The sequence below is a fragment of the Agelaius tricolor genome, unplaced genomic scaffold, assembly GCF_023055355.1.
Source record: "Agelaius tricolor isolate 1412-34295 unplaced genomic scaffold, bAgeTri1.0.p SCAF_14, whole genome shotgun sequence".
NCBI lineage: Eukaryota > Metazoa > Chordata > Aves > Passeriformes > Icteridae > Agelaius > Agelaius tricolor.
Genome location: NW_027269274.1, coordinates 3,808,113 through 3,879,071, shown reverse-complemented (window position 1 = coordinate 3,879,071; position 70,959 = coordinate 3,808,113). Strand labels below are relative to the sequence as shown.

At 45.3% G+C, this 70,959-nt stretch overlaps 3 protein-coding genes and 1 long non-coding RNA gene across 13 annotated transcripts in view; 2 read left to right on the top strand and 2 right to left on the bottom strand.

The window, feature by feature from the left end:
- Positions 1-630, top strand: part of LOC139595762 (uncharacterized) — an 8,102-nt gene extending 7,472 nt beyond the window's left edge. The window contains exon 3 of the long non-coding RNA XR_011681125.1: positions 414-630. This is a non-coding gene — a long non-coding RNA (uncharacterized lncRNA). The remainder of the gene's footprint in view (positions 1-413) is intronic.
- Positions 631-20,630: 20,000 nt separating this feature from the next.
- EIF4E3 (eukaryotic translation initiation factor 4E family member 3) lies at positions 20,631-46,690 on the bottom strand. Of its 9 annotated transcripts, XM_071439342.1 has the most exons (7): positions 46,652-46,690; positions 27,993-28,065; positions 26,007-27,911; positions 25,000-25,060; positions 23,694-23,760; positions 22,585-22,740; positions 20,631-21,987 (listed from the first exon to the last, which is right to left on the bottom strand). In XM_071439342.1, exons 3-7 carry the CDS (start codon positions 26,147-26,149, stop codon positions 21,869-21,871), a joined length of 546 nt encoding a protein of 181 aa, XP_071295443.1. In that variant the 5' UTR covers positions 26,150-27,911; positions 27,993-28,065; positions 46,652-46,690; the 3' UTR covers positions 20,631-21,868. The 9 variants fall into 9 exon arrangements, 1 of the variants encoding a protein (XP_071295443.1); XR_011681118.1 differs by lacking the exons at positions 20,631-21,987; positions 46,652-46,690 and adding an exon at positions 23,137-23,183 and having other exon boundaries at positions 22,605-22,740; positions 25,000-26,101; positions 27,993-28,046; XR_011681120.1 differs by lacking the exons at positions 20,631-21,987; positions 27,993-28,065; positions 46,652-46,690 and adding an exon at positions 23,137-23,183 and having other exon boundaries at positions 22,605-22,740; positions 25,869-27,978.
- Positions 45,857-48,668, top strand: GPR27 (G protein-coupled receptor 27). Its single transcript, XM_071439341.1, has one exon. The coding sequence runs from the start codon at positions 46,466-46,468 to the stop codon at positions 47,606-47,608; it is 1,143 nt and encodes a 380-aa protein (XP_071295442.1). The 5' UTR covers positions 45,857-46,465; the 3' UTR covers positions 47,609-48,668.
- A 10,789-nt stretch (positions 48,669-59,457) lies between these two features.
- On the bottom strand, positions 59,458-67,456 carry PROK2 (prokineticin 2). 2 transcript variants are annotated; one of them, XM_071439339.1, is made up of 3 exons: positions 67,236-67,456; positions 63,388-63,513; positions 59,458-60,408 (listed from the first exon to the last, which is right to left on the bottom strand). In XM_071439339.1, the coding sequence occupies exons 1-3, from the start codon at positions 67,344-67,346 to the stop codon at positions 60,283-60,285; spliced, it is 363 nt and encodes a 120-aa protein (XP_071295440.1). In that variant the 5' UTR covers positions 67,347-67,456; the 3' UTR covers positions 59,458-60,282. The 2 variants fall into 2 exon arrangements, with proteins under 2 accessions (XP_071295440.1, XP_071295441.1); XM_071439340.1 differs by having other exon boundaries at positions 67,248-67,442.
- Positions 67,457-70,959: the final 3,503 nt, after the last annotated feature.

Here is a 70,959-nt window from a genome sequence, read left to right as displayed (position 1 = left end):
CTGTTTCTGGCTCTGTGGCAGTGAAGAGGTTAAACCCCAGTACACTGCCATCTCTAGACAGAACTAGTTGTTATTGCATTGATAAAACCCCGGGTTGTGTTTTCCTTGTCCATTTTGACCCGTATCTGACGTTAGCATTGCAAATGATGTCTGTTGCCATTCAACTACTCAGAGTGAGCGGACAGAAACAAGACAGAGAGCTTAGCAAAGACGATACTAATGGAAGGGGTGGGGAACAGTCTGATTTACATGTAATTAATTATTATTTATGTAAAAACCATATCGTTGTGGTGGTTCTTGACATCATTTAAAGCCTCTTTTCAAAAGAGGAGTCTCCCCTGTTAGTGCAGTAATCTTTTCTGTGCTGCCAATATGAACTGTGAAAACTGATGGCCCATCACCACCACTTGCAGGGTTCTCATCAACTGCCCAAAGGAGAGAAGGACAAGAATCCTGCCTCCTTCATAACAGGTGACTTTGCATTACCAGGGCCATGGAATGCTAGCGAATCGTTCTGTGGGAAATCATCTGACCCGAGGCCAACACCATGCAGAAAAAGACAGAGTTATGCATTGCTATTGTGAAGAAGTTTCAGATTAAATAAATGTATTTTCTTCTGAACTTGTAAAATGATTAACTTATTTATTTGATTTCAGTATCTAATCACAAAATAATTACCTAACCCAGCCCCAAGGTATCTTGGCAATGTTGTTTGAGACAGACTCCAGCACAGACAAAAGCTCCCGCGGGAAGACATCAATCATCTTCCCGTACAAATGAAACTGGTCCACAAAAATGAACGGCACGGCTCCACCCCAGCTCTTTCAAAATTCAGCTGTCTCAGCCAGAGCTCCAGTCCAGCTCCCAGACACATCCCTGCCCACTGGTTTGCACAGGAGCCAGGTCAAACCTCAAGTGCATGGATTACATATGGCAGCATGACCCAATTTATTCAGGCTCTGCTGGACAAAATCTATACAGTGAGAAGTTTATTGACAGTGCCTCACTGGTTCTCTCTAATTTGTCAAAGAGGCTGCTGGGCAGGAAACTCTGTTAACCTCAATCATGGTTGGGACAGCTTAAAAGGAGCTGGACTCAAAACCAGGCAGGTCCCCAGCCACCTTCTTAATAAAGAAAAAAACCCCACAGCGCTAATTGGAGCAATTGGATGGGGTGGGAACTTTGGCCGGAGCCTGGGGGCGGAGGCTGGAGGGGATGGGATGGACAGTGCTCATTGGAGGGAGGGAAGGAGGGAGGGATGTCACCTGCACTCGTGGTCCCCACTCACACACTGCGCTCTCTGCGCAGCCCACGTGTCCCTGCACATCTCCCCACCCTCCCTCCTCTGGCCCACACCCACCTCCAGACACTGCACTGCCTCTGCCCATGCTGCCCGCTCACAGGGACACAGAGCGACACTGGTGGCTGCTGAGACCTCAGCCCTGTGCTGCCCAGCTTCATCAGGACACACAGGGCAATCCAGGTTTGCCTGCCACAGGCCAGGTGTACCAAACCAGAAGCACTGCAGGCAGAAACCTGCCTGAAGGTTCCCACCTACCCTTCTGCTTTTAGACAGCAGCACAACACATCCTGTTCTCCCATTGTCACCTCCTTGTCAACTGCTGTGAGCACCAAAGCATAGCTAATCCCACCTGAGAAAGGTGGGATTAAACATATATTTATTTTTTCACTTGGGATAAAAATATATTTAACATATATTTTTATCCCAAGTGAATAATTTCCAAACAGCACAAAGCAGTATTTCCTTCAACCCTCGCACATCCCAGCTGTGGTAGGATTTTCATCCTGGGTGAAATGGCTTGTCCAGCCTTGCCCAGTTTGTGAATGGGCTCAGGTACCAGGCAGGCAGCTGATATCCCAGTTGGAAGAAAAAAGAATTGCCCTGACAGGGAACCCTCTTCCCCCATTGCATTGTTTGTTTCGTCGAAAGCAGGAAAAGCTACTGTCATCAGCTTGAGACCAAGCAAGCTCAGCTCATGCAGAGCATGCTTGGCATGAGGAAGTGTTTTTGTTTCTTGAAGCAGGCTCTGAGAAGGTCAGATTGTCTTGCCTGCAACTCCATTTCAGGCTTTAAATGGTTTTTATTTGTTTTTGCAATATTTTTTTGCCTATGTCATCATTAAAATATTTAATTTTTCTGCTTGCTTTTTATTTGTTTAGCTGTTTGTTGGGTTTTTTTAAGCCACCTTTACCTTAGGGACAAGTAGGTCAGTATCTGTGTATTCCAACCTTCAAACTTGTAAAACTGAATGAGGTCAGAGCAGGGACTGTTTTTCCTACTGAAATTAGCACAATCATAGGGCAGAAATGTTTTCAGAGCTACTGAAAACTCTTTATCTGGTCAGTCTAGATACCAGATGTTTTCCTACAAATTCTTAGCTCTTTTTGGTTCACAACTGCTCTCTGCTGTCCTTGCACACCAAACATCTGCAAAGTCAAGACAGTGTTTTGAATCTCAGAAAAAATTCAGGCTTTCAGGAGAGTTATTTTTTTCTGCTGTGGGTTTTTTTTCCAGAGAGAAGATATTGTTTTAATGGGAAGCCTCACACCCAAGAACCTTGTGGCTGTTTGTTCCTACCCAGGATAATTGTCTGGCCAACACATTACAGCTTCCACCCCGATACTGTCAGAGTCAGAGGCACATTTCCTTCAACCCTCTGACTTGGTTAATCACATCAGGTAATTTGTTTATGAAGTTCAATTCTGCAAAGCCCAACCTGGAAGCAGGTATTCATCCTCCCAGATACAAGCACTTCTGCTGTAATTTCTTTTAAAGTCAGAGCTGATCTTTATCTACAAAAGGCCGGAGCAATAAGTATTTGGTGTGTTTAGAAAACACCTCTCTTTCACCACACCTGCAGCCTGGCTGCCAGCTTTCAGCCATGCGGACTCTCTACAGCTCTGGGAGACTCTGGTGCAGTAAACAAAGTACTTTTATCTGGATTCCCATGTCCCAGGTACCTCTCCCAAATTCTTTATGTACTTATGCCCTATAGGTCTTCATGCAGGCCCTGTTTCCAGAGCATTTCCAAGGGTTTGGTGGGGGTGGGAGGTGATGGTAGTTGGGTTTTCTTCCACTTCTCCTCCACATTGTCCTATTAATGATTTTACAAGAGATACAAAAGAGCCTTCACTGTTGAACAAGAACAGAAAACATTTTGTTCTTGTTCAACAGTTATTCCTAAGATTCCCCCCCCCACCCTTGAAGTAAAAGACAAATGAAATTCCATCTTTTCAGTCTTCTGTTGAAAAAATTGTTACAGGACTCAAATCTGCAGCTGTCTCCCACAAGCTGCTTCTACCTGATGCAAGGTCCCATAAGCCTCTCCCTTGGCATCCCTGGTGTTCATGTGGGTCATAGCAATGCCAGTGCCACTGAACAAACAAACTTCAAAGTAAAAAGGAATGTCAGAGCCAGGGAGACATGCCTGGGGGTGAGAGAACTGGGATAATAAACTCACAGCATCACCCTGGTGCCAACATCCCAGTACTTTTTGTGCCTCTCATTTATGCAGTTTCTTGGAATGGTTTCCTAAGCCACCATTTCATTTTGGAGATGAAAGGAACAGGCAAGGGTTAAATTGGAGCCACCATCCCCCACCCCAGTCTATTCACTGCAGAAGGAAATCTGTCCCTCTCCCACCCCTCAGCATCCTGTCTCTGCTGCCTTGGAAAACACACAAGTCCCTCACAGCTTCCTGAGGGGCAGAGATCTCAGCCTGCTCCCAGCCCTCCTCCGCCCTGGTGCACCCTGCAGCATCCTGGTTTTCCCAGGGCAGAGCACCCTTCCTGGAGGGCTCCAGCCACAGCAGCTTCTTCCCTCCCACCTGGCCTGGCCAGAGGAGCTGCTCTAGCAGCAACATCTCTGTCTCCTGGGTTTTATCCAGCAGCTGCTCAAACTTGGCATTGGGTACAGCAGGTATCCTGCAGCTATCACAGCTTTTCTGTCACCAGGGACTGAATAATTCCCAAGTGGCTGCTTCTCCCCTTTGTCCCCCTTTACCAGGTATACCCCACTGGCTCATTTTCTTTTTTTTTCTGTACATTTGATGGGGACAGCCAAAAGGAACTTCAAACTGCTCCCTCAAGGTCATCCCATCCTCATCCAGTGTGCTCCCCACTGGTTGCCAAAGAGTTTCCTTATCCCTGTGACTCCAAAGAGCCAAGCTCGGAGTAATCTGAAGGTTGGGAACCCACAGGCAAGTTCCAGTGTTAAACCAAGTCACACAAGCCTCACAAAGCCCCCCAGAGGTCACAGAGGGGTCGCTGCTTTCCCTGCAGGGCCCTTGGCTGCAGCTGAGCACATTTGCTTTAACTGCATGGAAAGGTCGGCTCCAGAGCCTCAAGTCCTCACCAACAGCCTCAGAAAATTGGCCAGTTCAGTTTCCCCTTCAGATACAGGGGATGGGTGCCAGGAGGAGGAGGAGGAGAAGCCAGCCCTGGGCACCTGAGGAGGCTCAGCATCACCTGGAGCACCCAAAGGAATCACAGGCACTACAACCACACAGCCCAGCACAGCTGGGAGGTGCTCAGTACCCCCACAGCAGCATCACCTCAAGCTGTGTCCATGCCAGGAAGTGCAGTTTGAATTCCAGAATGGCCCTGCTGCCTTCAGTGCAGAGCTGGAGCAGCTTGGTGTGAGCTCTAGGGCTGGATGTTACAGAGCCATGCCCTGAAAATGCCCTGAAAATGCTTCCAAAGGGCAGGTACTGCACACTGTGCATCCTCATGGGGAATCTGTGCAACCTAACTAGGGCACTGTGAATTCACACCCTGGCTCTGTGGGCTGGAACTTGTCCGTGGAGACGAGCCCCACATGGCTCCTTCCAACATTCCTGGTCCTGGGGAAGCAGCATGGAGAACTACAGCATTGCCAAATCTAAACATTGAAAATCATGAGTCATAGTTTCCAAAAATTATCCCAGTGGTATTTAAAAAAAAAAAAAAACAAACAAAACAAAACAAACAAAAAACCAACAGAAACCAAACAAAAAAAAATTTAATTAATTCCATTTTTCATCTCTCAGATGACACCCAGAAGTTTCTCCACAGTTCTCAGGGCTAAAAACTCAAGGGAAAACAAACACATGACAGAAAGCAGGAGTAGAGATTTTCATGCATTCTTATGATTCCAGAAGCTGGAGTTTTAAAGAAAAAGAAATAAACAACAAAAGGCTTATGATATAAAGATTATAATTTGGCTAGCAACAGAAGTAAAACTTCATGGTTTATGTGACAAACCTCAACTGAACAACTCAGCTCAAAAACTTGGAAAAAGAAGGTGAAACATTCCAGTATCATTTTGGCTGCCAAAATAACAGAAACAATTGTGCAAAATTTCAACACAAGGAGAAAACAAAAATCATTGAGATTTTTTCCACTTTCATGAACTCAGAGACAAACAGATGTTGACAAAAAGATGTTGCAAATAGTTCTTGCTGTTGCTCAGCTGAGCTTGAGTTGCAATGCAAGTGCATCTCTTGTTCATTAAATCATCTCTCTCGCTCACACACAGCAGCCAGTGTCTCTGCACCCTTGGTGCTCCTTTACAACTTTTACCAGCACAACAGGGTTAACTTCAGCCTCTTGTACCATGTTAACAGCCAGAATGAATTATTCCCATTTCTTTTGCAAGAACATACCCATACTGCCCTAAAAGGGGCACAGACCCTGTTTCTGACACATGGAAAATCCCTCCTCCTTGGTAACATCTGCACTTTTTAATATAATTCTACAATTTGGACTACAAGTATCAAAGGGCCCAGCTGGCTCCTGTGTGCTACTTTCTGTCCTCCTTCAGCAGAGAAGCAGCCCTTAATTGTATTTACTCTGGATTAGACCTGTAGGACCCAACCTAAATCATACTAAGATCCAAGAGGTGCTCTCCTGGAAAAAGCCTTCCAAAATGGATCCCATGTCCAAATTGCAGATGACGCCATCATTGGTTTCATTTCAAGGCCATCCAGATGTTCAGTAAAGTGATTAGGAAGTGGTGTGTATCAAATATAAGATACTCCACATTGAATTAATGCATTTATTTGCTCTGAATGATTTTCCAGGTCAGGGCAGCACTTTGCCTGTCACAAGCAAAGTGCTTTGACAGAACACATGGACATTTCTGCTGCTTAAACCGAGCCAGCAAACAGAATGGCCAGCAAATCCCAAGTCTCAGAAGAGTCCAAAGAACTACTCTCTCTCTGATATATTTATTTCCTGGCCCACTAAATGCATGAGTTCAGATCCCATTTGTCAGCATCCTTCATAGGAACAGCCATTTGAAAGGAAGCAAATAAACATAACAACGTTATGGTGGGGTCATCGAGTTTTCAGCCTATTACTGGCTAGCAGGTGTGCAGAGTATCACTCAAATCAGCTGATATAGCCCTTTGCTTTGAAGAATGAAAGCCAAGAATTTGTCTTGTCTCTCTGTGGTGCGGCACCTCTGCCCAGACAGACTTGGTTGTTCCAGTGGTGTCCCCAAGCCAGGTGTCCATGCTTGAGGCACAGGGCTCTGGTACACAACCTGACCTTGGCTCTGTAACTGGGACAAGGTCAGCAAAACCTGCCCAGGACTAGCAGGAGCTGCTAAAGCCTTGTCTCAAACTACTGCAGAGTATAAGTGCCTCCTGCCTCTCCCACAGTGACCTACTGGGGGTTTTTCATTCCCTTCAAAGAGGAAGAACAAGGACCAAGAACAGCTGAGAACACAACATGGGTGGCTCCTCTGTTTTATTTCCACATTTAGCCATCCAAGAGAATCAGTAGCCCCCTTCTTCCTCCTTGTCAGAGAAGCATTCAGTGGTCACGTTGACTATTACCCCATCTGCCACAGTTTTCTAGGGAGAATTTCAGAAACAAAATTGTCAGGCAATCACAAAACCAATAAATCCAGAGGCATCACATCCTCTGCTAATGGAAAGCATCCATGGACATGAGCAGGATCTCCATTGTCAGGGTCCCTTCTGACTTCAGGCCTATGTCTCTTTTTCTCACTTGGGTTTCTCCTTACACCTTCTGCTTGTGAACAGGGGAGGACTCACAGGCACACGGGGGGAAGAAAATCCAGATAAGAGAATGCAGCTGGGTTGTAATTTGTAGTTTCACAGTCCTCTGTGGATAAGCCCCAACACAATACATCCATTTCCCTGCAAATTCTGAATTGTGTTAAACCCACAGTAGTTCTAATGTAACAATATCTTCATGCTGAGCAACTTGAAGACTACTGAGAAATACAGCACTTAAGCTGAACAAAAAGCAAATTCCCAGCAGCACCTTCCACCCCCATGTTTTTATTGAGTCTTAGTAGAAAAGAATTCAAAAATACAGAGGGCCTGCAGACCAGACTAGTCATTGTCTGCATTAATTTGGGGTTTACATTACTTTCAGCTGATACTCAGATGAAAAATTAACCCAGCATTCCTCCATGGTTTAGGATTTTGTGAACGAGTTTTATAGACACATCTCTGCTCCCTGGATCTGGTGATCCCAATGATTTCCTCTAACATGGGCACTCAGGAAAAGGAGGAACAGCTGTGTGTGTGTATGTTTGTTTGCAAGCCAGTGTCCTGGATGAGGAGGGAACTTGCAGAAGAGTATCAGCTCTGATCTGAGAGCTCTGGGTCATGGTAACATGACTTTTCACCAGCTTTAGTGACATAAAAATCTGGCCACCAAGATCCCCTATCTTTTGCCATGCTGAGACAAATACCAGAAACTGATTTAAGTAGCATCAAGATTTTTCATTAGTGCCTGAAGCAGTGGAACTCACATCTTTCTGCTTGTGAATGGTGTTGGGCTCCTCAGTGTTAGGTGTTTCTTTAAGGTTTTATCTCAAGTTTATCCCTTAAGGCAAAAATAAAAGTTTTTCAGATTATGAAAGTGCTGGGCTTCCAGCTGCACTTATCCCATTAGGAAAATTGAATTCTTAAAATATATAACTTCATAGTTGTTGTTTCATTAGGTTAGGTAGGATGCAAACCAGAAAATTGCATTTATAAAGATTCCTTAACATAACAGTTTACAGTTCCTAGTTTATTTCTGATGGAATAAACATTCCTCAATGTAACAGTTTACAGTTCCTAGTTTATTTCTGATGGAAGCTAAGTTTTAAGCAGCCACACATAAATTCCAAACACATAACACATGAGGCCTTTCCTTATACCAGAGGTTACAAACTTGAGCCACTTCTAAGAACCTCCAACGTCCAAGGACCAACCAACTCTTTCCATACAGGGGAATAAGCAAAAGCTCCATCTGGGAATGAGCAGGAAGAAATCCACGATTGTGGGAGGATAACAGGTCACCAGCACACCCCAGCTGAACAGAGCACATGTTGAGAGCTCCATCCAGACACCTTCAGCAGCAATCCCACCTGCTCCACCATCCTGGCAGGATCCTGCAACACCACTGCAGTACTGCCACCTCCCAGGGAAAGGCTGGTGGCCTTCTCCAGTAACATCTCCAGCTCTTGGGAAACACCACCAAAAAACTCACAGAGTCCCACTGTAATGACTGTGGCCTACCACAGCACACAGATCACTCCTGACTCCATCAAAACTGCCTCCCACTCAGTTTTTCATGACAGCCCCCTCCCAGCAGCCAGTAAACCCCCGAGCAGAGCCCAAGGAGAACACCTACCTCCCCACAGCAACACATGAGCTTCCCTCTCTCCTGTGGCTTCATTCCAACCAGCCTTGGTCCATGACTGGCAGAGAGCTGAACCGCATGGGAGCCCCTTCTCAAGGGCCATATTTCCCTTTTTCCTTTCCAAACCACCTCCTTGGAGGGGAGCTTACCTTCCCTGTGGGCTCCTATAGCCTGAGGGAGCTCTGGGAAAACAGCTTGTGCAGATGGAGCAGGTCAGGCCCATTCCCCTCACTGTCTGCTCACAGGTGTAGGCGTTTTCCTCTCCTGAGCAGGAGCTGGAGGTTGCACAAACACAGTGTGAAGCATCTCCCTGCTCTGCTTCCTTAGGTGGGATGGCTGGCAGGAAAAAAAGAGACCTCAGCTCCAGGATTTCTTGTCTGGATACATTCCACTTAAAGGAGCTGGACCTTCTAACTTAAAGGACTAAAAGGCGTTTATATGAGCCAGGGTGGCAAAATTAGAATTAAAGCAGATCAAACATTAGGTTTTCAAAAGTTACAGTAAGAATAACATTAGTTGTAAGTGATTGGCAGGAATTAACATGGGCATCCTCACTGCAACAAGGTCTACAAGCTGTAGCACAAAAATATGGGCATTTCTATCAGGCATTGCTTTATACTCTGCAAAAGCAAATCATTGGGTGGGAAATGAAAATCAAGGAGAAATATATATGTTTCTGATTATTCTATCCCTAAAGTTGTGTTCTGTCATTATGGCAGATTGCTTAATTGTGCTGCTGATTACTTTTCCTGAATTCTTCCAACAGCTGTAGTTTTCGCAGTGCCGAGAAAACACTAATTAGCAGGAGGAATGTTGCCTTAAATTTTTTACACTATATATACATGTTAAAAAAGAGAATTCCTCAGCGTTTACCTATTTGGTCCTGGCTCTGTTGTTTATTTAACCCTTCTCACTCCTTGTTGATCCATCCCTGCTGTACACATGGTTGGTCTGAAGTGGGGAGGTTGCAGGAAGACAAGTCCCATTTCCAGCTGAAGGCAGCTGTTATCCCAGGCAGCGGCAGCTCAACTCAGTCCCCCTCACCCCTCAAAATTCACCTTGTCCAACAATCCAAATGTGCAGTCACTGTGGGATGGGTTGGTCTTTGTGCTCATTTGCTACTAGGAATTACCTCTATACCTCTCAATATGTAAAATAAGTCGCGGGTGTAGGAGCATCCGCACGATGCTGTAATTTTACCACACATTTAGACTCCACATCCTTAATGATCCATCACAGGGATGATTTGATGTTAACTCTTGTTTCTCTGTGGCATGCATTTGCCCTGATTGTCCTGTCGTATATTCCTGCAATATATCCACTCAATAAAGAGAAATGCTCCTTATTTTGTGTGAATTAATGCTGTGGCACTACACTTTTACATTTTTTTTTTTGTCCTTCAGTATTAACTGCTGGTTCACATAACCTTCCTCCTCCTCCTTCCCATCATCCCCTCTTCAGCAGATGCAATGCAAAGAGTGCAGTTGCTCACTAAAAGAATGTGTGGAGCTCTCACACAAGTTATTTTAAGAGGGGTCGGAGGGGATCCCAGTCTTACACTTCCATAAACCCACCAGTATAGGAATGTTGGGATTAACAGAAAAAATTGAGGGGGAGGAAGCAACACATGGCTGCTGTTTGTAGGTTTTACCTCTCTCTGAAGTGACTGATGCATTGACCCCATCTAGCACAGCATTTTTTCTGTTTCTCTTGCACATTTAACCATGGTCTGAGCCTGCACCTCGACTGTGACCCAGGGCCAGCCAGCTCTGTGTAATCAGCAGTTTAAGCCTCCAGCACCAGGAGGTTTTTGCTGGGGTGCTTGAGGCTACAGCTATTCCGTCAGCTCAGTTTGGGTTTGACTCTCTGGGAGCTCGCACAGCCCACGCACCCCAGCACAGCCACCCTGCTTCCCAGGAAAGGAAACTTGGGTGGGATGAGAAACCTCTTTAGGCGCCCTCGCTGCCCCGCGGCGTGGCTGACTCATGAGCGATGCCCGCAGGGCTGCCACCTGTCACTGTGAAATTTCGGTGGCTTCAGTGACTTCCCCAGTCAGCCCTGCCCTCGACATGAGAGATGGGTGTTTCGGTTCAGCAGCAGCACCAAAAGTCAAGACAAAGCAAACCAAAAGCAGGTTGGGCTGAGCTGTTTAACAGACCGAAACCCAAGGTGAGGAACAGCTCGACTCAGCAACTGTGGTGGGTGAGAAGCGCCCAAAACTCTCTGAAACGGGGTTTGACCACCTGAAAGGAAGGAAATTAATGAGAAATCTGGGTAAAGTCAAGGGTAGCTCATTAAGTCCCATTTGTAAGGAAAAAGCCAACTTTGGGGCTTAGAGCATGTGCTCGAGGAACAGCAACTACACACTGCCACAGACTTGTCAGAGTTACCTTCATGCTTTATGTGCATTCACAAAGACATTCCTGGCTTCTCCCTGCATGTTTTCCCACCACTGTATTGCTTCTGAATCTCAAATGACTTGAACAAATAGTGCTGCCCGCTAGGACAAGGACTTCAGGATGCATCACAGTGACTGAAGCTGGCTGTGCTGCTGGGATGGGCTGCAGACAGAATCCCTGGCATCTCCTGGGCTTCCTCCACACTCTTCAAAGGGCTGGACTCCACGTGCATGGCCAACCCGTGGTGCTGGAGGCACTGGGCTTGCTTTGAGCCTGCAGTGAAAGAGCTTCTGCATGCTTAGCAGGCGAGGTCAGCGTCTCTGGACATCTGGCAGCTCCCAACAGGCTGCCAGACATTGGGAAATCTGAGACAAACACAAAAAAACCCTCCAAATCTGCCTGTAAACAATGTTCAGGTGGGTAACCAGCATGTACAGTAACTCTGGAGACTGCTTTGCTTTAGCTGTAACTGGAATGTAAACAGTTCTGGGTTTTGTGGAGTCAAAACTGGGACCTTCGTCCCTGAACCCACTCCAAAGCCAAGTTCACCAAGGTATTTAGGTACAAGAATTCATTGAACAACTCAATCCCATTAATTTCACTGGACCTCTGTTCACAGGGAGCAGCTCCTATCCAAAAGAGCTTGCAGATGAGGGGCAGCAAAGTCAGGTAGCACAGATTGTTAAAAACCAACAGCAGACACTGTTTGCAGACTACTAACCCAGTCTCTCCTCCAGGAGAAAATCAATTTTATCTGCCTGTTCCTGGTAAGTACAGAAAGAGGTTTCATGGTCATCATAAGCATTAGGATTGAATAATGTTTGTCTACATTAATCTAAAGTGCATAGCAAGGAATAAGGTAATTTTTCAATCCTTCTGATTATATGTAAAAATTTTATGCAAGCTTCTTGTGGATTTGATTGCAGCAACTTTGAATGTTTCCCAGTTTGTTCTTCTCCTAGGACAATTTTTCTGGATCAGTTGCTGGTGAGCGCTGGTAGAATACATGGCATAAAATATTTGTTGCTTTAACATTTCAACCAACCTAGAGAGGAGCTCACACTCTCCTGGCTCATGTGCAGTGCCTTTGCTGTCCCAGAGGCCCTCTGTTAATATCTGCTGCAGCCAAGCAGCAAGGAGTGGGATGGTCCCACAGCAGGGTGTTGTCTCATAGTGACACATGTGCAAACCAAAATCCATGCTTTCCTGCTCCAGCACTCTCCTGGTGACACCTTTCAGTTTGTTTAAAGCAAGGACAAGTTGGCTAAGAATGTCCTCACCCACTCTCTAAATGGCAGAGCACATAAATCACTGTTACCTACAGTCTGTATTTCTTTATCAAAGGAGATGCTGCAAAGTACTTGAAAATAATGTTGGCTGCTGTGAACTGTGGTGCCCAATCAATGAGAGACATGACAGTCAATTACCCCTCCACTTACTGATTGTCCCCAGCAATCAGCCTGGATCAATACCTTCAATCTCAATTGATAGCAGATATCAAATCTGAAATAGGACATTTCAGTGCTTTGGAAATACTGTCAGAGGGTGTGCAGTGGTCACCCCATTTATTTAATCATTCATTTCACTTCCACCTGCTCCAATTGGCATGGGGATGGGCTCTCCAAATGGCTCATGCCCATCCTTTCATCAGGAGTGCCTGGCCAGTGTCAACAAGGGGGACAGCTGGACCACAGCTCACTGCCCCAGGGCATCTTCAGTGCAGAGAGAGCCTGTGGCAGAGAGTAGGGAAACAAAGCTCAGGCCAATGCAGTAGGGCAAAGCAGGAAAATAAGGAGGGATACTTGGATACTGAAGCAAGGAAGGTGTTCCTCAAGATGCTGTTCTGCAGCAGCAACACCTAAGCAGGGCACCTGGAGATGGGCTGCAGTGCAGCCACCACAGCCTTGCTGTTGTCCCAGTGGCATCTCCATCCATTGCTGCCCCTCGTGTCACACCATTCAAACAGTGACAAGCAGTCACCATTCAAGCAGTGACATTCTCTGAATGCACACTGGCAGAGCACTCAGCTTCACAGGAGGGATGGAGGAGAGGAGCAGGAGGCTGTGCCTGTCTTTGTTACAGGAGACTTAGCAAAGCTTCCAAATATTTGAAGAAGAGCTGTGCCAGGAGCTCTTTCAGAGTTTCCTTCAAGTTGCCAGTTCGAACAGGCTTTTGTAATTGAGAAGGATCATTTGCATTTATAAAGATTTAAATACAAACCCATACACACCGGTAAGGGTGAGGCAACAGGGACAGGGCTGACTGGGATGGAAATGGTCTGGGGCAGGGAAGAGCTTCCCTGCACTCCTGCCCTCCCATTCAAAAGCCTACTGGGCTTTGATTTTGGTGTCCCTCAGGCATCCCTGCAACCATGGACTGCATGACACCTCCCTGCCACTGGCACCTAAGGGAGCCTGGCCCTCTCACCATGTCCTTTTGGTGGCCCTTCAATACCTGCCCTTTGCACGGCAGTATAAGCTCCTCCATGGAATAACCACAGCAGCCAAAAACCCCCTTGCCAACTTCTGGATCAGTGCTTCCAGACAGCTCAACTGTGAAGTCAGAGGTCTCTTGCCTGCACCAATTTCTTCCCACAGGTGACTCCCAACCCCATGATTTATCACCATGGTGCTACCAGCTCCTGCAAGCTTCACTGCAGGGAACTGGCTCCTTAAAACACCATGTCCTAGGGTCAGATAGCCAAGATGCTTGGCTTTCCCTTAAAATACATAGGAAAAATAGGAGGGGTACCTGCTGCATCCTTTGAGTCATGGAGAAAAATCTGGGAAACTTGAATGCAAGAGCTCAGGATATAACCAGCAAAAAGCATGCTCTCTTAAACACGGTTTACTATTGGGGTTGGCTGTTAATGTCGTTTCAATGTCCACATGTGGCAGAGGCAGGAAAGCAGCTGAAAGATAATGGAGATAAAGCATTATCCCTAGGATCACAGTATGGCCAGAAGCCAAGGCATTCCCCTTTTTTTAATACACAATCCTTGTCATAAGATTGAATATCCATTTGGGGGCAGAATTCCCCTACTTTACTCTGCACACTCCCCTCTGAAAGCTTTGTAATGCTTTACTTATTGGCATCTTATTTTGATGAATAGGCTGCAATTGGTGCAAAAATCTCCTGAATGGCTTTAGGAGACTCAGCATGTGATCGTTGGCCCATTTGTACTAAGTACCATCACTCAAAGTCTGTATTACTCACAGGATGCTTAAGCCAGAGTATTTTCCTAACAGGCGCAGTCCTCTGAGGGGACAGCTAATCATGCTGGGGACTTCTTTGAAGTAGCATAAAGGCTAATTATTTCCCAAAGTCCCATTTAAAAAACACCCTTAAAAATTAAGTCTTTTGCCTTTGGAGAAAAAAATCCCAAGCCCAAGTACGGCAGTGGGCAGTGCCAGCAGGAGTGGCTGCCTGCTGGGCTCAGAGTGGCACGGGAAGGAGACATGTCCTGTCTCTGCTCCTTGTCTGGAGTGAAATGCAGATATTGAGGATAAAAATAGGGAAGAAAAAAGGGACCTCGGAGAAATGTGGGTCAAGTACGAGAGGCTGCTCTTTTTTATTTTTTTATTAATGTAATGGGCAGGGATAACATAGATCACGGTGCCTGGGAAAAGCAGACCTCAATCAGCAGTGGCAGCAGTGAAACCTCTGAGCTCAGGTGGATTTCTGCATCCTGTTACAGCCCTGAAGGAGCTTCTCTGCTGACAAGCTGGCCCCAATAGCAGACTACTCCTTACCAAAGCTCTTTTCCTCTCAGAATCACAGGAAAATGAAGGTGCCCGGGGTGGTTTAACACATGACCAAGGAAAAAATCCCACTGCTGGTCCCAGTTACCAATCCCTCCTCGTGCTGTGGGGCAGGAAACAGGAAACATCACCCCCAGCCCACTCTCCTGGATGGGCTTTGCCCTTTTCTTCAGAATTGCTTCTGACCTGGGCAGCACCATAGGGAAGCCATGGAGATGCAGCCCAGTCTTTCTGAGTGCAGAATGCATCTGATGAGCTGTGTTCACTTTCCAAGAGCCAGACCTGGACAAGGGCCTGTCTGAGCACCAAAAGAGCTCATTCCTAGGTGAGGAGAAGAGAGGGAAAGGCAAATATTCCATTTAGCTCACGAGAGGGGAGAAACCACTCACAGCATATAGAGGCTCCCTCCACTGTGTAGTATTTCTAATTACAATTGATTAGAAATTGTAGCATGCTCCATCCCATGCTTTCAGCCTGGCTTTGAGCAAAAGGGTTGGCAAACATTTTTTCAAGAGTGTTTCATTTATGGTGTCAGAGATGTCACCTGACACCACCAGTGCTGCCTGGCCCTTCATAAGGAGCATGCTGCTTTACCCCACTATGGACACAAAAGTGCTTTTCCTACATCCTACCAGGAGTTCAGAGCCCCGAGAAGAGATCCCATCCCTAAGGAGAAACACCAGGGCAGCACAGCCAGCCCCACTCCAGCTGCAAACCTGCCCAGCCATGACAGCTTCTCCCTGTTCCTACAACTTGTTTTAAACTTCTTGTATGCCCAAAGAAAGGGAGAAACACAGAAGTCCAGAAAAAAAGTCATACCATTACTATTTTTAGCATGCCATTGTGTTCAAAAACTCCCCAGAAATCAAAGACTTTCTGAATTTGCCAGCAACAGTTAAAGAAAATCTATTTCCTTACTGCTATTCATAATTTAACCACCCTCCCCTCTTATTTGCACTGTTTATACATGAATTCCTACAGCATTATGTGCTTTGTATAAGCAGGAAAAGTCCAGTCCAGACACAGCTCTATGACAGCTCCTCCTGACTAATAGCAGAATTATCCTTACATAAGTCCTTTCTCTTCCTTGGCATTTTTTCTCCCTCCAGGAAGGTACTTCCCCGCGGGATGGAGCTGCTCAGTTCCATGCCTGATGTCGCAGTGCCATCTCATGGCAGCTCCAGTGCCAGCCTTTCAAAGGAGATCCACTTGCTTGCAGCTCTTTCCAGGTGCCTTCTTGTTGAGCTATTGAGGCCTTAAATTTATAAACTCACGAAAAGAAAAAAAAAAAAACAAACAAACAACAAAACCACAAAAAACCTGAAAAGATTACATGAAAGTTTTTGGTAATGACTTAAAAACTTTAGAAACTGAAGAGCCTTCCAAGGAAGGAAAACAATCAGCAGAGATAACTTCTTTTCTTAGAAGCAGGAAGGATGGAGATGAGGGCAGTGAAGATGCTCACATCACTTTTGTAGTTAGCTTGACTCCAGAGGGAGAAGTTTTACCCTGATTGCCTCTGAAAGCATGGAGAGGGGCTGCCCTGTGCTCCCGTGGTCAGGCTGGGAGAAACTCCAGGAAAGTCACCAGCTGACCCCCACCACAGAGTCACAGCAAGAGTGTGACACAAAGCCAGAAGAGTGGGACAGGGTGTAAATGTGGGGAGTGACTAACAAGCTGGCTGGGAAACACTGAACACAAAAAACCCAAAAAAGTCTCCCCGAAATTATTGCAAAGTGAAAAAAGAGCCATCGAGCTTTCTATGCAGACCATGCTTGTGCCACAACACAGGATCATCTCCCAGTTAACCTGGCAGGCCACCCTGTCCTTTCACAGACAAATGTTATTTTGAAAGGTTGCTAAGAGCCAACAATGCTAATGCATTTGGGTCAGGATTTTCCTACTCCAAACCCCCTATTTTGTGACCAAAGACATGCAGGAAAAATCTCTTCTATCTTTGATGGGATTTACAATATGATCCACCCCATGGCTGTGACAGCTCCAGCAGGGAGGCAGGGGTGCCAGGATGGGTGCTTCCCTGGTGGGAGGCCATGGAATATGATTACCCAGGGAGGGCACATCGTGGCACAGGATTACATGTACAATCCATCACTTGCTGACTGGGTTGTTTTCTCTTTGCACACTTGTATGGAAATGTAACTACAAAACATTCCTCTGAGCTGTTCACTTATGTGCAAATATAGCTTTAAATGACTTCTCTAGGAAAGAATCCTCACTATTTTATACAAATTGTCTTGCATGTTTATTACACAGAATCATGATCCAAAAAGAAGGGGATCCATCCCATGCCTGTTCATAACTCTGTTACACATTATGAGCTGAACATACTCCAGGCCCCCTCACATGATGAATGATACCTCCTTCACTTCCAGCCTGCTCCCATGTGCTTATTTATTTATGGAGCCTCAGTGCTGATGGATACACTCCCAGTTCCTCCATGAGACAGAGCACATCACAGGCACTGCCCTTGCAATGGGCAGTTTGGAGAGGGAGCAGTAAAAGCTGAAATTCTGCTCCTGGCCTCACCACTGTGCAGGAACACCCCAGGACTGCTCCAGAACTGCTGCACTTCCCACTGACATTGTTCCCAACAGCTGGTAGTTTCTCCCCCACATTTAAAGCCCCTTTTCCTGCCCCTTGACTAGGAGCAGAGCACCAGGCTGGACTCAAGAGCCATGCAGGTGCATGGATGCCCACCTGCCCACTGCAGGAATGCTGTGCCTGGGAGGTACCCACGGGATGTCTCCTGCTGTATTTAGCTTGGCTGGCTTGGCCAGCCCATTCCATTGTCTGCACAGCCTCGGGGAGAGTGGAAGGAAACAATGTACTGCCCAGCCAAGCAAAACACAGGGAGGTGAAAAGCTGCCACACGGCTTTTTGGAGATGACACATGCTCCCGAGGCAGGTCCACATGTCTCCTGGCATGGGAGCATCCTGCAGAGCCCTGCACCAACACCACAGCTCCAGCCCTGGCCCCTGCACACACCACCTCCCTCCCAGGGATGAGGTTCTGTAACCTGGGTGGGAGGAAGCTGCTGGGGTGGGTAGTCCCCGTGCAGAGCACAGCCCCCATTCCCCTGCGCTGTGGTACATAGGGCTTCAGAAATAATCCACTGTTCATTACCTTGTCAAATTAAGAAATTGAGAGCTGTCAAATTGTAGCAAAGATTGGAGGTGGCTTTTATAGCAAACCGTGGAATCTCCCACTGTTTGTCTAATCTAATTTCCTCATCCTCGTTGCCCTAAGAGAATCATTACAAGACAGGGAGAAGTAGAGAGATGAAGACAGGAACAATTTCCAACGAAGGCACCTCCCCCTTCCATGTGTGTGTGCAGATGAGAGAGTTTATATAAGCTGTGTGGGATCAATAATTTCCCTCTGTCAGATTTATGTTTTAAGACAACTCTTAGATTTCATCCTCTCTGGTTAATCTGCCATAGAAAGAATATAAAAATAAAAATACTCTTTTGTCTGATGGCAAATACTCCTGTTTCCCAGCACTGGCATTAAGAAGGCGGTGCTAGAGAGAGCAACATGTGGTACATCTCAAGCCCCTTCAGCTGAGATAAAGCCCTAGAGGAACCAGCTGCTGTGACAGCAGAGGGTGAACAAGCTGTCCAACAACAGCAGCAAACCCAAATAAATTAATAGCCAACACTGTCTCTGCTGGGGAAGGAGAGGTTAAAACCATGCCAGCAACTGGTTGGGGACAGGCTTTTGAGGCAAAGCTGCAGTTCCTTGCCTGCTAATTGTAATGTTTTCCAAAGATGTTATCAACTAAGTTGTGTTCAACAAACTGCTATTTAATTACTAGAGTAAAATCCTGTTAATTAGCCAGCCCCAGAAGACATCCCTTCATCCCTGTTAAGTGAAATTCCCAACTAATCCCTCCAGCAGTTATTGTGTTGCAGCCCAGAGAGGAATTAGTGATGGCCACAAAGGTGAGGAGAGCATCAGAGTTCTGTCTCCACCTGCTGCCAGTGGCTGTCTTCAGCCCTGGGAAGGTGCAGACCAGCACAAGTGGAACACTCAGAAGTAAAAAACTGTTCATTCCTTTTACCAATCCACGGCTCTCCTTCCTGGCTCCAATTGCCCAGGGGGCTTCAACCACAGCCTGACCAGCCCCTCCTCTTTCCCTGTGCTCCCCTGGGCTGCATCCTCTTCCTCCCTCTGTGCAGTCCATGCCTGTGCCCATGCAGGAGCTCCACACCACCCTCCACCCTGCAGCACCCGAGCTTTCCCCAGCAGGATGCAGTGAGCACTTTTACAAGGTCCTACAAACACTTCTAAACACAGCCAGAAGTCTCCTCTTAGCTCTCATCTCACCTGGCTTCCCAGGTGTATCAAGGATAGTTCCACAAAATTCACAAAACAGCCTGGATAAAAGTGACAAGTGCTCCAGTTACAGGAAAATCTTCAGCCCTTCTGGATAGTGTCCACGGGCACCATTCCAGTGTGGAAAGGATCAGCCAGGGCTTGTTCCCACCCCAAGACAGAAGCAGGTTTCTTTCATTTCATTCTTTCATTTCATTCACTCTGGAGTTTCTTTGGAAGTTAAATGTTTTCATTTTATATTGAAATGCCAGCAGAAATTAATTTTGATAGGAAGTTATAGGCGCTTCTCTGACATCCATTTAAACAATTTAGAAGATTTTGAAGTACTAGGGGGCTCATTTAATCAAGTTCAATAAAGCAAATCTCCAGGTGAAAATAATTAATATTTAAAAGAGTATAAAAATTAACTGTTCAACATTATTTGGTATAAATACATCCCTACAGATGTAGGGATGAAAGGACAGTTCAAAAATTCTACTAAGTCTTAAAATCAATGGTTGCAAAATTCCAATATGCAATTTGTCATGTTCCTGTGAACTTGCCCTGCCCAGTTTGATCCAAGCCCAGTCCTGGATTGTGGCATAAGAGACACTGAATTTCAGTTGAAAAGATATCCATCAACCCTTATTCTAAGTAATACTAACAACTACTATCAGAATTAAGGCATATGGAAAAAAATAGAATCCCTGATTTTATAGACTAGGAACTTAGAAGAATAAAAAATTTACAACAATTTAAAATATGGACCTTGATAGTCAGGACCTATTAAATTTAGTCAGGACCTTATTAATTTTAAATATGGACCTGTAGCTACCCTACCCTACAGCTAGAATGATGTCTCTAAGTCTTTATCCAATGTTGAAGCAGAGAGGTTTTTAGTATTAAAGAGGCACACAAGGCAACAACATAAAAATATTTCCCTGCAGTTGGATGAATAAAGGAATACCTTAAACTGGAAAGTTCCAGTGACATCACCAGATCAGCCCCTTCTGCCAGCAGCTCCAGCTCTACCGGAATCAACATCCGTCCTGAAAACAAACCTGGGGAAGAAATAAGAGGCTGTGGCTTGTTTCCAAAAGTAAAAGGAAGCAGAGTGAGAGGTGCATGATTAATTCTCCATTAGTATTCCACTTACATTTCCTCCAAAGATAGGGAAATATTTCAAGTGAGAAATCTTGCTCATCAAGCAGTTGAAAACATTTCTCCTCACTGTGTTCTAACTTCTCTGAAGTCACCTTTCCCCTCCATCACACAGGCCTGGAGGCTGTCCAGGTACATCCCTGCAAGTATCCACTGGTACTTCACACTTCTTCACTGAAAAAAAATTAATCTAAGAACAAAACAGCTTTTAAGAGAGTAAGTTTTAATGTAAAATACACAGGTTTGAAAAAGCAGGACTAGTAACATTTCATCCCAGAAAGCAATTACAGAAGCAAGACGCTTGGATTTTCGAAAATGTGTTTAATTAATAATGCTCATTAACTACACAGTTTTAATCCATAAATACAAGTTAAAGTCGTAAGTACAAGATAAAGTTGTAAAAAAAAAATCTCAAATGTGTGATACTTATTTTTAAATTTATTTCATTTTTATGGCTGCCTCTTAATATACTAAAGATGTGGAAATCAGTGCAACTTAAAGAGCTACCAGACAAAAACCTCTATAAAGGATGAAGAAGGGCTCAGCAGAGGGTGTGTTCATCTCTACCTTGCACCTTCTTGTTAAAGGAACCACATCAATCTTTGGTAGTGTATTAAAACACCTCAAATAGTTCATAGAGACAAACACTTAAAGGTTAACACTGTTTATATTCCTATTAAATCTGCAACACAAATTTCTTTTCTGTATTTTTGTTTATTTTAAAAAGGACACTTAGGAAGTTTTGAGGGCTTGAAACTACAGACAATGGGATCTCTTCCTTTGCACTGAAGTCAGCAGCAATCCTGACACTGTCCTAGTAGGTGCAGACACATTTAAGGAAGTGGGAGGAATGGATCCAGTTTGTACAATTCATTAGAAATGATTCATGACACTTTTTCATGGATGGACAGAAAGATACCATAAGAGAGCATACAATATAAAACCATAAATACCATATCACCCTTAAATAAGAAGTGTTGAGTTTGCAGGGTTTCCTACAGAGAAATTTCTCATTCTAACCTGAACAAGAGCTTTCTGAAATCAATACAATCAAAAGACATTAAAATCATCCTACACAGGGTTAGTCCCAATGTAAATATAAATATATGTGTTCCCTTTAATTGCTCATTTAAGGTACCTTTTTCTATTTGCATTTACAGTATGTGCTGTTGTCACCGTAGGACCAGATTACACTGAACATTAGAATAAATGCAGTGCAATTTCTTTCTCTCTTGGGACAAACTAGTGAGTAAACTTTAACATGATAGGAATGTTTCAAAGTGAAAATTGAAAGCACATTTTCCCAAGCCAGGGTTTCTCTATGTACAGCACATCTTGGAAAAGCAGCACAGCATCTCTGCATGTTTGCTTTTCACTAAGTACAGCACAGAAGAAGAAGCCAACTATCTTTAAGAAATGGGAACAAATATAATCAGGGTGAACAAACAAGTGGCCAAAATATTTTTCTAGAGAAACAACTAAGAACTAAAAACACCAACTCAACAGAAGCAATGAATCAAGTATTTAGTGGTCAAGGCAACTGTTCAGGGTCTTTTCATTTTCAGTAAAAATAGGCCAGTGTGAAATGTCAGAAACTCAAAAGGGCCAACCCAATGTAGCACTTCTGCAGGGCTTCCACTATCCTCCTCCTTGTCCAGACCACCTCAAAACACCAAATAACAACACATGATCTTGGCATAAAATGCACTCAATGCTTTCCACATCAGCCTTCAAAAGCTTGATCTCTCTGTGGGCTAGGGAAGAGAGGAGGAAAAGAAAGGAAGAGAAGAACATGTAAACTCTGTCAAGGAGTTGAAAAGATTAAAAAAAGAGAAGATAAAAATGCATAAATCAGTCAAGAGAGAAGACAATGTGCCAACAAGGGATCTTTCAGAATAAACTGATAAATCATTTAGAGGGAGCCTAAAATATGAAATCCCTTAAAATCCTGATTGCAAATGGTTCCTCTAAATTAATACTTAAATTGGACAGTATGTAGCCTTGAGAGTTATTAAGAGATTTGTTTAATTTGTTTTGGGAATCAGGCACATTAAATACAAAACAGATTGTACAATGAAATTTAAAATATCTTTTGAATGATAGCTAACTTCTACATTGAAGGGACATAATTTTAATGCAATGTCAGCTGCTACATTCCTAAATGATTAATGATGAATCAGGCAGGATATTTCCATAGAAATACCTTACCAGCATCTTGTTTTTCTAATGAAGGTAGAAATGAACAGTACAAAATACTTACATTTATAAAAGACTGCTTTAAAAGACGTGTGTGGAAGAAGTTTATGAATTTTTTGTAAAACTTTTGCTCCACTTGCTGAAGAGGAATTCATGTTCCAGACTTGCACAACATCTTCACAGTCACAAACACTGACGCTAACCCCTATTACTTCATCATCTGCACAGAAGGGGAAGAACCATCAAGAAATACTTTAAAAGTGAGACATGTCTAATTTGCTACTTATGTATTATGAAACAGTGCCCAAAAGCTGGAAAAAAAATAAAGATGTGAAAAAAAAGAGCAATCTCCAGTGAGGAAAATACCAATGTTCAAACCAGACAAAGTAGTTACCAGAAAGAAGTTATTGGAAATATTACCTCACGGTTTTTATGAAGTGCCATAGGATTATTCATCTTTGCTATTAGCCCTCTTAGACTTGATTAGAATGGAATCACAAGACTCCCTCCAGTAAGGTCAGCAATATGAACTACTAAAGACAATTTACCCACAATGATGCCTACAAGCGGAAATGGGAGGATGAGAGTGAAACAACTAAAACCCTAGGAAAAGTACCTGGTGGAGATCAGACACCAGCTTTTCCAGACTTTGCTCTCTTTTTCCTTTATATTTTGTCAAGGCAGCAACAGAAAAAAAAAAGAAAACAAAATTAATGAAATTAATAAAGCCCCAGTCAGGCTGCTGCTGCCAGTGCTGGTAACTCAGTGCTACACTGAAGAAGCCCTTTCTGGTGTGAAGTTCTCAGGATGCAGCTTTGTGGAGAGCTGTGGCCATGCCACAAAGCATGCAATGCACAAAGGTGGTGTCAGAAGCACAAGGCCAAGGGCAAGAACCACCTCTCTGGACAGCAGAAAATCATATGTTTGCTTGAAGTCACCTCAAGACAACCCTATCAGTGTATAAAGGGTGTGAGAATCCATTTAAAAGGTTATTTCTGAAGTGCTCTGTAAACTTGAGAAAGGCCATTCTTTTTTGTGGAATAATAGCCAGTGAAAGACAATTCCTACCAGGACATTCACTGTCACTGTAACAGCCACTTTTATCAGATATTCACGCTTAGAAGAGAAGCAAATATGGTGAAAAGAATGATGGAGAAATGTCTCAATCATTACCTGCTGCACAGCAATCTGTAAACTGCTCTCCAATAGTTGCTAGCAGTAGCTCTTTCCAAGCTGCAGCCTAAGGAGGCAGAAAAATATTACATTCACATTATTATTTCTTAAATTGAAAGTTAGGTTTTCTAGCTCAGTTTTGAGTGTCCTCTCTTTCTGAGGTTGTCTAGACAAAAAGGAATATTTATTGTAAGTGCATGCTGTGTTATATAATTAAATGTTGGGTCTGTACAAGATGGTTCATCTTAGCCAAGGAGATGCTGTGCCCACGTTTGATGAAGAATGAAGCAAAATAAAAGAGAAACAGGCATAAAGGTGTTATTTATGCTATTTACAAGGCACTGAAAGCTGGCTGAAGTTCACCTTCAAGCAAACCTTTCAGAAGTGACTGAGGCCATGTGGTGCATACTTGGAGAGATCAAAAGTATCTTCATGTCAAAAAGGGGCTGTCATTCAGCCTCTGAAAAACAAGGCCTCTGGGGTCCCTAAATTCACTGCCCAGTAATTCAGGCTCTCCAAACCACTTGTCACTTCTGACAATCTTCACACCTTGGATTATAGGAGGAAAAAGACAATTTCAATTTCAGTCTTTGTGACCACTTGGGACTGCAGGGGAGGAAAGCTGCAACTCACAGGGAAAAAGCCCACAGGCAAAAATCAATTAACTTTTGGCTGAAATTTTGACTACCATCTTTCAGCATTTAATGCCTTCTGCAAGGCTGTCACATTTTTCTGACACTTCACTTTTTCTTTTTAAAGGCCTGATCCAGAGCACACTTACACACATAAACACCATGTGTGAAGAGGTCAAATCTCCTTTCTGTGGCAGTTCACAGAAGTTACTCACATGCATTTGATTAGAGAGGCAAAGAGAAACACAGTTATTTCATTAGAGCTCAAGGATATGCCTGAATAGACTTAATCTTTCACACTTTTAAATGAAAATTTATATAATTTAGCATAGATTATCAGGAAAAGGTCTTTCTATTTTTTCTTTGTATGCCTATAAGCAAACAATCTCAAGAACAAAGGTGATTAGGAATTACCATGTTCCCAAATTGAAACATTGTAGCTTTCATTATTATTTGTAATACATTGCCAAATGTTATCTAAAGCAAGGGATATGTAATTATTGGAAAGTAAACTTCTGCTCTTTGACTTTAAAAGGTTATGAAAGTTAAAGTAGTGTTTGGTTGTTGTGTTGGGTGATGTAAGAAGTAAAAACCTTTACAACAGCTTTATCAAACAGAGTTTAAAGAAACTCCCTTATTAAACAAGGTTTGAGTAAAGAGTCAATGTAACATACCGTACTTTCTTTAGGGACCTTCATTTTCCATATACCTCCTTTGGCATTGCTTTTTTCTTCCCTGTTATGGGAAATAGATTAGTGAAAATACACATTCAAATCCACATCTAGATAACCCTATGTTTGTGGTTTAATTTTCCCAGAAAAATCCCATCTGAAATGCAATTACTAACTCCAGGCAGCATGACTCTGACTTCTGACATCAGAGATAATTCTTTCATTGTTCATATGAAGTGTATCTCTCAACACCTAATCCTTTTCCTAAGTTTTGTGAGTTGGAAAACGCTTGTATTTTCCCTGACTACAGACCGTCTTTGAAGTGGCTGCACACTGCATGGGAACAAGCCACAAAACAATTTTACATTTTACTATGGTAACCTTTAATTTTGGAAAACCTCTGGCATATTTTCACAGAAGCAGCTTTTTACTCTTCCGTTTATTCTGTTTAATAAAAGAACATGAGCACACTTCATTTCAGTTTTGTGACAGCTAGAAATTAATTGCCCTTATTAAAAAAAGACTGGAGCTGCTGAAGGTCAGGGCAGATGTAACCATTAAACTGCCTTGTAATGACAAAGGCACAGAGCACTAATCTGTGAGCTTCTCAAGTTTATTCTGTCACAATGCTTTTTCTAAGACTTTAAATTAGGGCTTCTAGTTTCCTGTGAAGGCCATATTAAAAGAATAACCTAAAAATTCGTCTTTGGATTATCTATACCCAGTGTGATTCATATAGATTTGTCAGGATCAGTGGTCTCCCATCAATCCTGACAGATTGTACATTTACATCCAGAGGTGGACAGTGAAGTTATAGTCTGTGTTTTAATAAAGACTCTTTGGTACAAGTCACTTTTAAACTGAACAAGAACCTCGGGGTTTCTTTCATTGGTCTCTTGAGTTCAGGTGTTTGCAGCCAACAGAAACAAGACCCTCCTGTCCCAAACCTTTCACTCGTTCAAGTTATTCCAGTGCCCATTCCCAGAAACGTCTGATGACAGCACACGTACCAAAGCGGGCGCCTTTCTCCCCGCATTAAATGGTAGCTACATCTCAGAGGCAAGTTTGTCACAGGAGGAATGTTGTTGTAGACACTCCAGAAATCCTTGAAAAGGAAAAATATTAGTTGCATTAACATAAGAGAGTGTTTCATGCAGATTTATTTCCTTGCTAATTTCCTCTGAACCAATTACACATCCTTCTCCTAGAGAACGGGCACCTTCTATGTTATAATAAAATGCTGTGAAAGGAACTTCTTACAGAATCATTTCTACTTTTATTTTTTTTAGATGCCAATCCTGCATATGTGAAAATGGAAAAAAAGGGAAGCAGTATAAATGTGGATTATCCTTTTGAATCCGGAGGGAAAAAATCATCAAAACCAGAGTTACACTGACTATGTCAGAACAAACCAGCACATAAAACTTCCTTAGCATATTAAAAAGATATATTTATATCAAATATCCACCTTGCTTCACTTAAGACTTCACTTAAGCATCATTATGATTATCCTGAGTTACAAAAACACCACAAACAATAATGCTGGTGAACTAAATGTCTAACCAACAACCAACTAGTTTGTCTGAGTGAAAGGTTTCAACCAGATGCAAAGAACCTGAAATGCACATGTTAATGCAGGAGTGGGGAAGAAATGCAAAGATTCAAATTACCAGGAACCATTGGATTATTTCCCAATGTTTCTGCTGGTAAAAGCAGAAGCTGTCAGGGAGGTTTGGGGTGGATAAAAAGTCACCCAAAAGCAGAGTGAGCAACAGGGAGGGATGATTGAAAAGATTCCAATCTCTTTACTCTTTATCTAACAGTTGGGAATAGAAAGGATTTTTAAAGACATAAATTGCATCAACATGTGGTGATGCTATATTAATCATTAGTGCAACTCATTAAGTATTATCTAGACACAATATGTAAGTATTATCTAATACATTAAGTAATATCTAATTCTTAATCACTAGTACAACTTTAGAAACAAGGATTGCAACATTATGTGATAAAATTTTGTGGCCCTTGGCAACTCTGCCTAACAGCCATTACCTCTACCCAGCCACAAGAAGAAATTGAAGACTACTAAAAATATGAAAACTTGGTATGGAATACCCATTTCAACTATGGTCTTACTCTTAAATGGTTGTGTACCCAAACCCTAAAGCTACTTGCAGAAGAGGGAGCAGAGAGTACACTGGTACATGGCTGTGGAAACATTTGAGAGCTCTTTTTGTCCTGAACTAGGGACATGGTTTGGAAATCTCATGCAATGTACAAAGTTGTGCAGACCTTCATGAGAAAGCCTTATTTAAAACTTCAGTAGACTGCTACAGGTGTGCTTCTCAAAGAGAAAGGTCTGGCATTACCCTAAAATTTCAGAGATATAGTGAAATAGTCGGCTTAGCACTAAGGTGAGACAAATGTCGCTTTGCTACACATGTCATGCTAACTGTGGTATTAAAACAGAAATACAATTTTATTTGCAAGAGATACCCACTGCTAGGCAATGGCAGATGACACAGACATGCAGAATTTCTTACTGCTGCAAGTATTACACAGTTTAAGGGTCCTTTAATTCAGTTTGCTAGAATATTTTTTTAAACATACTCAAGGAAAGAAACCCCACCCAAAAAAAGCCACATGCTGCAATTTTTAGTCTTTGTGCAATTAATTTCTGTACTAGAAAAAGCAGAAAAGGCTGGAAAGATATTTAAAATACATCAAATATTCAATGTACTAGCAGAAACACAGGAAGGTTTAAGAATCCACATGCCCAATCCAATATTCCTCCTCCTTTCCCCATCCAGAAAGCCAAATGAAATGCAAACACTGACTCAGAAATACAAACACACAACACCAGGACCACTCACGTTTCACACCTCAGGTAAGCAAAGCCACAGGTGTGACTCATCCTAGGAGGAAAAATGAAACTTGAGGTGTGAAGTTACATTAATAGCATGTGGCAGCTCCTGTAGCAGAGCCAGGCGCCTTACCTGCACTGTTTGTACTGTATATATCTTCTTCAAATTTAATGCACATTCAGCCACTGTTGTACCAGGAAGTGACCTTGAAGACAAAGCACTGATTAATTAAAATATTTATTTTATCAAGGAGGTGGAGAAGGGAGATGGAGAAGGAATGTGAATTGCATGAGTGTGAAGTTGAAATGTTCACATGTCAAAGGGGAAGTCCAACTCCAAATTATCACGAATCATTTAAAGATAGGAGTTAAAGTTCTTTAATACTTGTGAATAAATTAATATTTTCCAGACAATTCATAAAACTAAACAGAAGTATCAGGAATTTTAGCCAAGCAGCACAGTGCTGCCCTCAGAGCTACCACACACCATCAAAGCTCTGCTGTTCACAGGCTACCAGAAGGGAACCGCATTATCATACCCCGGAATTATTTTCAATTGCATTTAATACACCCCAGCCCCCGTTTTTAGCATTTTAAGGCGCTGCCGGTGCTTCACACTTTGAAAATGAAGCTCATCCGCACGCCTTGTGCCGCCGGGCCCTCAGAGCGGGCCGCTAGGTGGCGCAGGCGCACAGCCGGCGGGGCAGCGGGCACGGCGGGGCGCGGGCACGGCGGGGCAGGCGGGCACGACGAACACGGCGGGGCGCGGGCACGGCGGGGCAGGCGGGCACGGGCATGGCGGGGCAGCGGGCACGGCCGCACCTTCCCTCAGCCCCGCACCGCCCTCACCAGCGGTCACACCCGCCACGAGCTCCTCGCTACCCCTGAAGGGTGGGACACGCGCATGGCCTGAGGGGAAGCACAGGTCCCACAGGTCGGGCTATGGCACCCAACGCACCCGGGGAACCTCCACGACTCCAGGCAGTTCTTTCACACTGGCACTGATGCCTTCAAGCCACATTTACCATCAGCATGCCCTGTAAAGCCAAGACATCCTTGAGCATCCAGTGAGACAGCCTTGGGCTGGTCTCACTGCCAGACAGCCTGGTACACCAGGCGTGGTTCAGCTTCTGTAGCTCACCCTCACGCTGACCATCACCAGCTCCCACCTGGAGCTGCTCCTCTCCCTCTAGGGCCTTCAGGGGAAGCCATAAGAGGAGTGGTTGAGGTCACTTGGTCTGTTCAGCCTGGAAGAGACTGAGGAGAGATCATTGCAGTCTACAAGTTCCTCGTGAGGGGCAGCAGAGGGGCAGGCACTGTGGTGACCGCTGACAGGACCCAAGGGAATGGCTGGAGCTGGGCCAGGGCAGGTTTAGGCTGGGTATCAGAAAAAAGTTCTTTCCCCAGAGGGTGGTCAGGCACTGACCATGTTCTCCAGGGAATGGTCACGGTCCCATGGATGCCAGAGCTCCAGGAGCACTTGGACAATGTTCTCAAGCACAGGGTGTGCCCCTTGGGGATGGTCCTGTGCCGGGTCAGGAGCTCAGTGATCCTCATGGGTCCCTTCCAACTCAGGATACTCTGTGATCCTTTAAGCACACACAGCACCAGCTGCATCCCATCATCTGAAAGGTCTTTTCCAACCTAAATGGTTCTATTTATAATCTTTTCCATGATTCTTCAGTGTGTGAGACATGGGACGGTGCATCCCACACCCCCAGAAATCCCTGTGTTCCTATCACTGCACTAACATCCTAACACCCACCTTACAATTCCCAGCACACAATCCCACAGGCACAATTTTGGGGGAATGAGGTCAATATCGCTAAGGCACATTCAATTTCTTAGAACTAGAAACATTTTTCTTTCCCTTCAGAAGCTGAAGTAGGATTTCTAAAGAAAAACGAAGATCAAAGACAAAAGCAACCTCCCATTGTGTCTCAGAAGAGGAAACAAAAATGTGTAAAATTACTAAATCTGGAAACAGAAGCAAGAGAGCAGGTTTAAGGAAACAGAAGAAAACGCAGCTATTGCTTGGGTACCAGCTGAAGAAAGGATAAAAGCAAACCAGATCTCAGCATCCCTCCCTGATACATCTGATCAGCATGAAATATGTCCAGGGAAACACTGAAGTTACTCTCAGTTGTTACAGATATAATTGAAGCTCTAGGCAAACCCTAGATATTCATGTAGAGGAAGAAATTTAATATGCAAAACTCCTGAAACAGCATCACATCTTCAAAAGTCTAATAATAGCTCTAAGGTTTTTTCAAGGCTCCTATTAAAATAAGCTGCTTTAAAAATACATACAAAACCAGCAGAAAAATACCTCCCAAGTTTTTCAGTATAAAACAGGCAAACTCACATCTGCTTTACTATTTGCCAGTTAATTACCCGAACTAAGAGCACATTACCATGGTGGAATTGGCAGGAAACAAACAAAAAAAATCAACAAGAAATTGCCATGGCACAGCTGGTAGTCCAGTAGCTCATGAACTATCAGAGCTCACATGAAAAAACTGATAAAACCAGCAACAAAAAAAAATCTGTCATCGACACGATAAAAGGAATTGTCATAGTAAGGTTTGGAGGTCTGGGATTTTTTCATGTATGTGTTTTGGCATTTTTTATGTACACTTTACACTCAGCATTAAAGAGCAAAAAGATAAATTTACAGTATTTTACAGAAACAGAGCCAGTCAGATTACTTTTGAAAGCACACAAAAAAGGTAGTAAGTTTAAACAGGCTTTAAAACTTATCAAGTGATCTAACTATTTGTCAGTAGAGAGAAGTGGATTCACAACCAACTACCCCTTGTTCTTTTCTTGCTAACCATACTAGCACCTCTCTACTAAGGTTTGTTCCATGTAGAATGGAACACAAACAGCCAAAACCTGAGAAATTTTACCTCTTTTTGTCTCACCCCCCTGCCCAAAAATTTACCTCTCTTCTGGACTATTTCTGCCACTGGTGGCTTAGCAGTCACCAAGGCATCTGGCATTACCTATGCTGTACAACAGACACTATCATCACTTGATATCCTGGTGCTGATACTGCCACTGAGTTGCTTCAATAGTAAGGTCTACTCAAACAGAAGATTAAAATGTATTCTCCAGCCATAGCCTTCAAAGGTTACCTAGATCATCATGGTAGCCATTTAACACATTTAAAGCCATTTAAAAGAGCAGCTAAGACAGGTAGACAGAATGTACCACTTCAAGGTTATAAAATGGTTCATTTTGATAGTTGCAAATAATGTTTTCCAGAGAAACTGTGACCAGCTGGCAGAAAGCACCAGCCAACCAGAAAATTACCTATTTTAAAAGTTATGGTGAGTGACCATTTATTCCTAGTACCCTGCCTGGTAAGTGCTCCAGGCCCACCAGATTACAGTGTTATTTCAGCCTGGAAAGTGTAAGTCACTTATGGATATGAGCATGAGCACCCAAATGTTTTTATCTGAAAAACAAACAATCAAGCAAAACCAAAATCCTACTAAAACAAACAAAATTGAGAAAATTATGATGCATCAATTTAAAAGTTCAGGATCATTTGCTTCAGAATTTACACCTGCACAAATTTGGTTTAATGCATGAGTATAAGGCAAGGACAGTATTTTAATCAGACAGACAGAAGAAAAAAGCATTGACTTTCCTACAAAATTCCAGACTGCTGACAAATCTGAACTGTAGTGTTTCTGTTTCATCCAGAAACTCAGCAGATCCACAGAGATGACCACTCAGAAGTTCTGTGCCTTGAAACCCATGAAATTGGGATTTATTTTATTTTTAGTTGAGTACACATTTTCGGTTAAGTTTAAATTAAGTTAGCAGAAATGACAGATGATTTTCAAGTGAAAGAATCTGTAGAAATTCCTATTTCTGTAACTCTCCATCAAAAACTTGCACTTTAAGGTAGGAGTAGTGAGACGATTGTGAACTTTACTAAAAACCTCAGTACACATGATACTACAAAACAAGCCCCTGCAAATATTGACCCTTGAAATGAAGCCATTATTGGATTCTTCCCATTCAGATAATACTGCCATCAACAATACAAATAATCCAATATGCCCTACTGACCTGTCAGTTACTGCCATGGTGAACAACTCATTTCCAAGAACTCAACAGGCCCTGCTAATCCCCACGAGCACAGGAACAGGAAGGAGCTGGATCACGGCACCAGCCTGGCACTGACAGATCCTCTGGGGGTGGAAATACTTGTTCTGTCACCACTTCACCTACAATTATGCATCTGGGTTTCCCATGGAGAGTCTGCACATAAAATATTTCTGTGCTTCTCCTGGTCTGCCTGTTTAGTGCCCTGTGATGTTACTGCATCGTCAGAACATTTATAGGAGAAAATTTAGTGCAGTATCAGGACTAATTGAGCTGCCTAATCAGGCCAGACCCACTGTACAGCATCTCGTGGTGAATCACACAGGAACATGGAAAGAGAAATAATCTCCACAAAATGAGTCCTAATGCCAGCTTTCTTTGCTACTCTTTCATTATTCCAGCACGAATAAAGAACAAAGGATACAAAGATAAATTCCATTGTTTTATCCATGAATAAACCTCCAGGTGGTTGCGCTTATGTTAATTTCTGATGCTGAACTGTAGCTTTTCTGTTTTTCTGAAAAGAATTAAGTATAGAAGTTGTTTCATATGTGCTCACACTGGCCTTTGTTACCCAGTAGGAATCTCATCACAGCTTTAGTGGAAGCTTTAAAAGCTGCCAAGCAGTTTTGAAAATACCCCTGTAAGTGCTTAGCCACAACTGCTTTTGGTATAAATAAGCAAAATATTTATTTACAACGCATAAAGTCAAAAACATGCTGTGGCAACTAAAGAAATCTGGTAATCCATTCTGAATACAAAGACTGATTTCAAGCCATCAAAGCCTGTCAAAATGCACTTACTGGATTGAACATTCTTATAATATTAACCATCATTTTTCATTGTAAGCCACCTACTCATAAGCTGTAATAGATGAAATAGATGATCCTAAATAAATAAATTTTGCTATAGGGAAGAAGGGAAATTATTAAGTTTAGTTTCAAATATCTGATGTGTTCAGTTAGGAAGATTAACACATTATTAAAATGGTTCAGTTATCAAAATGCATCTACTCAGCTTTATAAAGATTTCATCTACAACATACAGAGGGAAAAATCAGCACATAAGGACAATACCTTATGTAAGAATATTTTGTCTTTCCTGGAGTAGACAAATAACACTGCTTATTTGACAATGTTTATATGCACATGCTTCCCCTCACAAAGTTACTGAAGAGTTAAACTATTCTTGCAAGAGAATTAAGATTATCTAAAGGGCATTGTTTGAAGTCAGGCAAGAAAACAGGGCAAGCAGGCCATGATCCTGCAAAATAATGGGAAACTGGGAGGAGACACAGCCAGGACAGCTGACCCCAGCTGACCCAAGGGATATTCCAGACCATCTGACATTGTGCTCAGTATATAAACTGGGGGAGGAGGAGGAAGGAGGGATGCTTGGAGTGATGGTGTTTGTCTTCCCTAGTCACGTGGGATGGAGCCCTGCTCTCCTGGAGGTGGCTGAACACCTGCCTGCCCATGGGAAGCACTGAATTAATTCCTTGTTTTGCTTTGCATGCATGTGCAGCTTTTGCTTTCCCTATTAAACTGTCATCATCTCAGCCCCCTACTTTTCCAGCTTTTACCCTTCCAATTCTCTCCCCGATCCTGCTGGTGGGGGAGTGAGCGAGCACCTGTGTGGTGCTTGGGTTCTGTCAGTGGGGTTAAACAGCACTATGTGATACCCAGGCTAAGTGACACTTGGGATTTGCAAAGTTTATTACGTAGGATATTTGCATCATGTCTACATGTACATCAAAAATATAACCATCTTCACAGCTTTGTATTTGCACAAATATCACACAGACCCAAATCCCATCAAGGGATGGTTTCAAGTGCATAAGGTGGTTTGCTATCCAGCACAGCCCAGTCTTTGATGGTCATGTCACTTGACTTTTCCTTTTGTGCAATCCCAGTGTTGATTGTGCTACACAATATAGTGACCAGATTGGTAATTCTTATATTTTGTTATATTCAGTAATGCATATTGACTCTTCATTCTAAAAAATAACTATAAAGAAAGACTATACAATGTAGAAAACCTAAGAAGGCAACCTTTCCTTTCAGAGCCAGAAGCCACTAAAAGCAGAACCAGAGTCTTCCTGAGATAAGCACGAGTGTAAAGAGCTACCAGCATGAATCAGCCTCCCAAGGTGGCACCAAAAGCCCCTGCAAGCTTGCTGAAATTCCCCCTGCTCCCTAACATCACTGCAGGCAAGAATCCTACCAATGAGACACGTGGGTACGAACGTGGAGATCTGTAGAATGGACAAAATAAATAGCAGATCTAAACTCGTGTTTTCCAAACTTCTATCACTTGACCTTGGAACATTTTAAAAAGGAAATCTCATTTATCCGAAGAGTAAAACACCTGCCAGCTTCTCTGCATCTTCTTTGGAACTGCTGACCTGCAAGCATTTGAGGATCACAGATAGGATCTTTTTTTGTCAAACTGGTGAATAATATTCCCCCAAAGCTTTCATCATGCTCATTTTCCCAAGGCATTTACGGGGTAAGATAGCAGAGAGAACTATCAGATGGTTGCTATTTAGGACACAGATACCAAGAAAGGCTTAGCACTAACAGGAAATGCAGATACCCTGTGACATCCCCCCTGTGTGGGATGATGGCAATGAACCAGGACCTGGCCACAGGATGCCAGCCTCCAGATGTTCAGCCTGTGCCAAGGCATTCACAGAAACAAGTGCTGATGTAGATAAAATAAAGGCATTTACTTCTAAAGCAGGAGATGGATCCAGTGCCGCTATGATAAAAGCAAGGCCGTGAACCCCAAGGGTAGCACATCACTAGTTGCTACAGAAAGTACCACTTAGCTGATGGATATTTATTTTAACAGCATGACTTAATGAAAAGATATGTTTTAGAGATCTTAAAATTGTATGTCATGGATCTCTCTCACAGTAATTTAATAGAAAGAGATAACTATGTATCCATCTCAACAGCTATTTATCTTTAAGTGTCACTTCTTCCTGCTTTTCTCTGCAAGTACAGGGTAAAATGTAGCAGCAGTCAAAAATCAATATCATCTCCTGAGGAAACAGCACTGCTCCACACTAGGTACTACTGAAGTCAGTCAAAAAAGTGCCCACAGTTATATTCTACAGAAAGTCCAACTGATACAAGCCTAAGCCTTCATCAAATCTCTGTGGATGTACCAATAAATGTCCCAGCCACTTCTGTGGGGCTCTGCAGAGAGATGGGAACTTCCACAGACAGCAGTAAATTAAGATCACGGTTCCATTTCTTATCTGCTTTTTAATACCTTAAATTATTTTTGATTGTATAAAACATGTCAAATTTGCAGTCATTCTAGTTTCCTGTCATTATTCTATCCCTGTTACTGGTAAACAAAATACAGTTTTGTGTATTTATGGTCCCCCATTTTTTTTCTTATATATACACTCTTGGATTTATAAGTTAAGAAACAGTACTAATTAAATGCATTTACATGTGATGTGAAAAAATAAAATAAAAATATGTAGAATAACTGACTTTTAAGCATCTAAAGCATTGTGGAATTCTTAAGAAAAAGAAATGAGAGGACTCAGGAACTCAAAATGGATTTTAACTGCTGACACTGATTATAAGAAATAGACATGCTTATCTCCACATGGCTTATGTAAACAAACAGACCTGGTTGGTAACTTGATTAAACACCAGTTCAAATGATGCTTTTTAAAAACAAAGAAGCAAAAATTCAACTTAGATCCTGAATCTGACCATAACTGCATCACAACTGCAAAAGGAATAATCAGAAATAATTTGTGGGTTTATTTATTAAATTTGATTTGCTGGACCTGAGTTTTCACCAGTTCCTTGTTATTTCTCTGTCACGAGTTGGAAAGTTACCAGAAAAATAACTTAAGAGGAGAATTTTACCAATAGCATGGGGGAGTATATTTAGTGGCAGAAAAGCTGATAAACTTGCCTTCTGGAGCGGGGAGAAAGGAGGGTTAGGGTTACACCTAGGGTTAGGGTTTTTAAAGCAGAAAGCCCTGACCTCCAGGCACACTGCAGCTGCAAAAGGAGTAAATACATATTTTTTTTATATATCAAAAAAATAAATTGAATAGTTCTTACTCAACTTATGTACTAAAAATAAGTCAGCTTTGGCCAGGACACTGTAGAAACTTTATCCTGAAGAGTGAAAACAAAAATGAAATAGAAAATTGGCTCCAAAATTACTCTCATGGAAACCACTGTGCAGACTTTCTGGAGCAGCATCCAAAGGAAGGTGGTTTAACATCTCCCAAGGGACCAAGATTCCTGATTGCCCAATAGAAGCTGAGCATTAACAAAAAGGCAAACAAAAGTTGAACCTTACCCTTAAAGTTGTTACATAACTGAACATTCTGTAAAATGCTTCATGGGAAGGAGATGGCATCTCACGACCTCCTGTGAAAATGGAACAGGAGCTTACTAACTTCTGGGCCAGGTGATCCTAGATTTCTCCAGGCTTTCTAATTACAGTTAATAAAGGAAAAAAATTGGTCCAATGGTATATTAAAAGCAACTGCCAGATATGAGCATGAAGAAGGCAGTACCTACCCCAAGGTAATGTATAAGTTGGAAAGACATCAGTCTTTCCAGGATCCTTGATGCATTCCAGAATCACAGCTCTCTCTGGTTACCAGCACTTGTGAAGGAAGGCTGAGCCTCATCCAAAACCCTTTACAGTTAAATAAGAGCAAAGATTGACTTCATCATGCTTTAGATTAGATCTTTATTTCTTTACCTAGCCATCTTTGGGGAGCTGAACTGGCTTAACCCAGCATCCAGCCCATGCAACAGGTATTAGGAGACTGGAATTTCTTACTTAGCTTTGGACCCTGGGCTTCTGCTTTCATCCTTCCCTGTTCCCCACATTTGGAAAGCACTGGGGCTCTCTGAGGTGCTGAAGAGATACCCAGCAAAGGTGAGGTCAGGAGCATAAATGAAAGAAACCTGACAGGTCTCAAAGTTACATGTTGGAAACAAACTCCAAACATCTTGCTTTTTTCTGATTTCTAGTAAAATATCTGCAGTGTTTCACTTAGATATTGCTTCCCCAAACATGAGGATCCCAAAATAGCACCATCCTCAATGCTATTCTGTGTCATAATGTTATTGGCACCACATCTGGCACTGGCTTTGATGTGGAACATGAGCTTAAATACTGATCTCTTTTCTACAGGCTTCCCAGTGTACAGCTGAAGGAAACAATGTGCAAGAGTCACATGCTACACACTGCACAAACCATGTTAGCCTGGACTGCAGAGTGAGTCTGGGATGGAAACCCCTCACTACTCTGGATATTGTAAAAAATAAGTACATTCTAACAGATGAAAATTACAGGATATAGTGTTTTTATACAAGCTCGCTGCTCTATGGTTCAGCTCACAGGGACCATTTTCTGCATCACACCAGCACATTTGGTACCTGTCCAAGCCAGCAAAGCAAAGGCCCCCTCTGGAAATAAACCACTAGAGGGAGACTGACTTCAGCAATGGAAGACCCACAGGGAGAAAATCCTGCACATCCATTAAGAAAACCGACAAGATTCACGTCACATTTGCTCTTTGTGTTTCTTCTTCACACAAAAAAGTGGCTGAAATTAAAGGGTCAAGTTTGGCTTCATCAAGGTAAACTGAAGGAGCATCATGTAAATGGGATCAGGCAGTCACGTGTTCTACTGTTTGTAAGAGAGGTTAGGCCAACTCTATTTAAAAAAAAAAAACAACAAAAAAACCACACCAAAAAATAACCCAGCCACTGAAAATACTAATAGCTGTATCCTAGCAACATCACAGATTCCATGTGGACTTTGTTCTGGAGTCTACAGTCCTATTTCATCAAAATTATTGACTTTCTCAAAGTCTCTAAACGACCATCAAAAAAACTGTTAGTGCTTAAAAAATACAAACATTTAATTAGTCACATTAATAAGAAAAAACTAAGAGCAGCATTGCGTGCTAGTGCTCCCTTTTCATGGAGCTCAATTTAGCTTCCTTTGAAATCAGTGTCAAAATTCCCACTTTATTCATTGGTAGCAGAGCCTCTCCTTCGAGGAGAGAAGCTGGAAATGGCCCTGCAGAACTTGGCAGATGAGGTTTGTTTCCAGGCTGAGCTCACACATTGCACGGATAGAATTCATACAGCTCTCTGTGATCCTCCCAGTGATCATGTCCTTATTGCAAAGGTAAATCAATTGGCATGCCAGTGGCACCCAGAGCCTTTCCACAAGGCTTCTGTGCTATGCCTATAACCAGTGTCCTTTTTTCCCCCTAAGCTTTGTTTTTGTTTAACCCCAAAAAACTTTTTTAAGATCTCAAAAAATGTGGAATCCTGCTGGGTCTTCCCAAAGGCCCAGGCCCTGCTTCTCTCAGGTATGAAGATTTCAGGTTCAACACAGCTCTGAGAGGTTTTTTCTCATCAGTCCTGCATCACTGAAGTGAACTTTGTTAAATAAAAAACAAAGGAAAAAGGCCAAATAAATAAAAAATGAAAGAACCCAGCCCTTCCAAAGAAAAGCCCTTTGCACAAAAGGAATGCCTAAGAATAAACCCAATCCCAAAGAAATAAGCTTTTACCCTTATCAACTTGCATGATGATCCAAGGAATCCTGGGCATTTTGGCATATAACTCAGGGTTTAGGCAGACTCAGATTTTGGTCACAATTTTCACTCGGATCCAAAGTACATCACAGCTTTTCTGACAGTTTTCATCTGTTATTCCGAGCTCTGCTTCAACAAGTTAGCAACACCTTTTACCAGAGAGAAAGCACTATTAAAAGAATATTTTTCTTTTCATCATTCTGCCTTAAAAGTTCAGTTGATAGGATAGTGTGGTGAAAAATATTTCTAACACTTTACTTAGCCCACAAAGTTGGTTGAGACCCACCAACACTTTAAAACTGCAAAGCCTTTTAATGTGCTATTCCTACAGTTCAAAGTGAAATGACAAGAGAACGCCTTTGTTGAAGAAGTGATTTAAATACAGAAGGGTCAGTTAATGGCATTCAGCTCGTGAGCATGAATCTGGTGATGGCTGGATTTGAATTCCAGGCATGGCACTGCACTGTCTGTGCTGCTCCAGCAGCGGTGGTGGAGAGCTTTGAGCTGACCTCACGGTGTCACAGGAACACTGTCAGATCATCACTCCAACACCCCAGCAGGGGTGTTATCTCCACAGACAACACCCATTTAACTATGAATTTAGCATTCAAGCAGTGCTCATGGACTCTCTGGTACAGATAAATCTCATCGTTTTAGTCACACCAAAGGTTTTACTTTGCTCATCCTTTCGTTTCTGCCAGCTGTGGGGGGAAGGGGCCACAGGCAAGGAGAGGATATCCATTTGCACTGAGTGCCAAAATAAGGGAGTAGTTCTGGCTTCATCTAAGCTGTGCAGTGTAAACCAGCAGGAAAGGTAACAAATAAGGACAATGGAGCAGCAAAGAAATAATATTTCAGATTTTATCTACTCAAATTAAAAGATGGTATCAGAAGGTACTTCCAGCATCTCAAATAACTCACTGTGATGACCAGATTAATTCCAAAGCTGCTCCAACAAGAGCAACTGAATAAAAATTTGAGAGTTGCATGCCAAATTCTGCTCCTAGTTATGCCTTGAAAGAGAGCTGTTTGGCTACTTTATACCTGGGTTAAAAGGGAGGGAAAAAGTAAAATACACAATAAGGATAGAGATGCTTTGACTAGCCAAGCGGCTTTGAAGGCTCTCCCTAGCATTTTGTAGGAGTAGCAACCTCAGCCTGTTGGCCATTTGCTATGGGATTGCTTTTGATGGTAGACACTGCAGACAATGAGTGGAGAACAGCAAGGGCTGAATTCATACGTAGAAAATAAAAACTTACCTTCACACTGGCTTTGCAAGTGAACTTTCAGTTGTGCATTACCTCAATTTTTTTTTAACCCAGTGAATTTTCTGGACAGATACTCACGGCAGGTCTATTCAAAAGCAAAGAGAGGATAGCAATGGAAATAATTTGGCTCACGACCAACATAGCCACCTTTTGTCCTGAAGCTGCCCACACTGTCCGTGGTGAATTTCCTGTTGGGTGCCAAAGGCCATTTCACTGTGATGAGGGTGGTGGATTCATCCTGTACAGATGAGACAGCACAGCCTCAGTGCAGGGAATGGAATGTGCTTTGTGAGGGTTGAAGTCACACACAGGCAGATGTGACAGCCGTGTGTAAAGCCTGGTGTTGCCTGCTTGTCCCACTGCCTGGTTTTACCTCACCCTGTGGAGAGGCTGCAGTGTGCACATGTATACCTGGAATCAGGAACACATTTATTTCAGGGCTTCACAGCCCTTGCTGCTAACGAAGAACTTGGGCCCGAGAAGCACCGCAGCAGCAGAGCCAAGGGCTGGCAGTGCTCCTGAAGGCAATAAGCTGCTTATCTCTGGCCTAAGGAGTTTATAGCACCCATGTATCCCCAAAAGCTCATTAGCTCTTCAGCAAGCAGCTGAGACATTAGATGCACAAGCACAACAGCAGTGGCTTGAGTTTGCTAGAGCACAGATAAAACTTCTGGGCTTGGCTAGTCTGCAGCAGGCTGGTTCAATAGCCTGAAGCAATCCCACTTATGTATAAACTGGAGAAAGCCTGATCTTGTGAAATGCTCCTTACTGTCTGGCTTTGCTGGTAGGAGTGTGTGTAGCTAAAACTCAGCCCTGCCATGAGGCTGCATCCGCCTCCCTGGTACCCACCAAGAGCCAGAACTGGCATCTGGCAGCATCCCCTACCACGTGCCCTGCCACAGCCTCACATTGCATCTGCTTCTCACTCACCCTGCACTCCTCCATCACTCCCTGCCGCTGGGACAGAGGGTGGGAATGCAACCCAAGCAGCTGGCCTGCATCTCATGGAAGACAACTATAGATACAGGAAGAGAAGGACAGGAAAATCTGTGCCTGGGGAGATTTTAAAGGAATGGTTTCTCATAACTATTTTGGCATGTCCATGGGACTGGATAGCAGCTATAAGCTCCTGTACAAAGCCATCATGTCAGGGATATTTCCTGCCTCACAGCAGCTATTCCTCATGTCACAGGGGAGGTCTTCCACAAAGGAGCTGCTTCTGAAGAACAGTGTGTCACCAACAATTCAGCAGGTTAAGTTTAGCAGAGACAGTGATAGAAGTGAACAGGAAGGAGCTATTCTTCCCCTCTGCTTTTCTTCCCTCTCCATTGAGCAAAGCCTTTAAAGACCAGGTCACTCTGCAGAAGGCTACAGAACTTTCAGCAAGTGGCATGCATGGAGGCTTTCACAGCCATGATACCTGTGTCTGGTTATTTCCAGTCAAAATAATCTCCTACTCAATTATGGAGAAGAATAGAGAAGCTCAGCCTGACTCACAATCACATGGGGGAAAAATGAGAGGAGTTGTTCAAGTTCAAAACGTTCATCTTGCTGTGGAGGAGGATTAGTACTGCTGTGGAAGGAGGCTTTCTCTCCCCCTGCAACAGCACAGCACTAAGGGATGGAAAAGACCCGAGTCCACTTCCCTGCTGTGCCAAATATACTCCTCCGTTCTTCCCTCCTCCCTCCCCAGGAGAGCAGATGAAGTATTAAACAGCCAGGAATAAGCCCTTGAAAAATGTGATTGCTAGCTGTCACAGATACCCCTCTGCCACAGATGCAGCTCTGGGACTGCTCGCCTGCACATCCTCCACTGCCATCCAGGAAATCAGGATTCAACAGTGACATTAATAGTCCCATCCACTCTGGTGTCATCTGTACATTTTGCACTACTGTGCTAATAATTATGGGAACAAAACCACATCCAAAATCCTTCATTAGTGTTTTGCTGAGCTCTGCTGGCCCATGCCCTTCCCAGCCTGATGGCAGTGCCCCATCCCCAACCTGGCATCTGGATCCTCTGTAAGCAAGAGGCAGGGTGGAAGTTTTCCAGCATTGGTTTAAATCTGTCTTCATTTCACTGGCAAGTACCATACCTGTGCCCTGGTTACAGAGGGCAAGCCTGGCTCCTGTGCAGAGCAGTTATTTTGGGTAGTACTGTAAATGTTGCAGATTTTAATCTCCTCACACTGTTTTCACATTACCCAGTGCCCAAACATTACCTTAATGTGTCATCTGTTCTGTCATTGCCATGAAGTATTATCATGATCCTTGTAAACACCCACAAACCTGCCTCATTAGCTCCTGACACTCCCTCCTCCCCTTCCAGGGATGACTGATGGCCACCCTTATGCCAATGCCATTCCCTAGGCTGCAACCTCGTGCTTTGCTCATTCTCCCCCTTCTCTAGGGCTCGTATCAGCTCTCTCTCCCATTGCACTGTTGGATTTTAAGTTTCCTTGGCAAAAGGACAGTTTGTGTAGCACCCTGGTCCCTGACTCACTCCACTAGGTGCAAAGATAACACAAATAATGAGTGTCATCCAGAGAACTTTCTGGGAATTACAGGAAGCTGGGAAGGAGGACTTTTAATCTTTTTCTGCCAGATCCAACTGAAGCCTCTGTTATCCCTTTTTGCTCCAGCCTGACCTTTCCATCTCCTTGATTACAAAGCCTGAAAACTTTTCCTTGCCTGAATTATCTGTGACAGCAAAATTGCTTTGGCTGACTGCTCTCACCTGTCCTGCTTCCCTGTGGCGTGTCAGCCATGGTGGAGCTCAGGGATTGTCCTTCAGGCATGTCCAGACATTTCCTACTTCTTCCTTTACATCACACCAGGGACAACACTGATTTCCACTACACTGTTACAGGGCTGCAGGACACTTCTCTTTCCAGAAACGTTATGCAGAGCTCCCAGCCACAGGAACACAAATAAAACCACTAATAATAAATAGACAAGGATTCAGGAAGCACACCATTGACTGATAGAAAGAAGGCAATGTGCCACAGTATTTGCTGCAAGAGTCCCTATTTCAGCTGTCTTTCCCATTCAAGGCAGTGAGAGGAGAACATGAAGAGGCAGCCAATTCAAGTAAAGCACACTGAAAGGTCAGAGGAATCCATCTAGCTTGTGCAGCACCATTTTGTAAGCAGAGAATAGCTCTTCATTAAACTCGTTTTGTGAAAGTGATTGAAGGGAGAAAGGAAAATAGCTTAACACTCTCATTACAATCTCTGGGAATTACCTGTTCCCCACAACTGCTTTGATGGGTCTGGCTTTGCCCAAATCAATAGACACACAGTGTTTCCAGCCCCCAGCAGGGCACTGGAGGAAGGAGCTCTGTGTTTCAGTGTCCACGGTACACCCATGCACAGAGGTGTCCCAGCTTGGCTGGGGGCTGGACACCTGGCAGGACCAAAGATGAAGGCTCTGCCATGTGGATACAGGGACAGTCCCTGCTGCTCCTTTTGACTCTCAGTGGTTGACACTTCCACAGGCACTGCAGTGCCTGCAGGTGGGAAGAGCTCCTTGAGCACCCCAGCAAAGGGGTTACAAAATACCCTATTTCTATTTTATAGTCAAATACTGTAAGTCTGGCACTAATGTCCAAGCTGAGACTGAGTCTGGATGAGGAACTTGTTTGAAGCTGATGGGTCTGATGCAACAAGACATGAAGCAGCCTGAATTGGTGTTGGCTTGCCTGTATGGGGTCACCCAGGTGGGGCAGGAGGGCTCTTCTCCTGGCAGGGTGTAACTAAGAGGCAGAGTTATCCTGGTGGGTCTAATGCCAGGTCAGCCCCTTTAGGAGGTGAGGAGCCTGCTCATATAAAGACTGTTAACCTCCTACCTGCCCTTTATTTTCTTCATTCCTTCTGCCTATCCCTTTAGTTAGTGTCACATCTCTCAGTCAGCCAAATTCTAGGCTCACACCTCCTGTAGCACTATATAACAGCCTCATCAGGGAAGCAGCCCTGGGAAAATGGATGAAGCACCATTCCCTGCCGGCTCTCTTCTCACTACAGGTGGAAGAAAGATGAGCTAGCAATTTGCTGCTGGCCTGGCAAGACAGCAGTGAATTACGGCAGCTCCTGAGCCAGCTCAGCTGCGCTGGCGAGCGTTCAGGGAGAGGAGAAACCCTTCCCACAGGAGCGGAGGAGGGAAGCAGGTGTGTTATTCCCTTTTGTTCGCTTGATGGCAGAGATCACAGAGCTAACACGGGCCAGAAGGGATCCTCGGCTCCTCTGAAAAGCCACATGCCCCCGAGGACAATCGATCCTCGTACTCGTGTTTGGCAAAGCACATTGTCCTGGCAGCCTGCCGTGGCAGAGCCCGTTCCTGGGCTGCACCGGGGCCAGCGACACACGCGGTGTCCCGGCACCTCCACAAAGACAGAGGTGCCAGAGCTGCCAGGGCTGCCGAGGGGACACCGCGAACCCGGCGCTCGAGTCACTGCATGAATGTGAGAAACGCCTGGAAAATTGCACAAAGCACTGAACAACCCGTGGGCAATTCTCTGTCACAGTAAAACTTCGGTGCAAATGAGAAACCTAACAACTGAAAACAGCTCAGATGCACTGGTAGGAAGCAAAAAGCAGCCTCAATTATCTACCACCTATGGGGTTTTTTTTCCCCTCTCAGGATTTCTTTGGTCTCCTAACACTGCAGTAAATAACGGACATAAACCAGATCCTGGGGCAAATTAAGTCCTGTGTGATACAGATTGCCCTCGACACATCTTTGGGCCAAAGTCTGGCTTTAGCTCACCACTGTTAAAATGCCAGGAGTTCAGCAGAGCTGCTCTGGACATCTGGTGGCATGATCAGGGTCAGAGGCTGGTCCCTGCTACATGCAGAAAGACTTTCTGAAACCAGCCAGAAAGATCTGCTCGAAAGATGCTCCACCAACCTTTGCTTTTGGGGCTGATGCAGATGATTTAATTGCTACAGTTTCTGGAATAACGCTGAATTTACTGATGGCTTTTAATAGAATGCTCAAAAAGGATTTCAGACGTGTCCTTCACAAGAGGCCATGAAGGAAACTCAGTAATAGTACGATAATTGCATTAGCATCTCCAGCGAGCCCAGGGCCGTGCGTTGGTGCGTGCCTTACAAGGCACGCAGAGAGGCCTTGCCCTACATACACAGGGATGGCAAAGTGGGAGAGAGAGGACAAGGATCTGCGTCTCACTGGCCTACATTAAACTGCCCATTAGAAACCTGCACCAAAACAGCACAGGTGCATCAGCAGATGCTCTGTGCTAGTCAGGTCAAATGGGGTTTATCCAGCTCACAAAACCTGCCCAGCCCTCCGTGGGTCCTGTGTAACTAAGCCTGGGAGTTGGCAAGCCCCTGAACAACACAGAAACATGGAGAGCATCCTTTTTGATCTTCTTAAGAGCCCTAGTCAGACCCCAAACGACAGGTTCCACAAGGAACCCAAATGTCAGGCTCCTGACTTGCAGAGGCACCTTTTCCTTGATGTTCACACTGAAACATTTGCCCTGTAAGCTTGCTGCAAGCCTCCTTCCCCTCCAAACCCCCCTGCCAAGCAAGGGACAGCACACCCAGATGCTGCACTGCAACAGGTGCTGCTGGACTCGCCTTGCTTGCGAGCAGGAAGTTAAATGGCCATTTAGCATGGGCAAATCTAGCAGAAGCACACTGGTGACTGTGACACGGGTGTATCACTAATGTGTGGCTATACTGAACCAATGCATATGCCATAGGTACCGGTATGCCTGTATATGGGATTACACACACACACACTCACACACACACCTGTTTTATGCCCAGATACACTGTCTCCATCAGCTGTGAACGGCATCACGCTCCCCGGAAGGGGATGCAGGGGATCCCTGCCACGGCCGCTGGAGCCGGACACCTCACCGCCCCCCACCGGACCCCGCGGCTGCCCCCGAGCCCCATCCCGGCACTCGCCCCCGGCGGGAGAAGGGCGGGGGCCGGGGGTCCGGCTGCGGGCGGCTCCGCCCAGCCCAGCCCAGCCCAGCCCTGCTCCCATCCCCGCTGCGGCAGCGGGACCTCCGCGCCGCTCCGCGCCGCTGCGCGCCTGGCACAGCCCCGCGCTCCGCAGGGGCCGGGCTGCGCGGGGGGCGGAGGCGTGGGCGGAGGCGTGGGCGGAGGGACGGAGGAGCAGCAGCAGGAGGAGGGAAGGGAAAAAGGAGGGAGAGAAGGGAGGGGGATTTACCCCATTGTCCTCGGCGGGAGCTGGGCAGAGCCGCCGCCGCCGCTGTGCGCAGGCTCGCCCGGCCCCTCGCCCGGCGCGGAGGAGCAGCAGCCGGCGGTAAGGGGAGGCTCCGCTGCGCTCCGCGCCCCCCCCCCTCCCCCCCAGCGCATCCCCGATGCCCCCGGGGCGGCGGCGGAGCTAGCGCGGGCGCGGGAGCCGCATGGCCCGCGGGGAGCGCGGCGGCAGCGCCCCGCCTCGCCGGGGCGGCCGGGGCGGCGGCGGCAGCGCGGCGGCGGCTGCGGGCATGGGGGCGCCGGGCGGCGCGGCCCTCGGCCCCGGCGCGCTGCCGCGGCGCTGAGCCCCCGGCCCTGAGCCCCCGGCCCTGCCCGCGCGGAGGAGGAGGAGGAGAGGAGGAGGAAGGACCCGATGGCGAACAGCAGCGAGCTGGGGAGCAGCAGCAGCCCGCACCTGCCCAGCGCCGGCGGCCTGCTGAGCGCCTCCGGGCTGAAGCTCGCCACGCTGGGGCTGATCCTGTGCGTCAGCCTGGCCGGGAACGTGCTCTTCGCCTGGCTCATCCTCAAGGACCGGCACCTGCACCGCGCGCCCTACTACCTGCTGCTGGACCTCTGCCTGGCCGACGGGCTCCGCTCGCTCGCCTGCTTCCCCTTCGTCATGCTGTCGGTGCGCAGCGGGGCCGCCTGGCCCCACGGGCCCCTCAGCTGCAAGGTGCTGGCCTTCCTGGCCGTGCTCTTCTGCTTCCACGCCGCCTTCCTGCTCTTCTGCGTGGGGGTTACGCGCTACATGGCCATCGCCCACCACCGCTTCTACGCCAAGCGCATGACGGGCTGGACCTGCCTGGCTGTGGTGTGCATGGTGTGGACCCTCTCCATGGCCATGGCCTTTCCCCCCGTCTTTGACGTGGGTACCTACAAGTTCATCCGGGAGGAGGAACAGTGCATCTTCGAGCACCGCTACGTCAAGGCCAATGACACGCTGGGCTTCATGCTCATGCTGGCGGCCGTCATCGCCGCCACCCACCTGGTCTACATCAAGCTGCTCTTCTTCATCCACGGGCACCGCAAGATGAAGCCGGCCCAGCTGGTACCGGCCATCAGCCAGAACTGGACCTTCCACGGGCCAGGAGCCACCGGCCAAGCGGCTGCGAACTGGACGGCTGGCTTTGGCAGGGGGCCCACGCCGCCCACCCTCGTGGGCATAAGGCAGGCCACCCACAGCCAGATCAAGAGGCTGCTGGTGCTGGAGGAGTTTAAGATGGAGAAAAGGCTCTGCAAGATGTTCTACATGATCACCTTGCTCTTCCTGCTGCTCTGGTCCCCCTACATTGTGGCCTGCTACCTGCGGGTCTTCATTAAGGCCAGCTCCATCCCCCAGGTGTACCTGACCACCTCCGTCTGGATGACGTTTGCCCAGGCAGGGGTCAACCCGATCCTCTGCTTCATCTTCAACAAGGAGCTCAGGGTCTGCCTCCGAGCCCACTTCCCATGCTGCCAAAGCATCCAGAGCACCCAGGGCACCATCCTTTGCGATCTCAAGAGCTTTGGGATGTAGGGGGGCTTTTCTCTTTCTAAAAAAAAAAGAAAGATGGATATAAATTTCCATGTTTCTGCATATGAGCTCAAGAGAGTGTGACCTGTGGGGGACATACTAAACCACCACCCAGCACCCAAACCTTAGGCTGTAAGAAGCTATTTTATTTATTTTTCTATATTTTGCGTATGCTCTCTTCAGAACATAACAGGTTGCTGTCTATGGGAACAGGTACTTGAGCAGAACACCCCCAAACCTTAGGCAGTAAGAAGCTGTTTTTTTCTTTGTGATTGTGTGGTTTTTAAAAACAAAACAGGGCTCCGAGTTTCTGGTCTTGCTTCTAACGTTTCTAAACATGATTCCAACAGATACGGATTAAGGCCATGACATTTTTTTTGTTTCCCTATTCCTGTCTGTTTTGATAAAGGCTTAACAATTTTACTCATGTAATATTTGATAAGGGCCAAGACAATTTTATACTAAAGTTATTTTTGATGACCTCAAGAGGTGTTGTTTTATTATTATTTGATTTTAAGTGAAGAACATGAAGAGGACGTTCCTAATGTGGTCAGAAGTCAGTTTTGGTGGGAGCTGTTGGGTTCATTCATTCTCAAATGGTTTGAGTATTTGAAGCTGTTAGTTATAACTTTTGCTTGACATGCAAACAGTGTAGAACTAATTTCAAATTTTCTTGTTGCACTATTAATTTGGTAATATTTCAGAACTATTTGTGAAACGTGATTTTAAAATACCAACTTTAAAAATAAGCAACTATAGCAGTTTTTAAAACCTAGATTGAAATTCATATTTTACTGCCTTTATAGGAAGTTATCTACAAACCTGGGTAATACTTGTACATTTTGACTGTTTTCTTTAATAAAATATTGAAAACCTTTACTGTATGTAATTGTTTCAGAATGGCAGCATTCTGCTTTGCTGACAAATAACTTGTGTATGTGGAAGGTTGTATGTCTTGTGTCTGAGTAGATTTCACAGCTAAGGTTATTATGGACAAGCACAATCCTTATTTGCTGTTAGATCTCAATTTAGGTGTTTATACCAATAAAAGTGACTAAAGCTATTTTTAAGAAGACTTAAATTCATGATGGGCAACAGGTTTAAATAGCACAATTCTTTGTGTCTGCTGAAACCAAATTTCTGTTGTAGCTAATTGCTCCTCTTTTAATGATAGAAGAGTGTGTAATTGTGGATGGCTAATTTTAGTTGGCAAAGCAGTTTTTTAACACTGTGGCTTGGTCAATACCATACTCATTTATAAACTATATTCTTAATGGGAAGCTTACATTTATTAAGCATGGCATTTTAACCTGCTCTATTCTACAAAAATGTCTCTGAAAGTATTTCAACCAGTAACCTGATGGCAGGATCCTGGCCCAACTTCTTAGCTATCTCAGAGGAAGCTGTCCCTGAGGTGCTTCCCCTCTCTGATGGATCATGTAACAGTTCACAAACCTGTGCTGGAGCAAGTCTCACACAAAATAGCTGGAATACAGTCTGCATCTGCTGAGTATTTCTGTAGAGAGTAGTCCAAAACTGGTAGACATCAACTGAGACATAGTTGTCCTGTGACTGTGAAGGGAGCACAAAAGAAACATGGCAGATCAGAGGAGGGCAAAGGTAACAGCTTCAGATTGAGGCAGGGAATGAAATGAGGTGGGGCTCCTGGTTTGGTTTAAATCTTGTTTTCCCCCCCCAACTGGGATTTGGACAGCAGAAAGGCAGCATTTCCTGCAGTGCATAAGAAGAAGGTTGCAATTTGAGTTTTTTGGTACATTGCAGCACCAATGCTGCCAGAACTGGCCTCAGAAATATGATCATGGATGGGGTATCTTTAAAACAAAGCAAGACTTAATGATCATTTCTAAAGCTTCTAAAGCATTTTGAAAATGCACCTGGGTACAGAAGGAAAGCTGTCACATACTTCAGATCACAGCAGCAGCTGGTTATCTGTGCTAATTATATTTTCAGGCTGGAAAACAAGATGATAGCTTAGTGAGTCTTGGAGAGTAATGGAGTAGAGTTGTTTTACAAAGACTGTGGGGCAAGGCATGGATGCTGTTGCTGGGAATTGTGTTCCAAGTATACTTTATACCCCTGATTCACTTTTAGGTCTTTTCTGCAGAGTTCCAACTTTTAGAACTTTTCTCATATCTCATATTTCTCCCAGAAGCTGCCTACATAGTAGGGACCTAGAACTGTGATCTGTAACTCAGATCTTGCCACCTTTTTCCTAATCCTGCTGGTAACCAAGCCAATATTTTCTTTCTCTTTACTCTATTAAAAATGTCTGATATTTTGGCATCCTCTCTCTCTTCCAGGCTATAAGTAGTATGGTTATGAGTCTATTTAAACCACAGAGATGGGAAAATAGTTATTTTAAAATCTCCTTAAAAGCTGCAAGGACCAGATTTTTCACTTCTAGGAAAAAAATGAACACAAGTTGTAGAATCAGTAGTATATGTGGGGGATGAACACTCACCTTTGGGTGATCTGATGGTTTTATTTAGGCTTGGCTTATCAAGCAGTGCTGCTGTATTGAATCCCAGCCTTTGTGCAGAGGCATCCCCTGGCTCATTGATGTCCTCACAAGATGGGTGATTGGTTCTTATCTGGTGAAGATAAGGTGTGCTATGCTATCACCCATCAGTGGCAGCCAGACCCAGCCTTGCTACAGCACAAGCATACAAAAAAAAAAAAAAAAAATCTGTATACCATGTGTTTTGCTTGCACACAGCTTCCAGGGCTGTCTCAGGACTCCTGATACACTCTGAGGGCAAAATCACTGCTGTTTGAAGTTAATTTTATATTTTAGGTACTTGTGATGCTAGTCAAATTATGATCCAGGCTGTGGTAGTGCAAAAGAAAAGGAGCTCCAGTTGCTTTAATTCAGGGTTTATATAGGTGTTCTACAATAGGGCTTAATTCCAAAAGATGTGAAACTAAATATCAAGGACATGGCAGAAAATTAAGGAGTATTCAGTGCCAGCACACCAAAACCACTACTTTGCTGGCTGAGAGTGCACCAAGAAAGTATGGAAAACTAGCAAGGGCTGGAGAAGCACCAGAGGATAAATATTCCTTCTGAAATCTGAGAAAATATAAGAAAGTTGCAAAAGGAAAAAAAAAAGAAAAGGCACTTCCAAAGCACAGCATTCACATAGCAGCCTTTAGTCTGCATATGGGGAAAGTGGGTCACAGAGATTAAATGCTTTGACCAAGATCAGAGAAGGGGTGTTGGGGAGGATAAAAACCTGCTCTGGATTAAAAAAACAAAAAGAGAGAAATAATGTTGGGGAGAATGGAATGAGCACAGGGAGAGGTGGTTGCTGCTGTATGGACTGTGAGGTGTGGCTGTGAATCCTCCATCCTGCAAACACCAGAGCGCTTTCAGTCTCACTCACAAGCGCCAAGGGTTGAGACTCCATGAGAGCTGGCCATTAATAATTACTCCCACATGAGAAGTTAGTGCTGCTTGTACAAGTCCTGGGCTCTCTTACAAAAACTCAGATGGTTTGAGCCCCTCTCCCCATCCCCACTGACCAAAACACAAAGTACCTGGGAGGTCTGGTGGGCTGCAGAGCAGCAGGGCTCTCCCAGCTCTCCCATCGACCTGTGCTTCACCAGAATGTACCTTCAGTCTTCTCTCCACCCCTCCAGGCAGCTGCATGATACTTTCCCATATTCTGGGCACCACAAGTGCTGAGTACCACAGGAAATACCAATATCATCTCCCCCAGAGATTCTTCACAGTCTGGCTCAGAGGTCACAGCATGCTGCCTCTGCATATCTGTGGTGAGGGATTGCAGTTGTGCTGAGAGCTGCTCCAGAAAAATCTTGATTGCTGCTGGCATCTTCACTCACTCCCCAGGTATTTAACACATTCCTTACAAGCGTTTCCAGCCAAAATCTTCAAGTCAGTGGAGGTTTTTAGTATAGACTTAAATGTCAGGCCAGCTTGAAAAATGACACTGGTCTGAAGCCCCAGTTAGCAGCTAAGATGATCTCTGATTTACAGCACTCAGTGCCTGCAGTACTCTAGGGTGCTTATAGCTCTGCTGTTAGATTTGGAAAGGGTTTGCTAGGAAAGGAGCTGAAACATTTGGCCTCAGCCAAATTATGTTGTTGGGTAAAGGTCTCGTTCAGTGGTTGTGCTAGAGGTGAAAGATGAGCAGGGGATGTGTAGCCCACAAGCTGTCATCATTTGCTTTTCCAGTACCAGCTCTGCACAGAGGAGGCAAAGCTGCCTCCCAGTCTGGTGTGAAGCCAGTAGCCTCGAGGAAAAGGGCAGGAATTTGGCTCAGTCTGATAGCAACAGTTCTTTCCTGAGGCTCTACCTGGATGTGGTGCAGCTACATCTTCAGAAGGCTGCTCTGCCATATGCTGTGGGACTGCCCTGGGACACACTGTGCAGAGCTCAGAGGAGAGCAAAGCTGGCGTTTTCCCTCTTTTCACAGAAAAGGATGTGGCTGGACCTCTGCCACTCACCCCACATGGTTAAGCACAGTCACCTTGCTCCTTGGGAGCACCTGCACTTGCTCAGAATTGCCAACAAACCACCCTGAGGGGAGTGGTTCCAGAGTAACAGGCACATATTGGCAGAAGGCGAAGATAAGTGTCACTTCATTAGCTCAGGCTGCAGATTGGATCATTCCACACAGTATCAGAATACCCCAGAAACCTTATTAGACAGTTATGCTGCTAATCAAAAAAGTATTAGAAACATGGCAGGGGGGCTGTTTTCTAATAGAGGTTTCCTAAAGTCATCATTTTTTGCACAGCTTCCTTTGTAGTTGCTCAAAACACTGCACAGGCTATAATTAACTCTATTGTGATAGGAACCAGGAAGCATTTCCCCTGCTATGATGTTCTTAGGCTTCAGAATATTAAAAAATACATGACATGTTGAAGAAATGCAGCCATCCAAGAAAGACCATCCGTGAAGATGGTCTCCTAAAAGCTGGTGCTGAATTGTGCTGGGTTGGGGCTGTGCCTATGGATGTCTTACCCCAAACCTCCTTTCATGCTGGTGACCTCTGATGCCATGTCATTCCTGAAGGATTTGTATGGGGTAAATCCTTATCCATCAGTTGTAGAACTGGTGACCAGGAGCTGATTTTCCAGCTTGACATCTGTGGCACTCTGACTTTCCCTAGAGCTGCTGATGCTGAGCATCTCCAAGCCCATTTTCACTTGGTACAAATCATTAACTGCCCCACACCTCAATGCTTTATCCCAAGAATGATTAGTTATTCACCTTTCTAATGCAGAGAACCACTGATGGCAAGAGCATTATCACGGGTGAACAATTGCTGACTACACAAGCTTTCATCACTTTAAAGTCAAGCTCAGCCTTTCATGCACGCTGTTGCATTTCTGTATTTCTATTCATGTTTAATGACCTCAGCACTTGCACTCTGTCTTTGATCTCGAGTCATGCACGGCCGTACTGTGGATCTATTTATTGGAAGGCCACTGCATTCAGTGCCACATTTTTCTCATCTGCTGCGACCAGGTTGATAGCACAAAGCACTTTGTGTAGGAGGCTTTCAAGTTCAAAGCTAGTCTTGCAAGGGCACGGGGAAGCTGTGAAGTCACAGCTAATTTTAGTCAGTCATCATGGCATTCACAGAGTAGGCAGAAATCAAGAGATTGCCCGGTGGAGAGAAAGCCCATCCTAAAAGTTTCTGAACGTTATCTACTGGTATGTCATTAAAAAAATAATCCTGTGTTTGTGTGAGGATGATTAACCATTGGAACAAATCATCCAGAGAAAAAAATGGATCTTCCATCTGTGAGCCGTGCAGTGTGAGCCTGCGCGCCTGCCCACGGCACACCTGCCCAGAGCCTGCTGCCTGCCCAGCCAGGGCCCCTGCACCACGGTCTGGGGCTCAGCCCCAGCACACAGGCAACAAAAAGAAATCAGAAACACCAGGAAACAGCACCAGAACCCTCTCTGTCTCAGGGTGATTCACTCCTCCCTTTTGCTAACTGTTTTACAACACCCATTTTATCACAGCGTATAAACAGCAGTGCTTGCTTCTCTCGGAAATTTTAGCAGAGGTAGAGCTAAAATGGCTTTGTCATTAAGGAGGGAAACACAGGAAGATTCAGAGGAAGGGCTGAAGTCTGGGTGCCTTCTGACAGTGAGAGAAAGAGGAATGATTTAGTGGAATATTACCTCACTGCATCGAACCACTCAATCTGTCCCCATCTGTCACTGAGCACTTGCAGGAGGGTGCTGGAAAGGAAATGTTGAGTGGCTTGATAGTCGAGTAAATCAAGTGGGTTTTTTCCTTTTCCTTTCCTTCCCCTCCCTCACTAGGCTTTGCATGCTCACAGTACACAGCAGGTCCCTCAGTGTGCTGTGCCAAGGGTGAGGGGACAGCCCCTGGGTGCCTCAGGGCTGCAGTGGCCCTGGGGCACAGAGACCAGCTCGGGGTGCCCACGGGGCTGAGCTGCCCCTGTCTCCAGCAGAGCCCCAGGAGACATCTGGGTGTGGAGGAAGGTGGATGAAGAGGGAATATGCTCAGCCAAGCTGCAGTGACTGCAGGGGGAGAATGTGGGCACCTGAGCCAAGGAGCCAGCAGCATCACAGGCAGAGGTAGAGCTGGAGCTGAGGTGTGACAGCAGGGAGGGACATGTTTGGGCTGAGCCTCACCAAAGGGTGGCCCAGCAGGGTGATGAGGGAGGCTGCAGGAACCAGGCTCTGCAGGACCTGCTACAGAGCTGCCAGTGGGGATAGAGCTTGGCAATGATTTTCCTCCCCAGTAGATTCTAAATACTCAGCGGGACAGACTTTTTCTTACTGTTTGTGCAATATCTGTCTGAGCCTAAGTGCTGATATAAACCAAATCCAAATAGTTGAAGGCTCTGTTGCAATGTGTGAAAGGTTTGTTAGCAACTTTGAAGAGTTTAATGAAAGGGTGGGGAAGGGAGCTGGAATTAGGACACCACCACAGTCAGGAAATTTTGCTATTGGATTTGAAGGGGTGGAGGACCTTTCTGTCAAGGTTTCATCCATGTGAGAAAAGAAATTGGAGAGGAAAAATTTAAGAACCTACTAATTCTACAGGATGTGGTGAAACTTTTGGCAAGAGTGAGAATGCTGGCAGCTGCCTCACTGATGCCTTTCCCTGAGCTGACCCTTCTGGTCCCATGAAAGAGGACAGAGGTGTGCTCTGCTGCCTGGGCTCTCATATAGCCTGAAGGAGTAAACAAAGGGTGAATCCTGCACCCCCTGGAATTAATATCAGCTTTGCTGGTTTGCAGACTCCTTGCAGCAAGAGCCACATCTGCCTGTTTGTGGTGAAAGAGCCCACAAATCTCTGCATGAAATGACATGAGTGCACTCACATGTGCAAAAGAAAAAGTAAATAAAGACAACCCAGCCCTGCTTGCTGGGCTGGAACCAGGCCATGTTTTTAGTCTGCTTCTGCACTGTGTTACTGCCTTGGGTTTTACAAAGCCACATTATGCTTTAAAAGCAGATTTAATCCTTTCCATGTGTTACGATGCTGTGGCAGAGGCACGGCACCAGAGTTTGGGAGACCTGGTGGAATTCCCAGCCTAGGAAGGGAGACACTGCCCAAGCAGTGCAATGCAGAGCTCTCCATGGCCCATCCTTCCTGTGCCATCTGCTGGGATGCAGTGATTGCATCCCAGGCTGGCTCAGGCTGCAGCAGTGCAGGTACACACTAAGTACAGCACAGGCACTTGCTTTATGTGGTCTGGGAGATCTGTGAACTTCTGGGGACAGGGACATGCTGGTACCACTCTGATATCTGGTGCCTTAATTTGATTACATGCTTATTAGGAAAGGGGAAGCAAGGTGTTTGGGGTGAACCATCAGCCTGGGGTGCTCTGGGCACTCCTGGTACTCAATTAATATACACAGTCTCCCAGGTTTTGCAGAGGAGACTTTCTGTTCTTTTGGCATTGTGCTTGCCTTCATTTTCTGCCCCACTAAGCTGCTCACATTCAGATTTTTGGGAAACCCCTGCCACAGGGGGGTTTACACCTCTCCTCTCTGGTTAAATTGCTCTTTTCTCCTCTCCTGCACACATTGCTGTCACCCTACATTGTGCATCTTGTCACACAACAAGCTGCCACCCATCCTTCTCCCTTCAGTGCACCAGGATTGCTCAGCATCAGCCTTTCACATCCAGCCTTTCCCAGCCCTGATGACCAGGCAGAGTGACCCAAAGGCTGCCACCATCCTCCAAGGAGGACCTGGGGGGACCTGCCCTGCCAGATCCTTGGAATGTGTCCTACTGCACTGGGGTAGGTCTGCCTGCACTCAGGACTCTCCTTGAGAAACCACAGGTGATTTGCTGATGTGCATTAAATTCATCTCCATTCCTGTGCTCAGAATTATTGATCAGTCTAATGACTGCACCCCTGCTGGTTTGCCATTTCATATCTATGTAACAGAGAAAGGCACATTGATTTTGCTGTTATCAAAATCCTCTTGCATTTGCACAGTCTATTCTCTTCCTGCAATTTTCTAATTCCTTCTGGAAAACATGTTACACATTGTCAGGATCAAACTCCTGAGACATCTTGTTTAAATCAAGGGATTCTTAGCACCTTCTGTTTCTTTTGAATATCCATCTGTGCAGAAAGAACAAATCCCAGAGCTGCTGGGGTAGGGAGAGGCACTGGCAAGGACCTTGGTCTGGGGTCACACTTGCTGGTGTCATCCTTTGCTTTGGTGGATTGTGCTGATGAAGAAAATTAGCTCAGTCCCTCTTGACAGGGAATGTTACATCATCTTCAAACACACAAGAGCTTTGGGGTCACAACAAGACTACTGTTTCCCACACCACTACAAGCTAACAGTACCAACAATAATCACTTTTCTTACCTTAAAGTGTTCTCCATAGAGGTATGCATTATTCTCTTTTATCTTCCCAAACACCATGATGATCTTCAGCCAGTTCAGCTCCTTTCAGTTACTAGTTCTGTAAAACCAGTATTTGACCTGTCTCTTCTGTATGGACCCACTCAGATTTGAGTCCCCCTTGCCACAAAACCAGAATAATTTACTTTACTTCTGTAACACTTTTCTTTGAAGTAGCAAAATTTTCCTGGGGTGAATTGTGGGCAGGACAGTGCAGACAAAGCTGAGTTTCAGCTGGGCTTGCTGGTGCTCAGGAGCAGAACCTTCCCTGCAGTGCCCCAGGCTTATAAGTGTGTGCTGGCTCAGCCAGCTGTGCACCCTCAAACCCCAAACACCTTGCTTCCCCTTTCCTAATAAGCACCTAATCAAATTAAGGCAGCAACTCATTATATGTGGTGGTGGTGCCCTTTCCTGCAAGGCCTCTCTGCTCACCTAAAATCTGGCAATAAACATGGAAATGCCTCCAGTGTGGTGGGATATCAACGTTATTCTATAGCATATCTGTAATATCAATATTCATATAATATTAAAAATTAATGCACACGTTTCTATTAATAATGAAATTACTGCAATATTAATAAAGTTAAAACACACGTTGGCACAGATCTAAGTGCAGTGAATAAAGGGAAGTGTTTAAACCAGCCTCTCTCTTCATAGGCTGTGGGTATGGGCAATGAGGTTTATCCCCTGCTCCAAGGAGGTTCCAGGGCTGCACAAGTTCTGTTCTGTTTTCTCATCTGATTTCTCCTGCAAGGACCTCTCCCTTTCCTTCCTTCAAGGCAGGTGAGGAAGCTGTCCCTGGCCTCAGATACTTTCCAGGGTGATTCTGGGGCAAGCACAGGGGACTGCAGAAAACTTCTTGTGGCAGGGTTGGCTTGAGGCTGGCCACCTTTCCTGTGGGGCATCCTGAGTCATTTGCTGTGCTCCTCAAGACAAAAGCTGGCTCCAGGGAAGAGCAGAGGGGACTGCACTGCATGGCCATTCACATTTGGAAATACTTGTGGTCACTGGTTTGCCTATTATCAGTGTAAAGCAAAGGTAAAGGGTGCCCTCCCAGCCCCTTCCACTGCAGACAGAAATTAAAGGGCCTTTGCAGGTGTGCTTGGGAGAGAAAATCTCCCCTAGGATGGGAGAAAAGATAATTGATTAGGGCAGAGTTTAGGAAATAATGGGGATGCAAAAGCTTAATCTTCCTTCCAGAGTGATTCTCTCAAATCAACTAACCTCCATTGTGAGTGTCAATTAATGGAAATTAAATTACTAAAAGGGGAATCGTAATAATTATTGCCAAGTGAATATAGTGGGGATGTAGGACAGTGAGGTTTTGCCTTTATCTCTCCTACATCACAGGGAAGGTGTGGAGAAGCCCCTCAAGGACAAGTATGGGATAAGGAATCTCTCAAAGCTGCACCATCCAAATTCCCTGTCCAGGAGCATCTGCAGGACACAGGAGCTTCCACTGCTACAGAGGGTGTGAACTCTGAACCCGTGTAATTGGGGCTGTTCTCATTACCCAGATAAATGCTTAAAGCCACAAGTTAATTGGCACAAATTATAACTACCAAGTTGCTCTCCTCTTGCCTGATAAACTCTCCTAGGATCTGGCAGGTCTGAGGCAGTCCTTAGGTATAATTCTTTTACAATGTCCACTCTTTTACAATGATACAAACCAGGGCTACTGCCTTCAGCAGGTGAATTAGGCCAGCAGGAGATGAGGAGCAGGGATACTGTTTCCTCCCATGGTTCATTTTCTGTGCTCTGATTTTAAAAAATGGAGCAAGAGATGGGACACAGGCACATTTGGAGTGCTCCTATTTTTCTTCTTGATTTTGTGTAAATTGAAGTCCGTGGTATTGAGCTTATTTGATGGGGACAGACATGGACAGAAAAGCAACCCCCACATTTCCAGTGTGTTCCTCATCTGCAAACCCAGGCTTTGGGGGTGCACAGGGTGTTTGGGGAGCTCCCCTATTTAGTGACAATGGTATAATCAGGCTTGGGGGTTGGTTTTAAATCCAGGTTATGGGAATTTCTGCCATGCTGGCATGTCACTTTGAACTCAATAAATGACTTAGCCTTTCACCAGCCCTTTGGGTTAGTGTTGAGCCCCTCTGAGACTCCAGATCTAATACAGGCACTTTGTACCTGATCACATTAATGCAAACCAGATGTAAAATTACCCTTCAGTGGCACTTCAGTCTTTTTTTTTTTTTTTTTTTTTATCACCACTGCAAAGGGGGAGGCAAAATTCAGAGGCACTGGAGTGGGTACCCTGGGGATGGGCTGTTTTCAGCCAGGAGGATACAATCTCTCTCAAGACTTTTATTTCCCTGACATATGCAGAATCCACGAGGATCTGGCAATAACCAATCCAGCTATTCTTTCCTGTCCCCCAAGGAAGGCTGTGGAGCCCAGCGGAAGGTGCCTGGTAACTCCCAGGGATGTTTCTCCTCTCAGTTTTACAGGTCTGGCCTGGACACACTGTGCTCACTTCTTCAACCCCCCCATCTCCACCAGCAGCAAAGCACTGATTGTTGAAAGATGAATGACTTCACTTTTCCAGTTCCAGCATATGTTTGCATGTCTGAGAGCAAGAAACATGTGAATCTCACACAAACTGTTGGAATTCCAGCTCTGGGGACTGACAAGTAAATATGAAGTCACACAGTATTTCATAGAAAACCCACAAATCTTATGTTTGCTGGGCTAAAGTTGATCCTTTGAGGCACCAGCCAAGAAAAACCTCTCATATTATTTACACCAACATTCCTCCAAATTCTGAAACTGCAGCTTGATTGAGGAATTCATGCCTTGTAAACTACAAGTTTCCCAAAAAACAGCCAGAGGCACATAATCTTTTGCTAAGCTAACCATAAGGAGCTCTTCTAGCTTAGGTGGTGAATCAAGTGTGGGATAACAGATTACACTGAATAAAAATGAAAAACCACAATGACAAAATAATGTTATAATATTAAAATAAATCAAATCATACACTGCCATTATTCTGATACAGAATTTTTGCACAGCAAATTTGATACATATACAAGAGGTCAGGCAGCCTATTAAAATAAACTTCAGGGTTCCTTTTTTCTTTAATATAAACTACATCTTAATACATAGTTTGAGATGATCAGGTAGTTTTACATCAATTCATGTAACAACAACTTCTCATCTTAGAACACTAAAATAAATAAATCTTTTAGTGCTCTGAATACTGAAATGTTTTGTTTCCATGTGCCACTTTTTAAAAGTGTAAAAACTACATCTATTGTTTAAACTTTTACCCTAGAGGTGTGCCTAATTTACAAATAAAATTATATTAATAAAGATATGAAATGCAATGTAAATACAGTTCTTTTGGCAATTGTCATATGCTTCATACTATGCAGTTATCCAACTCTCAGTTCAGTTCAGGTCTTCCAAAGTGTAAAGATGTGGCCAAATTTTTCCAAAACTGGAAATAACTTGGATTTTTTCATTCTGGGGTTAAACTAGAACCATAAAGCCCACAAAATCATTCAGGAATGTCAAGCCCCTGCTCTCAGAGAGAGTTTTGCTCTAGTAAATGTTGTTTGGCTACCCCAAAATGAAATCATCCACCACTGTGAGTCCCTCCTGAAAACCTTGGCCACAACAGCAGTGTCTCATCTCCAGCTGATGTTGGTGAGGCAGGAAAGTCGTGCAGGGTTTCCCCTGGCAAAGTAACCCCTTTTTGGTCACAACAACGAGAAAAGGAAAACACTGAGCGGCTCTTTCGAGTGCAGAACAGTCCCTGCTAAAAAAAGACATCTTCTTTTCTGAAGTCTGGCAGACACCTGAATCTGCTGGGAGCAGTCCTGAGGCAGGCCAGGCCCGGCAGGCAGGGGCAGGTGTGGTGCATCCGCCGCCCGGGGAAGGGCACCTGGGGACAGACAAGCACATCAGCTGCGTTGGGGTGGTTATTCTTTCCTTTTCACAAACAGGATGGGACTGCTGGGGTACATTCCTTGAGCTTTAATTGCAGCATCAGCCTCGTTACATGGCTGAGACAGTAGGAAGATGGCAATACACCCAGCCAGCAGCAGCCAAAGATTTCTTTGTTACAGAGCTTAAAAACTTTTTAGCTAACAGCATATTTACTATTTCCTACAATCAGTGACAGGGAGAGCCACAGCACTGGTGGCTGGGGGGGATGAAATGGAGGAATATTGGGGATATGGGGAATGCTGCCCAGTTCCCTCCCTTCACAGCCAGAGCTCCCCACGAGCTGCAGCACAGAGCAGATGGCAAAGGCAGCCCCACTGTACACCCAGTCCAGCCACAGTTAAGAGCAGGATGTTAACAGCCATGTTGCTGTGTAAATCTACATCTGTGACACATGTTCTCCATTTACTGCCATTTCATAAAGGAGTTTGTTGTGAAACTACACTGGCCTTTAACATCACGTTTTGTGGTGCCACTGTGCAGGGCTTTCTGCGTGTCCCGAATCCTGCCTTGTCACATGGCACAGAGCAGGACCTGGGAACCTTGGGATCCCGTGGTAATCAGGCTGGAAGGGACCTCTGGAGTCACCTTGCCTGACCTCCCTGTGAGCAGGATCATTTTCACCACAGGGCAGAGGTTTCTCATTTCATCCCACCCTCCTCCAGCCACATTGTGCTGCAGGGAGCACATATGGAGTACATTAGACAAATTTAATTGTGCCATGACATGCACACGCACTGACAATCTTCAACAACTTGGTCACAAGCTCTGTCTCTTACAGGAGCCAAAAAGGACAGCCCTGTGGGAAGTGTCTGGGAGCTGTGGTGCTGCCAGCTGGCAGCACACACTGAGCATTCCCTGGATGCAGCAAAGGAGGCACAGAGGTGCAAAGCCTCCGCTACCAGCCAGGCAGGCAGCCCTAAATTCCCTCACTTCCAGATTTCTGTGTGGTTGAAGCCTAAAATTATAATATTAACATTCCAAGATTTTCTTGTGTCAGTGTACAAATTTTGTCTTTAAGAAAGTCCCACACAGTCCTCCATGCATGGTGGCAAGCACCAGCCTGACTCCAGTGACACCCTGCTGGAGGCAGGAGGTGGGCAGAGGGCTCACATCCCCTGCAGTGCCCTGGGCCAGCACCATCTGAAGAGCAGCCCCAGGACAAGAGATGTTGTGGGTTTCCCCATGCCACCCACCACAGCCCCTCTGCTCCAGTGTGAGCAGAGGCAGCAACCTCCCACACCTGCTGGGGATCCCCATGGGAATCATCCCTTAGAGTGCCCACACCCAGCACTGCAGCCAAACCCAAAACCTGAGCTCTCAGCCTCCTGACAGCTCAGGTGATTTATTCTGAACATTCCACTTGCTGCAAGGAAATGTTCCTTTCATACCCCATGCTGCCAAACCTGCCTGGCCCTGCCTCAGACCTGGCCTTGAAATTCCAGCTGGGACTGCTAATGGCATCAGTCCATCACCATCTAGTTGTTGAGAAGGAAACTAGAAGGTGGAACCCCAGCTGCCAACCATCTCCTCCAGTTATCTCCTGACTCCTCTGGATGTCCCCGAGGTGCCATGGCCATGGTGGTGCTGGATTTTGGCCTATCCTGCAGCAAATGAAAGGTTTTGGTGATCAGGTACCCAGCTGCTCCCTACACAAGTATTTACCAGAAAGGAACCACTGAGCAAACCCTCCACCCTTAAAATAAACTCATTTCACGTTCTCCAGTAAATCAATTTGGTTTGTGTTTCTCAGGAAGATCAGTGGAGAAATTAAAATTAACCTCATAAAGCTTATAAATATCAGTGACTTAGTGTTTGGGGTGGACAGGCATCTACTCTGATTGTAATTATGCAGGCAGTCAGCTTGAAATATATCAGACAGTTTAAATTATTGCCCAATAACAATACGCTCATAAAACCCTCTAGAAGACAATTCCTCTTATCCTAATTCCTGGTAATGGAAAGAGTCCTTACAAGAAAAACCTGCTACATCACATAGTAAAAATGAACATTTGGTCTCCAATATCACAGCAGAAGTTTTAAAAATTTAACTGCAATAAAATAGAGCCTTAAACCTCCTAAAACTGAGAAAATAAACTGAGAAGCCAGGCCTTGGATGAAAGTGAGAGAGGCAGCTAACTAGCTGCACATTTATGATCTGAATTTATTGCTTTATATCTTCCACTTGTGATGATTCTTGGGCTGTGCTCTTCCCTGAGGATGACTCTGAAGACCATCATGTTCTCAAGCTCCCTGGTAACATCCCATGCAATCTCTTGTGTTTTAAATAAGCAGCTTTTTTTCATACTGCATAAGAAATATATAATTACATAGCCTTTAATAAATGCACTTGTTAAAATCATTGTATTAATAATACAGTGTGTGTGTGTATATGTGTATATACATAGATATTTAAAATTAATAGGTAGAACCGAAACAAAGAGAGCCTGTGGAGACTTTTCTCAAGCCCAAACGTGTGTCAACACTTTCTCAAAGCACCAGTTGTCCCAACACCAACTGGTGACATTTTTATGCTTGTGACAGGATCTTGTCCACTGCCACTGGGGTTGGTGGCACTTGCTCTGCTCCTGCTCACACCAGGAGGGATTGGCAGGGCTGGGCTTGGGAACTGCCAGCGCTCCTTTGGATCAGGCAACAAAACAAAACAGCAACAACAAACTAATAAGAAAACAATCTGGGAAGCGTGTAGTGCTTTCATCCTCTGATTCCCTTCAGCATAATTCTGACACTAATGCACTTCCTTACGCAGGTGCCTCCATCTCTGCTCCCATACAGATGCAGGTGGCTGGATACTGTAAGGAATGGGAAGCTTCCCTGCCTTTCCACCACGTCTAGGCTTTATGCCATGTGCTGCACAGCTCAGGACATTCCTCCAGCCCCCCAGTGAGGTACTCACTCTGTGACTCAGGGGGTGGCACTCGTCTCCCAGGTTTCCCATGGGGGTGCACATCCTGAGGCTGCGGATCCAGAGGCTGACGGCGCAGCACATTCCGGCCCCGCACTGCTGGTCTCGGTCACAGGCCTGCAGTTCAACACAGCATTAAGCAAATTACATGAATAATAAATGTAGTCCAGAAATAGGACAGATCAGGTGCTCAGGAGCTGCCTCTGGCACCCCTAAGTTACCATGGCTCATTAAGGTGGATAATAGGATTTAAGGCTGGTTTGCAATACTTGTGTCTTCCATGGATTGGAACGTGCAGGCTCCTGGCACATTTTGGAGTTGGGACCAGGTTGTTTAAAGCCAGGACCATACACAGAGCTGCTCTGGGCCAAACCCAGGACTGTCAGTGATTTACAGTCCAGACTTCTGAGCACTGATAGACCTTGGCATGTGCCACTCACTTTCCCAGCTCCCAAATCAGAGCCTGAGTGAGCTCAGGCAGGAGCAAGGACCAACCACACTAAACTTGTAACCAAAAGAGTCACCAAACCAGTCTTATGGAGAAGCTGAGATAGGAAATCATCCATCAATTTAATGACTTTTAGGTAACTATTCCTTCTAACTTCACATGATAATACCATGGTTGTGAGTGCCCTTGCAACACTGCAAGAGTTTTGTTAGAGAAGCCCAAGTGGAAGTAGCTAAAACAAAAGTTTAAATGTGGACTCTGTGGTTGTTGTCTAGAATTACACATAACTAAAAAAAGGTCTTAAGAAAAGCTTTGCATAAGTTCTCACATCCAAAAAAATGCTGCTGTGGTAGCATTCCACTTCACAGGAGGCAAAAAAATATTTTAGCTGCTTACCCAATACAGCTTAGATAAGCAGAAACCAAAATGCAGACTGGTGGGTATGTCTTAAAACCCACAAACCATGAAGAGCAATTGACACATCAGGGTTTGAAAACATGCTACTGTACATCTTTCAGTTACATTTTAATCAAAAGCTTATATAGATTTAATGCAAAAACCAGTCTCCTTTCTCCAGTGAGAATTGGCATCAGTTAAAGGTTCTGCTTACATCCTGAATGTAAGCTTGATTAACTTACTGCTCTGGGTGTCTGGCAGCAGCAGTGAGAGATGGAAGGCACTGGTCAGCACTACGTAAATGGGAAACTCATAAAAACATACGTAAATGTTGATAACAGCTCTGGGGAAGGCACATTCCCAGAGTAAACATGCTCTTGAGGGGAAAACTCACTGATCTTACCTTGGGATTTACATGATAAATGGCTTTAGACTCCACTCACTGGGTAAATATTGCACTGACCAGCAGGAGCCAGATCAAAATACAAGTTTAAAGCTCAGTCAGTAGTTTAGGAAGAAGCTGTTGCATTAGGATCACTATTAAATAGTGTGTGTGACCCAAACAGCTTCTGAACACAGAGCTCTGTGCTGCAGGTAAGCCCAAACACAGAGCATTTGCTTGTAAGACTAATATGGCCATAAATCTACCACTCCAGCCTGCCAGGTAGATTATACTCACTTTCTGACCTCTCTCTTAAAAAAATAAAATAATAATAATTTGAAAAGTACTCTAATGATATTATTTTGCCCTAGTCACAAATAAAAATGCAGGTACAGTAATTCTGTCTGTCCCCAGCACACTGCTGGGGTGTCCACTGCTCAGCTGGAGTCACAGGCTCTGCTATTTCTTTACTATTTCTTGCCTTGCAGCTCCTGACTCCCTTTTTTTCTTAGTTATGTATCTTAAAGTCCATTCATCTCTGTGGGACTGGTCCTGGGGTGAAATACCACTCAGCTGAAAAACCCACCTGGGTGTGTTCTACCAAACAAGAGTCTTGAATGTCCAGGCTGAAGAATTTCTTTCCTGACCTCACACACACATATTTACATCTGGCAGAACTTTTAAGGCTCCCTTTCCAAAAATGTATGACAAGTTTTGAAAATATTCAACCCAAGTGTTCCTGCCCACATCTTATCTGCAATGTGTAATTCCTGCTGCTACTCCTAAACTTCCCCAAACACCACATGAGCACCTCATTTAAACACAGTTTCCCAGAAAACCAGCCCAAGAGTATGTCCCAGGTGAAATGCCAGCTGCAAGGGCAACAGGTTTCAGCACAAGAACCACCACTGAATTAAGGAAAGCTTGAAAAAAGTCCTTAAATTGGAAAGGAAAAACATCTTTCAGGCTCAAGGGTTGGGGAACACCTACGTCATCTCTCATCTGAGATTTGCCTGTTCATCAAAAGCCAAAAATGCATCACAGTGGTTTAAGCAGAAATGCTCTGCAATAGTTAATAAAGTAACATTTTCTAGTTCTAATCTATTTTTACTTTTTGAATCTGCCTTGTCCCTGATCTATTATTCAGTGCCTCACAATTACTTTATTTAATGGGTTAATTATGCTTTCAAGGTGTAGCCACAACTCTAATAACAGATAAATTGCTCTTCTGTTGCTGGGAATGTTTCTACTTAAAAGAATCTTGAAATCCTCAATTATTAAAAAATTCCTTCACATTCTCTGCTCTAAAATAAATAATCAGTCCTTGGAACTGATCTGACTTCCAGGGAAATGCCCACAAGCTGTTCCATGGACTTGAGGGGTCCGGACAGGGAGCCTGGAGAGCCACAGAGAAATCCACTGCTGTGAGTGCAGCTTCTGATGGTTACAAAAGACATGTGAGCTCTCAAAGGAATGCAAATGCTGAGTTATTAATCCAAAGCAAACACTTAAAAAATCATTTAACTAAAAAGTGATGCAACGCTTTGGGTTAAATAACGTCTTTAGGAAAAAAAAAGTATTTTCACAGCCAGAGTAAATCTTGAGCCTAAAAACAACAACAGAGACTTGTTTGCAAGGGGTGGCTATTGAGAGGGAAAAGGAACACAGTCATAGACAAAGAAAAAAAAGAAGGAAAACGGAGTTTTCTGAGGATTCTAATCCTGCCCTGTACATGGAGGGGCTGGAGGAACTTGGGGTGCACAGTGAGCAGTGCAATGCCCTGAGCCAGACCCTCTCAGAGCAGGTTTGGGGACAGCTGGGGCTGCATGCAGGGAGATGGGAGACAGCTCCAGCCCTGGAAAAGCAGCAGGATTCTCTGCATGCTCCCAGACCAGCCTGGAGACAGCTCCCCCCGAAGACATCCCTGCCTCCAAAGGAACAGACCCCACGTTGTGGCATCCCCTCACCTCAGAGACCCACGGGTCTGGCATTGCTCACCGCAGAGACTGACACATCCTGGCATCACTCACCACAGAGAGTCCCCCGGGCTCTGATACCACTGAATCCAGACCATCCCTCATCCCTCGAGATGCCACGGCCGGTACCACTCATCCCAGACGGACCCCAAGCCCTGTCACCTCTCATCACCTGGCACTGCTTTCCCTCCCACGTCCTCGTTATCACTTATCCCAGCTCCGGCCATCCTTCACCGCACTCGGCGCCACTCCGTGCTGGCATGGCTGAGTGCGGACAGACCCCGAGTCTCGGCAGTGCAGAGAGCAGAGATGCCCAGGGAGCAGCCCCGGCGACAGAGCGCTCCCCTCTCTCCTGGCATCCCGCACGGCAGCAGAGCGCTCCCCTCTCTCCTGGCATCCCGCACGGCAGCAGAGCGCTCCCCTCTCCCGGGTATCCCGCTCCCCTCTCCCCGGGCACCCCTTATCCCGGGCGGTTCCCCCAGTCCCGCTATCACTCCCTGCGAACAAATCCCAACTCCCGTCCCGCCGCCGCGGCGAAGCCCGCTGTCCTTCTGTCCCTCTGTCCCTCTGTCCCTCCCTCGCTCCCCGCCGGTGCCGGCTCCCGTCGGTGCGGTCGGTGCCGAGCGGCGGCGCTCACCCCGGTGCTCACCCCGGTGATGACGGCTCCGTGTCCCGCGGCCAGCAGCAGCATCAGCAGCACCGGCAGCATCGGCGGCAGCGCCGGCGGGGCTCCGCGCAGGCTCCGCATGGTGCGGCGCAGCGAGCCGGGCTCGGAGCCGCCCCGCCGTTATAAAGCCGGGGCTGAGTCACCCCCGCCCGGCAGCGCCGCGGCCGCGCACGCACCGCGCACACACCGCACACCACAAACACCGCACACATCGCGCACACACCGCACACACACCGCGCACACACCGCACACACACCGCACACACACCGCACACACACCGCACACACACCGCACACACCGCACACACACACACCGCACATACACCGCACACACCGCGCACACACCGCGCACACACCGCACACACCGCACACACACCGCACACACACCGCACACACACCGCACACACACCGCACACACACCGCACACACAGCGCGCACACCGCACACACACCGCACACACACCGCACACACCGCGCACACACCGCGCACACACACCGCACACGCACCGCGCGCGCACACACCGCGCACACACCGCACACACCACACACACCGCACACACACACCGCACACACCGCACACACCGAGCACACACCGCACACACACCGCACACACCGCACACACCGCGCACACACACACCGCACACACACCGCACACACCACACACACCGCACACACACACCGCACACACCGCACACACCGAGCACACACCGCACACACACCGCACACACCGCACACACACCGCACGCACACCGCACACACACACACCGCACATACACCGCACACACCGCGCACACACCGCGCACACACCGCACACACACACACCGCACACACACACACCGCACACACACCGCGCACACACACACACCGCACACACACCGCACACACACCGCACACACCGCACACACACCGCACACACACCGCACACACCGCACACACACCGCACACACACCACACACCGTGCCCAGGTGCGCGGCTGCGGGTAAAGGGGGACTGCGCCGGGATGGTGACAGCCCGGGGGAACATCCCACAGCACGCTGGGGACATCCCGCATCAGCGCTGGGGGACCTGGGCTTAGGGGGTAACATCGCCCAGCGGTGTTGGGGGAACGTCCCAGGGCTCGGGGGAAAACCCCACAGTGTGGCTGAAGGATTGACCGCAGCAGGGGTCGTCCCAGGGCTGGCTGGGGTACACCCTGTAGCAGGTATGAGGTTGTCCCACAGGAGATCTAGGGATTCATCCCAAGGCTGGCTCTGGACATCCCACAGCAGATTAGGGAGTAGGGAGGCATCCAACAGCAGTTTAGGGGGGAAACATGCCACAACATTTGGGGACATCAGGTCAGAGCACATCCCACAGTGGGGCAGTAGTAGCCCACAGCCACTGGAGCCAGCAGGGACCAGTGCCCATGTTCCCTCTGCTCCCTGGCCAGCAGCAGACCCAGACCCAGTGTCGCCCCTGCTCTCTCTGTGAACAGAAACCACCTGTAGCCCTCAACCCAGCCTCTGCTGATACCTGGCAGAGCTGTGGGCATGGCCATGAGGGACATGCAGGCTGTTTTCATCTTGTCTGGGACAGAACAGCATCAAAAGTACCCCACAGTCTGAGTAAGAATTGGACCAATCCCAATTCCTGCTGGAAGCCCAGAACCCCTTTGAATTCCTGTTCTCCCATGGTTCTCCCCTCCTTGCCATGGGCAATCTCTGCCTCTGCTGAAGCCCTCCCTGCTCCCATGGCAGCCAGGGCCACAAGAGGAAAACAGCTCCCTTCTTCAGCAGGGCTGGCTCTCACCAAAGATCCATGGAAAGATAGAAGAAGGAGCACTGGGAGCAGAGCCCCATTCCAGAAGCTCTGGCTCTTTCCAGCACAAATGCCAGGCCATGCTCTCGTGGTCTCAGTGAGCACCTGTTCCTACATGCACACTACTGAAATTCAACACAAACCAAGGCCTGACCACTAATGGTGGTACCTTTGGGCATCCCGACCCTCTGTGGGGGAGGACATCACTGAAACACATGCAGTATTTCCTTCCCTTCTTCTCTCACTCCTTTTCTTCTCTCTTTTCCTTCCTTTTCCAACTCTTTATGCTTCTTTTTGCCTTTCTTCTCCCTCCTAACTCCCTTTTTATCCCTTTTCCTGCCTCTCTCTTCCTACTTCCATCTCTCTCTCTTTATTCTACTCCCCTCCTCCAGTGTGTCCCGTTCTCACAAGTAGGTCCCGTTTTCACCAGATTTTTCAATTTATATTTTTGTTCCAACAGGGATGGCTGAGCCTTTGCAGAGCCCACATTTCCCTGAGCCCTCAGCCAGCCTTGTTCCTTGGCTGAGGTGAGTCTGAGTGGGGCTGAGGGGGAGCAGGGGCACCGAGCCCCTCGCGCGCTCCCGCTCGGTTCAGTCCCGGTCAGGAGCTGTCAAATCCATTCCTTGGTGGCCTCCCCTCGGGGGCTCACTCTGTCTGGAGGTGTTTTCATTACAAACGTGGCCTTTTTGGGTGCTTAGGGTTATTTTGTACAAGTGCACTCATGACAAATATGGGCTGGGTAAATAGGGTTTACTCCGAGGATGCTTTAAAAGAAAATTGGGATAAGCCAATTTTGACGTGAAAGGATTAAAAATAACTGGGATGTATCCTTAGCTGTTGTAAACTCATGTTGCTGCATGAAGCAATGGCAGTTTAAACCAGGTGAAGGGATTAGCTTATTTTAAATTCTGTTTGTATCCTAGAAACTAAAAATGAATGTAAGCCAGGAGTGATTATTTTCACAATCTCCAGGTGTCCAGAACTTTCGAAAACAAATAATCACTTTCTGCTCTAAACCTCCTGATCCTCTAAAAACACTATAGAATTGAGGAGAAATAATAAGGGGGAAGGGAAGAATTTTGTGCAGGTTTGTGTAGACTCAGTCATTTCTTCTAAAAGACATTTGACATAAAAAGTATCATTTATGAAAGGTTGTCAATCCTGAGCCTGGAAGGGCAGCATTATACATTACAATGGAGATGCTACAGACTTACTAGAAGCCACCCTAATGTGAATATTCTTACTACCAACTTGAGCTAAAACTGGTTTGCTATCAGAAGAGACCATTCACATCTGTATGGCCTTTAGGTGATTTCAAAATGAAATATTAATTAATTCTGATTAAATCGTTCCTCTTCTTAAAAAAAAAAAAGGTGAAAGTTGAGGAGATGACTTTCTGAATTTCAAGTGTCACTACAATTGTTTTACTGCAAAAGTAGTAAAAATCCACAATGTGTCTTAAATGTAAATCCTCACAGTGCCCATCTCATGAATGCAGTTGGTGGGTCTCTCTGGCTCTCCTCAAAGCCTCAGTTTTACTGAATACTATCTATGAGTAGGCATTCAAATAATTATTTGGCATATTCAAGTGATAATGCACTACAGAATTTACAGAATTTCGAAGACTAAGAATGTGAATACATCAGCTATCTAAAAAGATAATTTTCTCATAAAAGAATTGAGAAGAAGCATGTAATGCGAGACAGGAGAATTATCTTTTTGCCCTAAAAACTCTCTTAATAATGACAGTATCTAATTTGTCTAATCTTTGTCACTGTATATCCAAAAATGGTCTTGATTCAGCAAAATGGTGAAAACTTGCTGACTCTTGTAGAGGAAGAATGTATTTATTTATATCAGATATATTAAAATGTATAGTCTAGGTGTAAAGTTCACCCA

Coding starts and splice junctions, on each gene's coding strand:
- EIF4E3 (XM_071439342.1), bottom strand. CDS start 26,149: ATGAAACACTCTCTTATGTTAATGCAACTAATATTTTTCCTTTTCAAG. Junction 23,761..24,999: donor AGGTCCCTAAAGAAAGTACG/GTATGTTACATT, acceptor CTGCCTCCTTAG/GCTGCAGCTTGGAAAGAGCT. Junction 22,741..23,693: donor TACAGATTGCTGTGCAGCAG/GTAATGATTGAG, acceptor CCTTCTGTGCAG/ATGATGAAGTAATAGGGGTT.
- GPR27 (XM_071439341.1), top strand. CDS start 46,466: ATGGCGAACAGCAGCGAGCTGGGGAGCAGCAGCAGCCCGCACCTGCCC.
- PROK2 (XM_071439339.1), bottom strand. CDS start 67,346: ATGCGGAGCCTGCGCGGAGCCCCGCCGGCGCTGCCGCCGATGCTGCCG. Junction 63,514..67,235: donor TCACCGGGGTGAGCACCGGG/GTGAGCGCCGCC, acceptor GTTGAACTGCAG/GCCTGTGACCGAGACCAGCA. Junction 60,409..63,387: donor GCCACCCCCTGAGTCACAGA/GTGAGTACCTCA, acceptor GTCTGTCCCCAG/GTGCCCTTCCCCGGGCGGCG.